The sequence below is a fragment of the Vulpes lagopus genome, chromosome 2, assembly GCF_018345385.1.
Source record: "Vulpes lagopus strain Blue_001 chromosome 2, ASM1834538v1, whole genome shotgun sequence".
NCBI classification, from domain to species: domain Eukaryota; kingdom Metazoa; phylum Chordata; class Mammalia; order Carnivora; family Canidae; genus Vulpes; species Vulpes lagopus.
Genome location: NC_054825.1, coordinates 135266515 through 135338603, shown reverse-complemented (window position 1 = coordinate 135338603; position 72089 = coordinate 135266515).

Below are 72089 nucleotides of genomic sequence, written 5' to 3'. Positions count from 1 at the left end.
TCAAGGTTATAAAACTTGTAAAGGGTGGATCTGAGACTTGAGCCTAGCTAGTGCAGCTCCAAAGTCCATGCTCCTAAGGACTCTGCAGTACTACTTCCCATTGTGGCTGGAGGAGACACCTAGGACTAATGGGGATGATAGGGTCTAAATGCAGGGCTAAGACTCTTTCTGCATGATTTCATGTTCTAAGACTGTAATCAAGTGATGAAACTAAAATTTCAAACATGCAGCCTACCATAGAGTAACTTCATGGACTACTTCCAACAAAATTCCTTCAAGAGCATCCTCAGTCAATATATGCATCTTCAGCATATGTGATGGTAAATTCATAAAATGTTTGTATCTGCAGGTTTTAATAATTATATGAGAGGTGACATTCAAAAAAGATTATTGTGTTTTTCTCTCTGCCTTCTCCTTTCTCTCTCTATTTCTAGATCTCTATTACTGTCTCTCCCTGTCTTTCTGCCTTTGTCTGACTCTCAGGATAATTACTTTTGGAGAAGTCCTTCTCAACTACACTTCTCTGCTGGTGCTGCTCACAGGAGTTGACACAAGAATCAAGATCCACAAGGAATCCTTCTCAGTGTTATAAATATAGCAAGAAACCCTTTCCTCTAGAATTGATGAGAACTGAGAGGGCAAGATTACGACCTATTGGCAGCCATTGTTCTTGTCACATGGAGAAAACACTTTGATAGAGAACAAAAGAAATTTGAGACAGAGGAAGAGAAAGTAACTTGATGAAACTTGATTACATCTTTTTAGTTCCTAGACCTACAGGGAGCCAGTTTTGCCCTGGACTTCCCAATTGTTTGAACCAGTAAATTCCCTTTATATGTAAGCAAGTTTGATTGGATTCCAGTCATGCACATCTTAAGGATGCTAGGAAATTAAACTCAACATGAGGTCTGAGTCAGATTTATAGACCATGAGTCCACAAAATTTCTAACACGTAATCCCCTGAAATCAAACAGATTCATTTACTTTTTAAGTAAGTAACAAGCAGGGACCTGTGATTTAAAAACTGGACAACAAATCCCATGGACTACCAGTTTCCAAAAAGTATGGGTAAGCAGAGCAGTGCAGGTCCCTGGAAGAAAATTCTTCCCTGTACTTCTTGCAAGGATGACAATCTTTTCTCAGTTACAGGAACCGGGTACAGTCTAATTAGCTAGGAAGACAAAAGCAAGAAGTCCTTTGTATCCCTGTCCAATACTGTGCTTTTTTTTTTTTTTAACCTTCTTCCCTTTATCCAATGTAGAAACTAACTGTAAAATTTTCACTGTTGATTTTACTATAGTGTTTTACACATGTAGGGATGGCTAAATTTTTCATCATAGTCCAGGTTCAGGGTCATGACCCTAAGCATATTTCCCAGAAATGAATTTAGGTTTGAATGGAAAAATTTTCATGAGTTGGGTTATTTCCTTGTGAAAAGGAAGAACATTTCAATTTTACTTGGAATCATTATGTTAAGTTTGGCAGGAGCGTTCTTAAAAGTGTATACAACGAAACAGGATATATAGGATTTGAGCAGCCAAGGCATGAAATGGACTTCCTTTGAGGAATCGTCCCACTTGAATTGCATTTGGTCCTCCTGGAACTTAAATCATGGTCTATGCACAGTTAATAAATATCAGTATACTCCTTTGGATCGACTTAAGGTGGGGCATATCATCTTGTAACAAAATTTCGGCAATTAACATTTCCACAAAAAGATGTGCTGCCCAAATTTTCATATATTGTGTATACTTATCACAGTGCCTCATGTAAAAAGCGTTCAATAAAACATCTGTTGAGTGACTGGCAGATCCATCATGAGTGAGTTTTAGATGCATTTTAATAAGTGTTAGCATTATAGCTATTTGTTCATTTCTTCAACATCTATAGAATCTTATTTAGCACTAGAGGTGTGGGATATAAAGAGATGAATAACATACTGTGTCTGTCTTTAAGGATAGCTGGACATCTGTGAAGACAGTAAGATATTTTGTAAGATATTTTAAAACATATTGCAATATGCACCATGGAATAGAGTATGATAATAGCATGATGTTTCAGAAACATCTGTTGTCACAAACTTAGTGGTTTAAAACAATGCGAATGTATTCCCTTACATTCTGAAGGTCAGAAATCTAAAATCAAGGTGTTGTCAGTAATGCTTTCCTTCTGGAGGCTTTTGGGGAAAATCCATTTTCTTGCCTTTTTCAGCTTCTAGAACCTTAGCTCACAGCCCCTTCCTTCCATCACTCTAATCTTGCTGCCATTGTCACATCTCTTGCTGCTAATTCTGATCCTCCTGGCTTCCTCTCAAAAAGATTTTTGTGATCACATTTGATTTACCTGGAAAATCCAAGATTATCTTTCCAGATCTTTAACATAATTACTTCTGCAAAGTCCCTTATACCAGGTAAAGGAGAATATTCACATGAACTGAGGGACTAGGAGGTAGATATGCCTGGGAACCATTATTCAGCCTGCCGGAGCACCTAACTGAATTTTAATCTAAATACAGCTAGTAATAAGCTGTGTGATCTGGAGTATGACATGCTATATTTCTGGGTCTCAATTTCTTCAGCTTAGAATATGGTCTAAGTGCCAGGAGAATATGTCTCCTGGCATATTCAGCTCTCACGCTTTATGTATTACAAACATTGCAGCATGGCTGAAAGCATACGATGTTGAAGATGCTCCCAAACCCAAAATCTGGGTTCTGGAACACTCTTTCTGTCAATTAGGGTTCCTCGTGCTTGGAAGCAATTTCTGGGTTTCTACCATGCCACAGCAATACACATTTCCTCTCATATATCTAAACAATTCTTCCCCTGAAAAGAAAGTGAATAGAAATATAACCTCTATTTTTTTATATTAGCTCATTAGGAATGAAATGATCTTAACAAGGTGTCACTGCTCCATTAGTTAATAAGACAAAAGCTCTAAGACTCATCCTCTTAGCTCCATACATGGTCTCTATGCTTTTCTAGGAACCAATCTTGATTATGAGTAGGAGAAATGATTCCTTCCTCAGATATGTTTCAGACAAGATTTTCCATCAGGGTAGGTTTTTTATCCATCTAACTGCACACATACTGTGATGTCTTCTCCTGGCACATAATATGTGAAGCTTTGAGTTAGCTACTTTAAAAGGCACCTGTGGTAGAAGGGATGGAGCTCACTCCAAATCCCGTTCTCACACTTACCAGCTGCGTGACTTTGCCCAAGACACATAACTTCTCTGGATATCAGTTTTCTCATTCATAAAATGAAGAGACTAAAATAGAGTAATTAACTGAGGAGGTTCCTAGCCTCTAAAATTCAAGGACTCCATTTCTTACCCTTTTAGGGTAGCAACTGTGCCAGCTTAATTGACTGTCTAGTCATAGAGAATCCACTTTTAGCCTCTAAATTCAACACCCTTTTCAGTTTCATTCAGAAGTCCATATCATTATTTCTTGAATAGCAAACTGCTTTCACTTAGTCAAATTCAAATGTGGAAGAACATGGCTATATCCTTTGACCTTAAGGAGCAAATACTAGATCCTAGATCTTAATCTGAAACCCCACATCCTTTTTTTTTTTTTTTTAAAGCATATAGGTAAGAAACCTTATATGGTAGTTATAATACCAATGATCAGTACCTCCGTGTCAGGAATATCAATAGATAAGCGGGGAAAAAAATCTCTCTTCTCCTTGAAGCAGTATGTTTCACTAATCTTATATAGACATAGTACCACAAGGCATGTGTTTAATTGCCACTGTATTTCTAGGACTTAGTACTAAGTATCTGGGTCAAACAGGAAATTGGTGAATGTCGGATAAAATAGATGTCAATGGATTTGCCAGGGCAAGAGCTAAGAAAAGCCAGGGACTTCTGCTGCAAAATTATCTAACTTTTATGAGAACTAGATACATACATTTAGAACTATCAAAGTGTTGAAAATTATTCTACTCTAAATCCCTCCCTTTGCATAAGAGGAAACTGAAGCAGAAGTAAATAGAAAGCTGACAAGAGGACACAGTAATAGTTAACAGAAAACTTGAATTAAAATCCAGATCTCTGGCTACCCACTTGTGTCTTTCGCTTGGATTCATTATTCCAATGTCTTGCCTTTCTCAGAAATTAAATGGCATGGTATTTACACAGGAAGCCTCAGCCTGGTGGTTTAAGTCTCCTGTGCTCTTTTCTCCTCTTATTTGCTCCCCCTTATCTGCCTTCTCTCTTTCTTATCTAAGAGTCTCACTCTCCTTATCAGAGGATTGGGGCACTGTTACTTGACATGTAATTTACATCTACTGAAAGCCTAGAGTTACACTGTATCAACCCTTCCTCCCCATCTTACAGATAAGAACTACCAATCAGGATAAGGCTTTAGTTCTTAGCTTGTACTATTAAAGTTTGCATCTGATTACTAACTTCAAATATGTTATTACATTTGCATATTTGCTGCTACAGATAAAATGCTTTGGTGAGGTATCTCTGGGCATCACTAAGTCTGGTTTGAGACCTGAATTAAAAATCTTTTGCTTCTCTCCTAGATTCAAAATACTGCCTAAGTTTAACAATTTATTATGGAATTTTGCTTTTTGTATTGGTAGAATAGCAAGAAATAAAATGCTTTCTCCTCATCAAAGTAGTCTCTTTTTTAATGGAGCTTTCTCCCTCAATTTTATGATAATGATTTTATTTGTATTAATTAGTCTAAAAGAAAACAGTAACTCCAGAAGTAAATATTATGTAATACTAGAAGGGTTACAGGGTTTCTTTTCCTTCAGTGTCCACAGTTCTTGGTCATGCCACTTCAAAGAATGAAGCGATAGACCAGATGAAGAGTGGTGGGCAGTGAAGCAAATTTTATTGAGCAATAGTAAACCAGAGTTTATTGAGGGATAGATAGTATAAAGCTCCCCAAGAGCGAGGGGCCGAGAGGGTTGCTGTTTTGGCGGTTCAGTCTAGGGGTTTTATGGGCTTGTTGGCTGGCTGTTTTAATCTGATTAACCCTCCTGCACCTGTCACCCAGTCAGGTTTTTGTCATCTACCTATCACGTGAGAAAGGGTGGAGGGCTCCTTCCAGGGTGGTGTGAAATCCTAAGGGTAGTTTCCTCGTAGAACCCCTTGCCCCTGCCTGCCTTTCTTCCGACTATCCTTCATTCAAACCTTGCAGTCCTATAGAATCGAAACATGGCAGACATGGTGAAACTACTCACTCATGTATGTAAATATAATAATCTGCAAGTTGTTATAATTTTCTACTTTGTTCTGATTGGAAAGTTATGCTTGTCATCTAGAAAGAGCTAGTTGTTCTGTTCATTTTATTGTGAGAATTTATTTAGAGACTAACTGATGAGGCCTAAAAGTTAGTTGTCTGTCTCACCTGACACTGTAGTTGTAGAGCTGGCTTCATGGACATGCAACCTATATGATCAGACAGTATCTGCATACAGAAGGGCCACAGTGCTTGGTTTAATGCTCTGCCGTCACCATCTTGAAGTTCTTCATAATTTTTGAACAGGATATCCTAGACTTTCATTTTACGGTGGGATCCACAAATTATATAACCAGTCCAGCTTGATTGTGAGATACACGAAGGAAAATCCACTAAATATTAGTATATAAAAAAGCTTGCAGTCTTTTTGGATTTTGGTTAGTGTTCTGCAAAGGTGACCATGATCCTTTTTGCAAAACAAAGATACACAGAAAAGTCCTTGAAAATATAAGTAATTCATGACTCCCTGGGAAATAAATCTCTTCAGTGAGGGGTCCCAAATTTTAAAACCTAGTGTATGGGGGAGGGAGGAGGGAAAGAGAGGGATTTATAAGCAAGAAATATGTAAAGCTGTCAAATAGGAACATTTAGAGACTATTCTTAGAGGGATTTTCTTGAAAAAAAATAGGAAATGGAACTTCTAATATAATGCATAGTTTTAACTTTCTAAAGTTATATTAGTACTATTCAATATAATTTGGTTAAACCAATCTAATGAGAAACATTCAAACAAAAAATTTTAAAATCTAGACTTTTTATAAGTCTACAGATTAAATTAAAAAATAACTAAATAAATATTTAGAATTTAACCACCTAATCTTTGCCTCCATCTTTATCTACCTACTCTACATGGCAAAAAAAATTTGTTTTAATTTTTACTCCTGATAAAAATAGTCATGAGCTGTTGTGAGCCCTAAGAATCAGAACTTGCTATAAAAGACAAGCTGTGGCCAAGTAACAGGAGTAGCATGATCCCAGAACCTTGACCTACCTTGGCCTTGGCTTTAAAATAATGCATGACACAGTTTTGGTTTTATTTTTAAGTAGACACCGTTGGGAGCGTCTTCCCAGCTCCCATAATCCTTTAACCTTCCCACACCTATCCATAGTGGCAAATTGTACCCCACCTAATAGCCCTAAGTGATTGGTCCAGAACAGGGCCTAGGACCAAAGATGGGTAAATGAGAGTCCCTTTCCCTGCAATCTGTATTGGTAGTGGGGAACATGAAGAGAAAGACAAATGGATAGAGGAAGACTTTCTTCAGATGGATCCATAAACTTAATAGCTGTCCTAGACTTTTTCTATCTACAACATTTACAGGAGGAAAGCAGCAGATGCTCTTGATAGAGTAGAAAGAAGCAGACAGGCTGGAGGGGCAGGGAAAATGCAGACTGTTTAGTTTTTAGGCTGATTTCAATGTCTTCTGGAGACAGGTGTCATCCCAATCCTTACACATATTTCCTGGATTCCAAGAAGCCATAATTTATTAGGCAAATAATTCATTTTCTAAATGAAAAAGGATGATAAAAAGGAATGTCATCTTTACAACATATATGATATCAGGAGAGTTAAAATGTCATTCTGAATTGGGAGAGATACTTGAATATCTCTGATACTTTAATTTCCTTGCGTTGGTATCTATTACTTGAAATGAAAGGACTCCTGAAGTATATCACTTCATAATTCCTTTTCTCCCTCTGAATGTCAACAGACTCTTCTCCTTGCAAGATGTAGTGGCAGAGTTAGGGCAAGGCTAAGTATAACACCTAAATTAATATAGAAGTTCCATTTAGAGAGATTCAAAAGTGTCATCGGGTTTGTTGGTTTTCTTAGCTATCACTAGTTCATATATATCTGTTGTCTTCTGTCATTCTGATCTGAGTATTCTATCTGAATAGGAGGAGATTATGTGACCAAGCCCACTAACTCTGGGCCAAGTTATCTAGATTTGCATTAGGGTCTTTTTGGTTTGTTTTTTTGTTTTGTTTTGTTGTTGTTTTTTTTATTTATTCACTAGAGACACAGAGAGAAGCAGAGACATAGGCAGCGGGAGAAGTAGGCTCCCTGCAGGGAGCTTGATGTGGGACCTGATCCCAGGATCCTGGGATCACGATCTGGGCCAAAGGCAGATGCTCAACCGTTGAGCCCCCAGGTGCCCCTTAGGTAAACTTCTTACCTGTAATGGAACTCTGAACAAATACTTAAATCTCTGTGTGCCTCAGTTTCCTCATTTGTTAAAGGAGGATAATTGTACCTAGTTGGCAAGATTTATAGAAATATGTTAGTATTTATAAAGCTTCTTTCTTTTTTTTGTAAAGATTTTATTTATTTATTTAAGAGAGAGAGAGAGAGAGAGAGAGAACATGATGGGGAATGGGTAAAGGGACAAGCAGACTCCTTGCTGAGCAGGGAGCTCTACACAGGGCTCCATCCCAGCACCCCAAGATCATGACCTGAGCTGAAGTCAGTTGCTTAACCTACTGAACTGCCAGGTGCCCCTATAAATCTTCTTTTGAAAAAAATTAGCACATAATAATGTTACATAAGCTTTTGCTAAATAAGTTAAAATAAAATTGCAAAATCCAGTAATTTTTTAAATGGACTTTGAGAGTGGTCCTGGATATTATTGCAAAAAAACATCATAGAACATATAAAAAATTTATGATAAAAGGAAAGGCATCACAGTCTAATAGGGAAGGAATAAGTTCTGAGATATGCCTTTTTTTTAAGATTTTTATTTTATTACTTATTCATGAGAGACACACAGAAAGAGAGAGAGAGAGAGAGAGAGAAAGAGGCAGAGACACAGGCAGAGGGAGGAGCAGGCTCCCTGCAGGGAGCCCAATGTGTGATTCGATCCAGGTCTCCAGGATCACACCCTGGGCTGAAGGCAGCACTAAATTGTTGGGCCACCAAGGAATCCCCAATTCTGAGATATTCTATACATTTTTTTAGGCACGTAAGTTATCTATGGACAAAATGCAACTTACACTACAATAAATTACACTAAAGAATTAAATGCAAATTAAGAAGCATGGAAAAATACAAAGGCAAATGTTTAACAGATTTCTGGATGGAAGTGTACTGACTATGCAATAAAAAATAATAATGATAAGCAAAGGAAGTAAAAATGAAAGAAAATAAAATATTCTTTTAACTTTCTGTGAATATAATTCTTTACAATTTCCAGAAATGAAAATATCATGCTATGAAAATAGCTCTCACAATTAGGAGAGCTTATAAGTTAAAATCCATAATGTTACAATAATTCTTGCAAACCAAGGTATGAATCCACATGTTAGAAAAATATGAAACGATTGATTGTATTAATCAGAAATTTTTGGTTGCATATCACAGAAATGAGACACAATCTAGATGAGCCAAATGGAAAAAATATATATATATTTATTGGCTCTTGTTATCAGAAAAACCTGTGTGGTACATCCTGATTAAAGCAGAGTTAGATCCCGGGACACTAACACATTTATGGGAATGTTTTCTTTCACCCCGTCTTTCAGTTCCACTGGCTTCTGCTTGGCTTCTCACTCAGCCATGCTTTTCAGCATGGCAGTTTGATGTCCGCCAGATGGGCATAGGCTGGCCCATGCACTGTCTTTAGAGTTCCGTAACAGACGTTGGGAGACCATTCCTCTATCATGGAGATTCTGGTTGCATCTACTTGGACGTGGTTACTGATGAGGGGACATCACTTGGAAGTGGGAATAGGCAGGGCCGACTGGATGACAACCACAGATGCAGGGAGGGCTTCTCTCCACAAAAAAGTAAGCTGCACAGGTGAAAACTACTTGTCCATTAAGGTATAATCTGCCAATAAACTACAAATGGCTAATAAACATGGAAACAAATCAGATTTGTTATAAAATAAAGAGGTAAGCTTTAAGTTAGCAATAATGAACCATGTTAAAATTTTCACCTTGAAAAGCTTATCTTACATATGCCTCAGAGGCATGAATGGAAGGTATTAAAGTTTGTACAAATGTGTGGAATACTGATTTTCAAAATGTTAATGAGTGTTTAAAATGCTTATAATCTATAACCCATGCCTAAAAATCTCTTCGGGGAATATGACTGGAGAGTAAAAACATTTATGGACAGAGGTCTTCATTGTATTTTTAGCTATAAGAGGAAAAAAATGAAAAAAATTCTGTGAAATTCATCAATAGAAAAAGATAAAAGGAACTATGTTATATGTATACAAACAGATATGATGCAGCCATTCAATATTTTACTTGAGGAATTTTTAAAGATTTTATTTATTTATTTGAGAGAGAGAGCAAGACAGAGTGTGCAAGCCTGGGGGAGGAACAGAGGGACAGAGACAAGCAGATTCTGTACAGAGCACGGAGCTCAACACGGGGCTCGACCTCAGGATCTTGAGATCATGATCTGAGCTGAAATCAAGAGTCAGAAGCTTAACCAACTGAGCTATCTAGGTATCTCATATTTGAGGAATTTTTAATATTGTAGGATTATATAATTAAAACACTTAAATCTTATTTTCTCTGGATTATACTATCATTATTTATTGTTTTATTCCTTTTTCCCATTTTGACCAAATTTACTTTTTTAAATAAAATGTTGTAATAGTAGAAAATAAGTTTTTTTCTTTTATTTTATGAACTTCATATGCTACCAGTACGAATCCTAAGTGCTCAAAACATTCTGTCTGAAAGCAAAGCACATTTATATCATGATGTATAATCACTAGAAATCATGCTAGCTTTGCTAGTTTACATTTAAGGTTGCTAGTTCTGAATCTTTTCAGAAATGTTTTATATAATTATCAAGCATAGTTGCCATTAAATACTTAGCTACATAAAGTATAAAGGAAGGACAGAGATAGCCTGATTCTGCATTCCATGCAACATGGTGCAAGGATTTAGAAAAATATTGGAGAAAAAAGGTATACTTTCAAATTCTGTTTTCTTAATCTTATAAGAATAAAATTAGTTCTCACTTAGTTGGCATTTTTCTTTACAGTGTAATTTTGTCACATGCAAATGTGCCATTAAGGACTATAACAGACATTTACTAATGAAATACATATGGCTAATAAATATCTGAAAAGAGGCATTCAAATTCAAACAAAATAAAGGCACATTAAAGTAACAATGACACAACATTGTTTAATTTTCACATGGTGAGGATGTTGTTCTAGTAGTGGGTTTTACCAGACTATAATATTTTTCTCAATGCTGGCCATGCCAATTTTTCTCCAACTGCAGGCAGGAAGTGTAAATTAATAAAAAATAACAACCTTGGGTTCATAAGGCCCTCTGAGTTCAGATGGGCCCAATACTTTTGAATAAATAGTCGTGAAAAACGTAACAGGTTTCACCTGAGAAAATAATAGAACTAGGTAATGTTGCATACATAGTATGTGCTTAAAACAGCTGCAGGCATTGCTATTCTAATGGTGGATAGGCTCCTTTTAAAAATAACAACTATAAACAACAATGAAAGATTCAAAAGAGGGTACACTAGGTCATATTAGTAAGGGAAACAGAATATTTCCAGATCACTATTAGGCATCGTATAGGACGTACGGGACTAAAGCCAACTGAAGTCCCTAAGGCCTGTTCTGGTAACTGGCTTGTGCGTGCGTACCTGCGTGCGTCTGTGTGTGTGTGTGTATTTGTGTGTGTGTTTCCTGTATCAGTGCAGAGGCAATGTTTTTTAACCAAACAATTTCATTTAGAAAAAGCAATACAGTGAAACAGCACACCGTTCTAGAACATGAAGTTGAAGGGTCCCTTAATAGGTAGATTCAGTAACTTGTCTTGGCCCCAAACCAATCACTTCAGGGTTTGGGGTGTGTAGTTTGAACATGCTGAACGTATTGTATCTGCCCTCATGCTTTGGCATCCACAGGATAATTATAATTTATGGGTGCATCTCAGGAGGCTTTTTGCTTAGTCTTTGTTCATTTGTAGCAAGAAAATGTCCTCTTGATGCTTACAGGGCTATTTATTTTTACCTGTCAAACAGGCAGCCTGGGTGGCTCAGTGGTTTAGTGCCTGCCTTAGGCCCAGGCTGTGACCCTGGAGACCTGGGATCGAGTCCCATGTCAGGCTCCCTGCAGGGAGCCTGCGTCTCCCTCTGCCTGTGTCTCTGCCTCTCTCTGTGTTTCTCATGGGTCAATAATTAAAAGATAAAAGTCATTTACCTGCCAAATGACTTTGTGTGAAATAATCGTCCATGCAATTGTTCAAATAATAAATAATCTATAAATGCATAAGGAACTTCCCTGTAGGAAGCTAGAGATAGGGCAATCACTCATCCCAATCTTTTGGTTCTCCTTCAATGAATTTTGTCAGCATCTGTTTTAAAGGCTGATTTCATCTCTCCATGAGGCTGTCTGTCTCTGATAAAGGGGTAGTTAGCAAAAGGAAATCCTCACAGTCTGCCTGTTTCTTCATTAAAAATATACTCTCTCTTTTCATATTTGGTTGCAGGCAAACAGTCAGAAACTTCCATATGATCAGAAGCAAAATGATTCTGCTCTCGTGAAGAATGCTCCCACCCCACCAAGATATGATTTCTAATTCAGCAGTCAGTACCGATTTGGGCTTCGTGGAAAATAATGCTGTTTATTCTCTAATGTAAATGGCTTAAAAAAAAACACATATATTCGCAGATGATAGTGTTAAAGATTGTAATAGAAGATATTAGTTTGGCTCAGGACTTTTTCAGGGTTGTTACCACCCTAAACGTTTTAAGAGTGCCCCAGCTAGGAGACAAAGCAGCCATCCCATGTGCTCTTCTGGATCCTGTAATGACCTCACAGGTGGCTTTAACACTCTTCTTTCTCAGAAAGAACCTACCACGTTCTCTGTGCCCCATCCTGACAGTGCTTGCAAAGCTTTTTGCAGTCTTCCAAGGTACTTAAAATCCTAACAAAGGCGTTTTGCCCAAGTGGTTCCCCGAAGGTACACTGTCAGCCAGGAACATCTAGCGTTCCCAGTGCTGTTCAGGCAGGATAGTCTGGCTTTGCAGTTCCCATCTCCTGGAACTCTTTGTGGCCAGAGGAGTTTTCTTGCCAGATTATAAAAGAGGCTCTTCTCTCCCTGGACTTCTGGCCTCTTCCCATCAGTTATGGTTTCCTGACCACACAGCTTAGGTCTTGAACTTTAAATCTTGATTTAAATATCTAATTAGGCTTTCCTTGTCTCAACACGTGGGTTCAGGTCCCCTCTACCAGACAGATTCACTCTCCAAGTTCTAATCCCCACGTGTGCTGTGAGCCAGTGATTATGAATGAAAAGGCAGGAGCAAACATATAGGAATTCTTGCAAATTTCAGAATGAATACTAGTGCCTGTCCTACTAGGGAGTATGATCGGTTGAGAAAGTTTTTTAAGAAATATTTTTATCTCAAGGTAAATTTTAGATTGAATCCCTGTACCTAGAGTAGGTAAAAGCAGGAGTGAGGTTTCCTAGCAAGGGGTGCCTAGAGTTCTGTTGAAAACCCCTGCAGTAAGAAAATAATAGAACCGTGAATAGATTTGACTGCACGCTGACCCATCTGGCCTTGGTCAGGGGTCACAAACTCAAATGTCTACAGGGAACAAGAATTTGATATAAAGAAATGAAACCCTGTACGAAATGTGTACCCAACCTCTAGGGGCAGCCTCTAATGCCATTCATCAATTGTAGCCACTGTGAAAAATTTGGGAGCATAGGGGTAGATGTAAGAGTGGCCATATGTGCTGATTTTTTTCAGCAACAAGCAGAAAGCGCAGATTTTTTTCATGTGAAATATCCTGATTTTTAAATGTTGACAAATAATTAATTAAACATAGAAAACTCATCAGAACTTAAGGAAAACTTCTCAAAGCCAAATGCTAGACCTCTAGGACAGCAATTTGCTATTCTTGTAGATTACTACAATTTAAATGCAAATTGAAAGCATCACACCTCAGAAACAGCATCTTATCCTCACATATTCATCACAACCCTGAGAATGTTCCCACTTCTTACCAGTGTCATGTAGCTACCACCACCCTCTAATCATACGATCTCACCTGACTTCATGCAGTGCCTTCTAGCTGTCCTGAGTCCTTCGCCACTCTTGCTCTCCCAGATCCATTCTCCACAGAGCAAACAGACAGATCTTTGCCAAAATATAAATAACATCTCGTCACTCCTTTCCCGAAATCTCTCCAGTGAATAACCATCACAATTAGACTAGAATCCAAATACCTTAATGTGACAAGCATTATTCCAAGAAGCAGCCCAAGTCACCTCTTTGAAATTACCTTCTGGCACATTCTGGTCTCCCTGCTAGTCCTTGAAAACACCTTGCTCCTCATGAATTTGTTATTTTCCTTCACCTGTTCCTTCTTTGTGGCTTGCATATCCTCAACTGTGGCTTACTTCCTTATTGTATTCAAGTCTCTACCTTCTTAGTGGGATCCTCTCTGATCTCCTTATCTAAAATAAGAGATCCTCCCATTTTCCACTCCCTTACCAGCTTTTTCTTCTTGCTTTGACTTATCACTACTGATACTATTTTATAGGCATCTGTTTATTTACTATCTCTCTCCCTCAACAGATTATAAACACTAAGAGGTCAGAAACTTAATCTATTAGTCACTCTTCTTTTTAAAAGCTTTTACTTAGGGGCACCTGGGGGCTCCATCTGTTAAGCATCTGCTTTCAGCTCAGGTCATAATCCCAGGGTACTGGGATTGAGTCCTGCATCATGCTCCCTGTTCAGCATGAAGTCTGCTTCTCCCTCTACCCCTCTGTCTTGCTTGTGTTCTCTCTCTCTCTCAAATAAATAAAGTCTTAAAAAAAAGTTTTTATTTAAATTCCAGTTAACATACAGTGTAATATTATTTTAGGGTGTACAACATAGTGGTTCAACACATCTATACAACACTAGGGGCTCATCACAAGTGTACTCCTTAACCCCCATTACCTATATCACCCATTTCCCCATCCCTCTCCTCTCTGATAATCATCAGTTTGTTCTCTACAGTTAAGAGTATGTTTCTTGGTTTGCCTCCCTCTCTTTTTTTTTCCCTCTTTGCTCCTTTGTTTTATTCTGTCCATAATATCTAGAAGATTGCTTGTCATATAGCAAGTGCTCAATAGTTATTTGTAGCAAAAAATGAATGAATGAGTGTGTCACCACTGTTACCATAGCCCAGTGACACTACCTTAACTCAAATCTTTACTGTTTATGGTCTGGATTGCTCACTCATCTTTCACTACATTCATCCTATACATGCTCCCTGACCACATTTCCTAAAGCACTAGCCAACCGTGTTCATTCCGCATTTGGAATAGTCATCGCCAATTCTCCCACATCCTTTAAGAAATTCTTCCTGTGTATAATATCTCTGTGCAATTTTGGTGAACATCTGTTGGAGCACTTGTCACATAGTTCCAAATGACCCTGTTTCTTGTCTGTCTCCTTCACTAGACAATAAACCTCTAAAGGTCTTATCTAATAAATATAATGGTTTACATTCCTGTAGCCCTTCAAAATTTATGGAAGTGCTCATATGTGCATTGTTCAGTTTACAAAGATGCTATTAAAATGCCTTTTCACAAGAGAAAATTGAGACTCTGAGAAACTACATGACTTCTCTAAATCACACAATTTGAATAAAACATAACTTTAAGCCAGTTCTTCAAATTTCAAGGTTATTTTGCCCACTCCAGGATAACAAAACTACCTTCCACACAAGGAAATGTCTATGTTTAGCATTCAAGGACCTTAACAATTTGAATTTAAGCCACTTCACCAAACCTACTACCACTATCTCCCTTTAAATACTCCAAAATGTAGTCATTAAATTTGAGAAACTCATTATTCATACAGATCTCTCACTTTCTCTTTGTCTTTTCCCCTTCTTCTTCCCCCCATAATTGCAGTACTTCCCCTTTTTTTCACATCTTAATCCTGACTTTTATTCCAAGCTCAGCTAGAAGACTATCACCCTCAAGATAATTTTTCTGATATAGTAACCAGTATCTACTTTGAACTAATACATATTATCTAAAAATTTCTTATGGAAATAATAAATTCCAAAATTCTATATGTTATTAAGGTAAGTGCAAACTTATCTTATGGTTCTATGTCTATAAAAGATATTGCTTATAACTGGATATCAAATTTATTTAGGCAGTGTTGAGTTAAATTCATCTTTAGTTTCTCTGCAGGCCATCTGTCTGAGTATGTTAAGATTAAGCTCAGCTGTATACACGAGAAAACTGAAAGAAGTGGTTTACACCCAAAGGTAGATGTTAAAGGATAGAAAGAGGGTGTCACAGGGGTTAGGAAACCAGATAAAGTTGCTGCTGCATGATCCATACCACAAGGATCCCATGCTTGAGATGGCCTGATAGCTCAAGATGCTTCTGAATTTCTAACCATGGCCTTCATGTTCCAAAAAGGAAGAAGAGAAAGATGGGAGGCGCACCACAGCATCCACGACAAGATGGATATATCAAACATAGAAGAATGTAACAAGGTTGACACTCAATATGTGGAAAAAGATTTATCAGACAAATACTATTGTGGTTGTGTTTACATCAGACAAAATAGATCTGAGAGCAAAAATTACTAGAAATACAGAGGATTACCACATAAAAATATAACTTTAAATACTCTAGGAAGATATGAAAATTTTTAGTTTAAAATTCCTAATAATAGAATCTCTCTCTCCTCTCTCTCTCTCTCTCTCTCTCTCTCTCTCTCTCTATATATATATATATATATATATATATATATATAAAATTACTTGATATAAAAGAATACTTGAGAGTATACCAATCCGAAATCATAATGGGAGATTTTAATATTACTTTCTCAGTAACTGATATACTGGAAATGACTAATAAAATCATTGAAAATTTGAGACTGCAATGTGATTATGTTAAAAAGCAATACAAGAGATAGGAAAACTCCATTTGCTTAGATATTACCAAAATATAGCTGAATAACCAATGGATCAAAGAATAAATCATAATGTAAATAACAGAATATTTAGAAGTCAATGAGAATAAAAATACCACATATTTATATATATGAGATGCAACTAAAACATTGTTGTTAGATAAATGCAGACCCCTACATGCTTTTACAAGAAAAGTGGAAAGACTAAAAATTAGGTGTTCAATTAGGTTAAGATGCCTCATTTTAAAAGTGTGAATGAGTAATAAGAGAATAAATCCAAATTAATTAAAAGGATGGAGAAAACAACACATAAAAGCAGAAACCAATGAATTAGAAAATAAGATACAATAGACAAGAACAATAAAGCCAAATATCAGTTGTCTTAAGCTGAATATAACAGACAAAGCCATGGTGAAATAAATTAAGAAAAATATAAGAAAAAAGTAACAGAACAAAAAGAGAACAGAAGTATAAATATTACAAGGTTTAAAAATAATCAGAGAATATTAAACTATAAATTTGAAAACTTCAATGAGATAAATAAGTTCCTATAAAAACATAACTTACCATAATGAGATGGAAAAGTAGAAACCAGATTACTTACTCCTGTAACCATTAACAAAAATCCAGCACTGGTTGTTTTCTTACTAAGGAATCTTTTCTTTCTATGAAGAACCTCTTGTGTAGGAGTTTTACTGGCAAATTCACTCAAATATTTATTATTTTATTTTTAAAGCATTTATTTTTTTAGTAATCTCTACATGCAACATAGGGCTTGAACTGACAACCCCGAGATCAAGAGTTTCACATTTTACCAACTTAGCCAGTCAGGTGCCCCCAACCAAATATTTAAAGAACTGCCACTGCGCAAACTGAATAATTCTGTTCTTATACAATGTCTTTCAAAGAAGAAGGAAAAAAATGGAACAATCTACGATTCATTTTATGAGGCTAGTATAACACTGATACCATAACTTGATAACAAGAGTGTGAGAAAGGAAAATTATACTCCTGAATTAAGTCGCTTACATTATATGAATTGGGAGCATAAGATTGATGTAGTGCATCCAGCAACATATAAATATGTTAATCCATTGTGACTAACTTGGATTTATCCCAGCTTTGGGAGGCTTGTTTAACATTAGCAAATAAATTAATGCAAATTATCATATTAATGAATGTAAAAGATATGGGAAAGACAAGTGATAAAATTTGACATTCTTTCTTGATAAAACCTCTAACCAGCTAAAAATAGAGGCTATAGCAGATGCCTGTGTTGCTCTGCTACACATGGTTTCTGGCTATTTGATTTCAGGGCAATATGTACTTTTTATCTCACCTCAAGCATTTGGCTGGGCATTTCTCTGCTGTGCTGCTTCAGGGCTTTCCCTTAGTCTTTGCACAGATCGCCCAGAAAATATAAGCAGTTGATGTATGGAGCCAATATGCAACCAAATGGCTTTGAAAGTGTCTAGAAAAAATGTATAAATGGCAAAAAATAATTAAAGAATATAAATGGTGAAAAATAATTAAAGAATAATTAAAGAATATAATATAAATAGACTGACCATTATATAACATTCTCAGAGGAAGGCTTACCTTTGGAAGAACTTAAAATTTCAAACATATCCCCTTTTTGCTCAGTAGACACATTGAGCATCTCCTCTGTGATGAGATAAGTTGAACAAGACACAATCTGTAACATCATGTTGCTCAAAGTCGTGCAAAAGAGCTACACTGGTAAACCAGTGAAAACATGTTATATGAAATACTAAAATAGAGACTGAGGTAAGGTGCTTTGGGAACACAGAGAAAAAAGTGTCTAATATTACCAGGAGGAGTCAGGGACACTACTTTACAGGAGAATCTTGAATAGTGATTGGAAAGCTATATAGAATTCACAGCAAGCAAGGGGGTGGACTCTGCATTCCACATGTTGCCCTGAAATCAAATAGCCAGAAACATGTGTATAGCAGAGCAGCACAGGCATCTGCTATAGCCTCTATTTTTAGCTGGTTAGAGGTTTTATCAAGAAAGAACGTCAAATTTTATCACTTGTCTTTCCCATATCTTTTACATGCATTAATATGATAATTTGCATTAATTAATTTGCTAATATTAAACAAACCTCCCAATGCTGGGAAGAAGAAACAAAGATCCGGAGGTTAAAAAAACATGCTCTAGGAAGAACTCAGCCAACAGGGAGCAGAATGGGAGAACACAAAGACAGGAAGTTAGGCCATCAATAACCAGTATCCTATAGGCTCTGAGGGCTTTTGATGTGTTTAAGATAAGACAGTGACATATTCAGCTGTTAAAGATGATTAAGACCATTTAGTTGTTACAAACAAACTTGAACACTTGATGAAGCAGGAAGTCTCTGTTCCCAAGGGTTCAGAAAACTGCAAAATGTGGTGAAAGGTAGGAAGCTTTTATAGGATTAAAATTAAGGAGGGGCCCCTGGATGGCTCAGTGGTTGAGCATTTGCCTTTGGCTCAGGTCCTGATCCTGGGGTCCTGGGATTGAGTCCCACAACAGGCTCCCCACGGGGAGCCTGTTTCTTCCTCTGCCTAGGTCTTTGCCTCTCTCTCTGTGTCTTTCATAAACAAACAAACAAACAAACAAACAAATAATCTTTAAAAAAATTTTTAAAAGGACAAATTCCAATACATTCTTCTCCTTGGAGAGAATGTGTACCCGACATTTGTCCTTGAACTGAGTGGATTACAGCAGAAGGGGAAATAGCCAACCAGCAATAACCACATTTTTCTTCTCTTAGTGTCTAAGAAAGCACAAATAAATACATAAAAACTTAAAACCTAGATTTGTTTGTTTGTTTTAACCTACATCAGTATTGCTCAGTAGACCTAACCTGAGTTAAACATTGATTAATAGATTCTAAATTCCTCATCAAGTAACATGCACCCTTTTCAATAATTTAATTTTTTTTAAACTCAAGATTAGATATTAGAAAATGAAAACAAACAAAACCTAAAAGCAAAACAAAACAAAAACCTCTAAAAACAAAAGGTAATACATTTCATTAGACCTTTAATAATGAAGCTACTCAAAACACATTGTCCTTTCCTATTGCTGAGATGGGAAAGTTGGGGTGAACCAATGAAGCTACATGCAGATTATGTGGTTTTAGCAGACAGGAGCATTTCAAGAACAGCAAACAAGCATGAAAGACAACTCTCTACAAGCTGTGGGACATTTACTGGGTTTTGAAAGATGACATGAACTCTATAATTATGCAGTCTACATTTCTACATTTCGATGGTGATGGACTGACTAGTCTCCCCACCCACTGCATCTGATAGCATTCTATGTCACCTATTTCTTTTCTGAATGTTTAAGCCCGGTATTTATTCTTCTTCCATCAATATTACCTTTACTGTCAGAGTGAAATTCTGCATTAGCGATTTGGAAATGTGTTTTCCCAACCACAAATATTTTGCTTGAAAAATGTTATCTTAAAAATTATGAAGTATCTTCTCCTTCTGTCTTCTCCACTTTTTAATATCTGGCACACAAAAACTAAAATGAATCCTGGGGAACAGCAACAGATATTGTCAAAGGAGAAAGAAATGAAAAGCTTACCAATTATTAAATCCTCTTAGGTTAGACCTCTTTGGCCTTAGACCAAAGGCCAGCAAACTTCTTCTGTAAATGACCAGATAGTAAAAACTAGGCTATGTGGGAGAGAAATACAGTTTTCACCTCAACTATTCAACTTTGTTATTGTAGCATAAAAACAGCTATAGACATAGGTAAATGAATGAGAATAGTTGTGTTTGGATCAAACTTTCTTTTCCAACACTGAAATTTGAATTGCATATAATTTTTTTATGTCACAAAATATTATTCTAATCTTCCTTTTTTGAGATTTTTCTCAACAGTTAAAAAATATAATGCCAAATCTTAGTTCATGGGTTGTACAAAAGCAGACTGTAGGCCAGAACTGGCCTGTGGGCCACAGTTTGTCAACCCCTAGAGTGGACACATATGATGGTATTAATCTTAGTACGTAAGTAAAAAGTACCAAAGGCCTAACATTTTAAATTCCCTTCATGATACAACTTATATTGTATCAGAAGCTTCCCTTCTAAAAGATGAAAGAAATCATTTGTCTAAGCTTTGAGGTTAAAATTTTAGGAAATTGCCATAATGATAAGGTACCTTGGTGATCTGGATATGGGTTATGAGATATCTGTCCTTATTGTCATCTATGTTGGCATCTCCTGAAAAGCTGATTCTGTTTGGTCCATGGTTATTGATCAAAATAGGAAACTGCTGAGTATTCTTTGTTTCTAATAATAAGGCTTCTTCCCTCTTTTATGTTTTATGCTCATGTTATTTTTGCTTCTGCATTATGCTCAAGCATGGAGCACTCCATGAGCTGCAGAGCTTCTTACTTAGACCTGCCATGTAACCATATTGGTCTCGGAGCTCCCTGGAGTTCTATATGAGAAATAGGGCACATATTTTCTCTTCTGGAGTTTTCACTGACCAACAATCTCCACTTAGTCCACCTGGGGAGGAGAGCACAGGACACTCCTTTCTCAGAGGCTCACCCATATCTATGCAGCCATCGCCATGAGCACAGAGTATGGTAGCTGTGGCCTGAATAGGGTTATGTTAGGGGAAGGAAGGATGGAGGGGTAAAAAGAAATAATAAGGGCATTGTGATGAATAGTTTAACACTGTCTTTCTACTGAAACAATTTTATGCATCATGGTCCGTGATGTATTAAATATGTATTGTAGGGCACTTGGGTGACTTAGTTAGTGAAGAGTCCAACTCTTGATTTCAGGTCATGATTTTGGGGTTGTGAGATCCACACTGAGTGTGGGGCCTGCTTACGATTCTCTCTCTCCCCCACCCCTCTTGCTCACTCTCAATAAATAAATAAATAAATAAATAAATAAATAAATAGTTTTGTAACACTTTGATGTGCTAAAATTATTCTAGATGCTGAAAATACAGGCTGAGCATCTTAAAAATGATTCCTTCCCTCAGGGGCATCTGGGTGGCTGAGTCAGTTAAGCATCTGACTCTTAATTTCAGCCCAGGGCCTGATCTCAGGGTTGTGAGATCAAGCCCCGCGTTGGAGTCCATATTGGGCATGGAGCCTGCTTAGGATTCTCTCTCTGCCCCTCCCCCAACTTTCTCTCTCTTTTGAAAACAAAACAAAACAAAAAAACAATTCCTTTCCTCTTGAAGCTGACAGTGCAATGGAAGACAGATAGTAAGTACTCAGTCTTAAAACAAATAATTACAAATGGTGATCAGTCACATGGGCCAGCTCGTACTTTTGACTGTTGGAAACATTTATGCTGAATGAATCAGACAAGATGGCACTAATTAATTTGAACACATATGTTAATTTGGGGGGTAAACTGTGCTGGAACTTCTCTCTCTCTCTTTCTCTCTCACATACACACACACACACACACACACACACACACACAACATACACATCAGAACTTAGAGAAACAAAGACAAGATCAACTAGTCATAAAAAGATGCAAAATGTCTCCAACCTTTTGATTCTGAAATTTAGCTTAAAGGTATTACAAACTAAAGAAAAAAAAGCATAAATTTATTTAAAGTAGTGAAGCTTTCCTGTATAAGCACATTTATAATTTTATTCTGTTTTATGTGCAAGTGTAGATATAAGACTCCTGGAAACTTTCTAAACAACTAGGGTTGAGAGTACTGCAGACATTTCACAGGGATTATTTGGTTTAGAATGCAATGACATTTTACAGCTTTCAAAATCTATGAAGTACTGAATTGAATCAGAAATTCTGCAAATCAACTGCCTTATCCGGACTGTTTTGAAGTCTTCTTGGTTTCCTGCTGGGCTAGGACTACATTTCAACACAGAAAAAGCTTAATTATATTGGATTTATTTCTAGTAGGAAGTGTATTTCAGTTCACAGTTTCAGTGTGTAGGACAGAAATATTTATTAGCTAAGTTTAAAATATTATGGGAGTAAAACAATTATTTTGAGACCCTCTGAGAAGTTGGAGGGTATGAAGTTTACTTTGCATAAACTCTAGAAATGTCTTCATTTTCTCTAAAACTAGTTTTTCTTCTCTTAGTCTATATGTGCATTTTAATGGTAACTATTGATTTTCTGGCTAAAAAGACAGATTAAAGGTAAATGGAAAGTAATGGATGGAGTTTCTCTAAAATTTTTTTAATAATGCCAAGAGTATCTATGACTGTGGTATTAGTATTCATAGTCGCTCAGTGGAAGAGAGTAAAATCAATTTGATCTCCTTCCTGAAATCTCATTTAAATTAATTATTTTCACCCTGCAGAGCATGCATTTTTAATTGAACTGCATCAAATTTCACTTGAAAGCTAAAATCTTTGACCTATTTCTAAATAATCTACCTTGACTTAATCCAACATCTGGTATCTTCCTCCCAAGATCCCCTCCTCTGTCTTCACATTTCACCAACACCAGAATTTAGCTCAGTCTGAGAAATCCCAGGCCACATCTGTGTCATCACTCTGAGAGGATTGGAAGGTCCCAGAACCTAGGTCAGCCATGAAATAAAATGTGCATCTTGGTAGAAAATTAAGGATGCACTTTGGGAATAGTAATTCATTGTCAAGAGCACTTTTTCTCTCATCCAGGTATCAACACTCATGACACCTCATGTTTCTTATACCCTCTTCCTTTAACACTGTGGTCTAATGGATGGTTTCAGTCATCATCACTTTGACTCTGGTCATTCCTTATGTACTGTGGGGACTTGCCAAGGATCAAAGAAGAGGGAGATGATGGTGTCTATTATGGGATGTTTAAAAATATATCTAATGGTATTAGATGTGCAATAAACTGTAAATAATTTTCACAATAACAAATCAAGCCAAAAGATGATGACTCACACCATGTCCACAATCTTTGCCTCTCCACATAAGTTCATGAGATTTCCCTTGTGTTTCTTTTCCATTTAAAAATGCAAGATTATATATACTCTTTAGAGGCTTGGAGGCTTGAGTTATCAGAGAAAGGATAAAACCAACAAAAGAACTGATTATACCATGAGAACACTCATCCATAGAACTGCATTGCAAAAGTCCTTAGTCATTCAAACTTTATTTCTGAAATAAAAAAGTGAGTACTATATCTATGAAAGTCTTTGCTGTAGATAGGGAAACATAAATGGAGAAAACACAAAGATAACTGAAATTTAAATTTTGGTAGTGGGAATATGATTTATTCAGCTATTTAACTCATTTATCTGTCCTCCCTCGCGGCTAACTCTCCCCACCTCCACAAATTCAAAACAGAATTTCACATTTCAAGAAAGTGAAGAAAAATAGATTATTTTTTCTTAATGTTTCTTAAATTGGCATAAACTTTAGATACATCAAACTTTTGATAAAATATTACTTTTTATATCGTATATGTACTTTACATAATACAACAAATATTTTTGCATAATATGTGAATACACTAATTACTATTTTGCTAAATAATTTCTTGGTATGGCTGGGAGCAGGCAGTGTGAGTTTTGGCAAAGTCTGTAATGCCCATTAGCTATATCTGATCTTGGGAAATAATGCACATGGGCCTCAATTTTGTCATCTGAAAATCAGAAAATATAAATGGATTATTTCCAGAGATCCTTCTAGTTCTAAAAGCCTTATTTTGAAATACATTTTTGATCTTTTAACTGTTCATGCAAATTTGCATATGGTTTTATATTGGACCATTAGTTCACTGGATGTTGGATTCTTATTCAGAAAAACAAAGCTCATTTATCACCATTTCCTCAGGGAGCCTCTGATCTATCTACTCTTTGGTTACTTGCTAAACAGTATAATTTTCACTTGCACATTTGGGTAAAGTAGTTGGGTAATCTATGAGAGGAGGTTCTAAGGTTATTTAATCGAAGACATAAGATCCAGGCAGACAGGCTGGGGTTGGTGTGCAGTAAGGAAGGCCAAAGAACATGGAGATCGCTTAGTTAACTAATGAAGAACAATAAAGGATTTAGGTAAGTTTAACTGTCTTCAGTCAGTAGAAGAATAAATTCTAATATCAGGACAGGACAGGACACAAAATGCAGAATTAAGGAACACAGAGATCCCAGTAAGGACCAAGATTCCTAATAGGCTAGTTACAATGCCATAATAATAATAATAATAGCAGTTGGCAGGCTTTTTCCGCGGAGTCAGATACAAAATATTTCAGGACATATAGTCTTAATTATAACTATTCAACTCGGCAGCTGTAGCATAAAGGCAGTCATAGACTATGTCTAAATGAATGGGCAAAGCTTTGTTTCAACAAAACTTCATTTATGGACACTGAAATTTGAATTTCATATACATTTCACAAGTTAGGAAATATTCTTCTTTTGATCTATTCAACCACTTAAAAAGGCAAAATCTAGGGCAGCCGGGGTGGCTCAGCATTTAGCGCTGCCTTCAGCCCAGGGCATGATCCTGGAGACCAGGGATGAGTCCCATGTCGGGCTTCCTGCATAAAGCCTGTTTCTCCCTCTGCCTGTGTCTCTGCCTCTCTCTTTCTCTCTCTTTGTGTCTCTCCTGAATAAACAAATAACACCTTTAAAAAAAATAAAAAAGGCAAAATCTATTCTTAATTGTTGGATTATTCTTCATACCAATCAGAATAGCTAATATCAAAAAGACAAGGAAGGGCAAGTGTTTGCAAGGATATAGATAAGATAACCCTTGTGCCCTGTTGATAGGAATGCCAAATGGTGCAACCACTGTGGAAAACAGTATGGAGGTTCCTCAAAAACTAAAAATTGAACTACCATATAATCCAGTAGTTCCACTTCTGGGTATTTACCCAAAGAAAACAAAAACACCACTTGGAAGAGATATATGAACCCTGCTTATTACAGTGTTATTTACAATAGCCAACATATGGAAGAAACCTAAGTGTCCTTTGATAGATAAGTGGATAAAGAAGATGTGGTGTATACACACACAATGGAATATTACTTGGCTTATAAAGAATGAAATCTGGCCATTTGCAACAGCATGGATGGATCTAGATGATATGTTAAGTGAAATAAGTCAGTCAGAGAAAGACAAATACCATATGATTTCACTCATATGTAGAATCTAAAAGACAAAATAAATAAACAACAGCAACAACAACAACTACCCAGACTCATTAATATAGAAAACAAACTAATTGTTGCCAGAGGGGATAGACAAAATAGGTAAAGGGGATTAAGAGGTATAAACTCCCAGTTATAAAATAAATAAGTCACAGGGATGAAAGTACAGCATAGGGAATTTTATATAGTCAATAATATTGTAATAGCTTTGTATGGTGACAGATGGTGACTACACTTATTGTGGTAAGCATTTTGTAATGCATATACATGTCAAATCACTATGTTGTATATACCTGAAACTATTATAATATGATATGTCAACTATGCTTCAATTAAAAAAAATATAGCAGGCTAGAGTTGACATGCAGGCTATTGTTTGCCAACTGCTGAAAATAATGTAATAGCCAAGTCAGGGACAACCTGGGTGGCTCAGTCAGTTAAGCATCTGCCTTTGGCTCAGGTCATGATACCTGGGCTCTGGGATCTAGCCCTGTATCAGGCTCCCTGCTCAGCGGGGAGCCTGCTTCTCCCTCTCTCACTCCCCCTGCTCTCTCTCTCTGCCTCTGTAAAAATAAATAAAATCTTTAAAAAAGAAGTCAAAACATAGGCTTTTGAAAAATGAATGAGTCTTAATATGTTAATTTTAGTAAATTACTATCAGCAAAAAGTTTTATATTCCGAATTTTGTCTTATTGCCTTCAGTCATTTGCCAGAATTCAATCCAGCCCAGCAAAGTTTTTCTAAAGCTTAATTTAAGAAATAAGGAAAGCAGGGAAAGCAGCTTTTTTTTTTTGGCGGGGGTGGGGGAGGTGAGGGTAGGAAGGGCAGAGGGAGTGAGAAAGAGAGAATCTTAAGCAGATTCCATGACCAGCATGGAGCCCCACAGTGGATCCCACGATCCCGAGATCAGGACCTGAGCCAAAATCAAGAGTTGGATGCTCAGCAGTCTCAGCCACCCTGGTGCCCCAAGGAAGGCAGCTTTAATTAGCACTTTTATTGTTTGTGGAAAATGCTTCATCTATATTTATTGGAACATATTCCATTTTCTTAAAGTAAAACTTTCTCCTGTGATGGTATTTGCATTCTTCATTAGCTTGATAATCTCATGTACTATTATGATTTCTGTACACTGTTTCAGTCATACTCATCAACAATATTCCATGTATTATTAGAATTATTTTGAGGTAATACTTACATTTTATATATAAAATAAATGATCAGTAAATAACATATCTAAGATTTTATACCTACACTGTCAAATTGAAAGCCTGGTGTTTTGTTTTTTTAATCACCTTCTCACATTGACTCAGATACCATTTCTTTTCTTGAGTAAAGCTCAGGAAAACTTTGTTCATATTCATATTGACCCAGATTCTGAATTGGTAGTGAGAGCTACTCTTGTATTCTTTTGTAATTTTTGTTTTGAAGAAATGTTTTTGCAGTATTTATGTGCATTGGCATGATTTAAAAATCATACAAAAAAGAAAAATTAACATTCAAAAGAGAGATAGATACAGTTATTTTAAGGACATAATGATGTACAGAAATCAATTATGTATGTTTCCAGGGTCAACCCATGATCATATCCCTAATTAATCCAATCATAATATTTTGAAGGATCTTAATAGACTTAATAAAAACTAATAATTCATCCGCCTATTTATTTAATCAATCAGTAAGTACTTATTAAGCATCTACATATGCCAAGCAATATGCTCTCCTTGGAAATGTAACATGGAGAAAGACAGATCCCCTCTGTCCCCAGCCTCATGGAGAAAACAGATATTTATTAAATACATTCTCAAATATCTTCAATGCATGCTGTGAAGAAAAGATAAAGGTGCCATGAGTTTGTTAAATGGTATCCATTCTAGGATGAGGAGTAAGACTTTTGAGGTGAGAATTTTTTTAAAAAGATTTTATTTATGTATTCACGAAAGGCACACACAGAGAGAGGCAGAGACACAGGTAGAGGAAGAAGCAGGCTTCCTGTAAGGAGCCCAGTGTGGGACTCCATCCCAGATCCTGGGATCACACCCTAAGCCAAAGACAGATTCTCAAACCTCTGAGCCACCCCAGCGTCCCTTGAGGTGAGATATAACAAGACAAAGTTAGTGAACAAGAAGCAGAACTCTGGGTTTCTCTAACCTGGGTTTGGAGAGAACATAGTAAGTTCAAGCACCTGAATGCTGGTGTGCTTGCAAAGACAAGATATATACTGGCCAGAATTCAGGTTATGGTGGTAGACAGAGGAAGATCATGGGGATGTATGGGGCACATTGAAGATTTTGGCCTTTATTTCTAGGAGTCACAGAAGAGTTTTAAGCAAGGGAATGAAGTGATCTGATTTTTATGTTAATCATATGGAGAGTGGGATGGAATGCAAGTAAAAAAAAAAAAAAAACTGAGGAATCCAGGGAAAAGGCCAATGACCCCTGTGAGTGTTGATAATATTTTAAACAGAGGGCTGCTGAAGAGACAAACAAGTAAACAGATTCAAGAAATATGTTTAAAGCAAATAAATTTGGGTAGTTGATGACATTCTTTGGACCTGAATGTGAATAATACCTCAAAAGGCCTTTCTTGATTATTCTGTCCTATAATTATTTTCTATTATAAGATATCCTTCTTTCATAATAAATTTGTAAGAATTGAATTATTTATTTTTTAATTGACATTTTATTCACTTCTGTATGAAGCTCTATGGTGAATGTTCTATGAAAGATGGAGCTGTGTACTTTTGTTCCCCACTATATTTCTATCAGAGCACTGTGTTTGATACAAAACAGACAATATATATTTGTGAGCTAATGCATAGATGAGCTGAGGTTTATGAACAACTACATTGAAACATTAGGGTTTTCAATGATGTTTGAAGGAATAATGGATGGAGTCACTACTTACTTGATGGTTTGGGGACATGCATTTATCACCCTTTGCTGTGAAATGCAGGTACAGTTACCATAAATGTATTTTTTACATTTTTGTAATTGAATTAAATTTTTAGATTTCAAAATGGAGATTCTCATGCAGTTTTACAAAATAATACAGAAATCTCATATACATTTTATCCAGTTTCCCCCATTAGTTATATTCGGCAAAACTACAGTAGTATAACATCATGACTAGGACATTGGAATCAATACAGTCAAGATACAGGACGTTTTCTACCCCACATGGATCTTCATGTAACCTCTTTATATTCCTGACTACTTCTCCCCTTCCCCTAATTCTTTTCTTTCTTTAAGATTTATTTATTTATTTTTAGAGAGAGACAGAGGGAACACGCTCATGGTTGAGGGAGCAGAGGGAGAGGAAGAGAAATCCAAGACTCCAACACAGGACTCAATCTCACAACCCTGAGATCACCACCTGAGCAGAAACCAAGAGTCAGTGCTTAACTGACTCCACCACCCAGCCACCCCCCAGCGGCCCTGCTTCTCTTTCTAATTCTTAACCCCTGCCAACCACTAATTTGTTCTCCATTTCACTCTTAAGAACGGATATAAGTGGAATCAGACAATCTGTAACCGTTGGAGACTGGCTTTTTTGTACTTAGCATATCCTTGAGATGCAGCCCAGTTTTGTATATCAACAGTTTATTTCATTTTATTACTAATTAACATACCATAGGAGAGATGAACATAATTTATTTAACCATTTATCCATTCAAAGGCATCTGGGTTGTTTTCAGCTTTTGACTATTATGAATAAAGCTTCTATAAGCATTCAGGTACATATTTTCATATGACTATATCTTCATTTCTCTAGGATAAATAGGCCTAAAAGTGCAATTGCTGGCTCATATGTTAGTTATATATTTATTTTTTTAAAGAAAATGCCCAGTTGTTTTCAGAGTGGCTATCCTATCTACAGTCTTACCAGGAATACACGAGTAACCTAGTTTCTATCCATCCTCATCAGAATTTGGTTTTGTTACTTTTAAAAAATATTTTTTTAACCGTCCTATATGTAATGATGTGTCCTGGTGGTTTTAACTTGCATGTTTTTAATAACTAATTAAATTGAACATTCTTTCATGTGCTTAGTTGCTATCTGTACATTTTTCTTCTGTGAAATGCCTATTCATGTCTTTTGCCCATTTGCTAAATGGATTATGAGTTTTTTTATGGTTGAATTTTAAGTTCTTTAAGTTTTTTAGATACAAGCTTTTGTGAGACACATGTTATATAAATATTTTCTCCCAGTCAGTATTTGTCTTTTTTTTCCTTTGGCACAGCAAAAATTTTAATTTTGATGAAGTTCAGCATATCAATTTTCTCTTTTATGGATCATGTTCTTGATCTTAAGTCTAAAGACGGTTTGCCTAGCTCTACCTCCTAAAGTCCTTCTATTTTACGCTAAAAGTTTTTATATTTTCCATACAGATTCATGATCCATTTTGAGTTAACTTTTGAATAAAGTGTGACATTTAGGTTATTTTATTTTACCTTATTTATTTCCTTATGAATGTCCAGTTATTTCAGCATCATCTTTTCTGTGAAAAGGCTATCTTTTCTTCGTTGAATTTTGTTTTTTGCATCTTTGTCAAAAAATCAATTAAATATATATGTGTGGGTCTCTGGCAATGGGGGTTGGAAATTGTGTCAATACTGCCATCTGGGAGTCAAATTCCATGTTCTCTCCATGACTTCCGTTGACACCTGTGTGTGAGGGTGTCCTTCTTTTTTTTTTTTTTTTTAAGATTTTATTTATTTATTCATGATAGAGAGAGAGAGAGAGAGAGAGAGAGAGAGAGGCTGAGACACAGGCAGAGGGAGAAGCAGGCTCCATGCACCGGGAGCCCGACGTGGGATTCGATCCCAGGTCTCCAGGATCGCGCCCTGGGCCAAAGGCAGGCGCCAAACCCTGCGCCACCCAGGGATCTTCTGAGGGTGTCCTTCTTGTTACTGATGAGTGGGGCTGGGAGTTCTGGTTTCCAATTAGTGTTCTACTGATATGACCCTGGCTAGAAGGGGCAAAGGTGTTTTATTACTGCTTCCCACGTGGCCTCCATAGACAAACACCATAGAGGATGGCCATGTTACAACTGGGTGGTGCTGAATGTCCTGACTCTCCTTAGGCTTCCTCTAAAACCATACCAGCAGGAGTAGGGAGAAAGTACCTCCTTACTATTGGATTGGGGAGGAAGTCAAGGCTCCCCTCATAGTTTCCACTGACACTGTAAGGGTTGGAGGGACTTTATTACCACCTGACAGGGATGAAAGTCTTGGCTCCCTACATGATCTTCTGTGATACTACCCAGCAGGGCAAGAGCTGGGGCTAGTGGTGCCGCATTACAGTGCCATGAATGCAGAAGTCTAGACTCCTTGTAAGGCTTCATTGACATGGGATAGGGTGGGATGACATTTTCGCTGGTGTTTGATTCTAGCAGAGCAGTTACTATTAAAAGTTTTCTGTCTTGGTAGGCTATTCTTTTCACGGTACTTTGAATAAAAAGAGTAAGTTTTCATTGGGGCTTCTCTTTGTTTACCCTTGTTGGATTTTCTGGATTGTCAGATTTTTCAACAAGTCTAGGTTATAGTAGGATTAAAAAAAAAAAAAAAACTTGGTAAGTCAGCACTGTGTCCCAGAACTGGTCTGCCTTCTTCTCTTTACCTTTCAGAGCCATTTTATGTTTTTATGATTTTCACTGAATCCTATTTAAGAGCCTATAGAATCGTTATATTTGAAAAAGAAAAATTCTAGAAACTAGAAAGATATAAAAAGTTCACAACATAGCCAAAACTTAACATCAGAATAAATGAGAAAAGTATTAAAAATAATTATAGAGCAATTTTATTTGTAAACACAGATATTAAATGCTAAACAAATTAGTAACAAATATAACAAACAATTTACAAGGAAAATGAACTTTATAAAAATAATGTTTTACCCTGGAATGGATGGTATAATATATAATTATCTATTAATATATCTTACTACATTAAAGACCAAATAGAAAAATATGAATGATCTTATCAAAATAATCAGAATAAGAAGTTGATAAAATGTAATGCCTATTCATGACAATTTTTATCCAAGTTGGAGTAGAAAAGGATTTCCTTAGTTTATATCAATATAAAGATTAGTCACCAAATTTCTAAGGTGTATGTTTTACTCAGTGGTAAAATAAAATGTCATAATCATTTCATTTAAAACTAGGACCATGGGGCACCTGGATGGCTCAGTGGTTGAGCATCCACCGTTAGCTCAGATTGTGATCCTGGGGTCCTGGGATCGAGTCCCACATTGGGCTCCCCACAGGGATCCTGCTTCTCCCTCTGCCTATGTCTCTGTCTCTCTCTGTGTGTCTCTCATGAATAAATAAATAAAATAAAATCTTAAAAAAATAAATAAAATAACTAAAACTAGTATCATGACACAGATAACTAATATTCCTATTTCTATGTAATGTTGCATGTAAATCTTGCCAAACTTAAGAAAAGGAAAAAGTATACACACATAAATCTTTAAAAAATAAACATAATTTTTATTATTTACATGTGATCAAATACTCAAATGCATTCCAAAAGAAACTACAGGAAAGTATTAAAGCTAAAAACAGCAAACTTCCTGGATAAAAATAAAATAAGCAAAAATCAATATTGTTTATGTAAACCAGTAACAAAAATTTAGATAGATTAATTAAGGAAACATGTATGTTTCCAAAAATGCAAGTACCCAGGAATAAAATTAACAAAAATATGGAAGACCTTTACAGAATAATGTTAAATAAAAATACATAAGACAAAAATTAATAAATGAATAAACATAATAAATAGTAAGTTATTGGGTATATCATTCTTATGGATTCAGTGCTTTAAATATTTTAATTCACCTCATTTTATTCAGTTCAGGGCAAACAAGAATTCATCATGGCTGATTTTATTTTTTAGTGACATTTCATAAACTGGTCCCCAAGTTGATATATACAAACAAAGGAACAAGAAATTTGTAATAAGTAAGTAAGTAATTTTGAAGATGAGCAATATGGGTTGGGGTCTTCCCTTTCAGATATTAAGGCCTTATACAGTATATTAGTAAGCAGACCAATGATTAACATACAAATTCTAGAACCATATGCAGTGCTGAGGAAGGAATTAGAAATTGCTGGGGGAGCAAATGCATTATTCAATAAATGGTGCTAGGAAAATTGGCTGCTCATATGGAGGAAAAATATCTATATTTCTAATTCCCACCATTCACAGATGGTTAAACTACTAACTAGGAAAATTAAAACACTTAAAATAGTAGCATAAAATATAAGAGAATAAATGTATGACCTTAGGGTAGAGAAAAATATTTTAAATAAGGCACAAAATATATAAAGGAAAAAGTATTAATATAATTATGTTAAAATGTTATCAACTGTTGTTAGGAGTCCCACTGCTGGTAAGATATCACAAGAAGCTCTGTGGAGCTGTTTCCCAGAGAAATTGGTGAAAGAAGAAACCTAACTATTGAAAGTCTTTAAAATGGCCCTATAAGCATATAGAAAATAAAGAAACTTATTTTCAGGACAATCTAAACTCAGTAAGAATTGCAAGATTCTGGTATTTCAACCAAGATCTATGGCTTCCCTTCCTCCTTTCAGCTCAGCAAGACAGAAACTCCATTCCAGATTGGTATCTGTATAACTATAGATATAGTTAGAGATGGCTTAGAGATGCATGTGAATATTAATATGAATATCAGTGTGGATAGTTATGGAGAAAAGTAGAAAAGCATGCATGGGAAGGATACACTTAACTTCAGAATACTGATTACTTTGGGGAAGGAATACAAAGATGTACCAGAAATGCTATTTAAAAAGACCTGGGGGTGCTTGGGTGGTCCAGTCAGTTAAGCAACTCTTGGTTTCGACTCAGGTTGTGATCTCAGGGTCCTCAGAGGGAGCCCTTTGTTGAGCTTGAGATTCTCTCTGCCTCTCCTTCTGCTCGTCTTACTTGTGCTCTCTCTCTCTCTCTCAAATAAATAAATACATCTTTTTTTAAAAAAAAAAAAGGCCCACAAAATATCAACAGTTTAAAAAAGCTGAGTCTCTGTGTGGATATAATGAGTAATTTTTTTTAATTACTCCATTTTTATAGGTTAATAACTATTTCATAATGGAAGAGGGAAAATATGTCTAAAGAAAGCAAAAATCGAATTATAAGTGATCAAAGAGGAAGATTTGTCATAACACATAATCACATGAAATCTTAGGTTGCATTATTATAAATATAGATGAAGGGAAATATCTCTACAGAAATTTTCATCACAAAATAATCGGTGGTATCATCTTTGGTTATGAATTATATATTTTAAAATATATCCCAAAACTCTAAAGTTTATATAAACTCAAAGGACCAGTGAGTGATATGGAAACCATGTCTAATAATAGCTGAGGAAAATATAAATATTGAATTTGTGTAAAAAGCCTATTTGGGGACGTTTTGAAGAATTTTTGAAGAATTGTCATGTAGATGATGATGTTTTAAGTTCTTTTAAGTCTCTAAAATTTTTAATTAGAAAAAATGGAAGGAAGTATGGGAACAACAGATTTATGTCTAGTATTAGAAAGGATTGGGAGTGAAAGATTAAGAATTGTACACCTAATAGACCGGTCTGCTTTACAAAGAATATTTACTTTCCATCACCATATTAGCTGCAGGAGCTGATGACCTGTTTGCAAAGAGTTCTTAGACTAGTTGGAGTCTGAAACAGCCCCAATGGCATCTAAGTTTTTTCCTAGCTGAAGTCTCTATGATATATTGACTGACACTGAATCACCCCCATTAAATAGAAGTGAAAAATAAATGTTATTTATTAACATCTTTTTGAAAGCAGAGAATCTGGACAGTCTACTTGCCTTCATGGGACACTTTCTTAATACCATTTCTGAGTGTTCCACCAGAAACAGGGGACATGTTTCACTAGTGGAGGTTCTCAGGCTCCAAACAACCCTGGACACCCATTGATAACAGCACAATCAGGTGCCAGATGGAAGGCTCAGGTCCTGGGCTGTCTGGTTCAATATGGGATGCATGGCAACCCTACTAGGACTCCAAAGTTATTGATTTAGCACAAACTTGCCAAAGATTTATAGATTATATAGATTGCAACAAAGGCCACTTCTCTGTTCCAGCTGTTGAAACCAATAGCCCTCTTTGCTCAGAAGCTCAGGTGGATGCTCAGTCACTGATGCTCTCTTTGCAGCGGGTGACTTCTGCCGTCACATTCTCCAGTGGGTGGTTAGGAAAAGATTTGCAAAATGTTTTTTGCTTCACCGCCATTTTAAAAACAATTACAGTGGGGGTGCCTGGAATCGAGTTTTCCAGGACACCATTTCACAGATCGTTGCTCCAGTCCCACTTACTGGTACAAGAACATTGTTCTTGTTTTCCATCTCTCCTCACTGTGGGAATCCAGCTTTTGTGCCAAATATGGATGGTTCTTACTCTGAGCATCAGGGATACCCAGAATGTTCCCATTTACTGTGGTTGCTGGCTTCCACTAGATGAGAAACCACACTTGAATTAAGATCATTATGCTGAATATCTTCTTCCTTTTTCACCCCTTCCCTTTTTTTAATATGAACCAAGGAGAAAGACATTCAGAAGGCAAAGAATTGTAGCATGTTTTTCAGAGTCAATAGCTCTTCACCATACTTCTGCATTTCTATGGAGCAGCAAAGTAACTTCCACAAAACTTGTGGGACTGTCTCCTGTCCAATAAGGTAGCTGCTATCTACCATGTAGTTGGCTCTTGAGCACTTGAAATGTGACTAATGCAACTGAAGAACTGAATTTCTAACTGAAGGGAGACGTGCTGTAAGTGTAAAGTACATAGTGGATCTCGAGGACTTAGTTAGGAAAAAATGTAATTTTCCTGATTAATACATTTGCCTTAATTCCATGTTGACATTTTGAAAGTATTTGGATAACAAAATGTATTATTAAAATTATCTCAAAAGTAATTTCTTTTTACTTTTTAAAATGTGGCTACTAGATTAAATTTACTAATAGATGACTCATATTTTTGTTAAATAGTGCTGGTCTATAAATTAACTCTCTCTCTCTTAGGCCCTCTAACCTAGATCCTGGTGTCAAACAAAGTTTGTTGAGGAGACATACCTGAGCTGATGATTGAAGGATTGGTATGGGTTAGTCAAATAAAGTGCTAGGAGTGAAAAGGTGGGAGTTCGTAATACAGGTATGTTCTAGAAAAAAAGGGGATAATCTTTGTGAAGGACTGGAAGTAAAAACATAGGTTGTATAAGAAACTAACAGGAAGGTGAGGATGGGTGGGTAATTGTGGTTATCTAATGGAAAATAAATATAAAAATACTTGAGAAGCAGATCTGCAGTGTTTAAGATATTTGATGTTCGTGTTGGCATATGACTTTCTCATATTTCGGCAGTGAAAGACTTGATTAAAAGCAATTTAACAATGTCTACCAAATCTAAAACATGCATTTGAGTCATGCAGTTCACTTTTAGAAATCTGTGGTTTAAAAGAACCAACCTTGAGAGAAGTCTTAGCTGTGGATAAATGTGCAAAAGTCCTGTGGCAGAAGCCAGTGGAGCAATGCCTGTGGGGATAGTGCAGGTCTGTGATAGGAAAAATGGTGTGAGAAGAGGTCAGACAGATGTGCAAGTACCTGACCAGGTGGCATTGTTGGCCGTGCTGAGGAGCTTGCACTTTATTCCCAGTGGAATAGCAATCTTTTTTTTTTTTAATTTAAGATTGTATTTATTTATTTATTCATGAGAGACAAAGAAAGAGAGGCAGAGACATAGGCAGAGGGAGAAGCAGGTTCCCTGCGAGGTGCCCGATGTGGGACTTGATCCCAGGACCCTGGAATCACAACCTGAGCCAAAGGCATATGCTCAACCATTGAGCCACCCAGGTGTCCTGGAATAGCAATCCTAATTCATCATTTTAAGCAGAGCAGAGACCATTCAGGTTTTTTTTTTTTTTTTTTAAAGATTGCTCTGGATACATGTAGAGAATAAATTAGGGGTGGGATAGGAGGAGACAAGTGTAGATAATTCTTGAAGCAATTTTGTGAAAAGCTGATTTATAAAGAGCAGAGCTTGTTCTGTTGCATCAGAGTTCCACTCAAAGTAGCCCACAGGAAAAATGGGGTTTTTGAAAGGTAAAGAAGATTCTCACAGAATGTCTAAAGAGGGATTGGAAGTATCAGGAGTCAAGGTAGCCTCTCTTTACATTGCACTCTTGGTCTACGGAACCACATTGACTCTTGTCCCTTATTCTATTTTGTATCTGCTTCATCATCCTCTCTCTCTCTCTCTCTCTCTCTCTCTCTCTTTCTCTTTCAGTCTTTCCATTCTTAAATTGGTAATAACAATATTTACCTTGCAGGGAAGTTGAGAGAATTCTGACAGTGGCATGTAGTATAGGTTATAGTGGGGAAGATATGGTGGTAGGAAAACGTACAATTAGAGTATTTCAATAGAGCTGGTTAGCATTTCTCTGACCTAGAATAGTGGGAATACACAAGGACAGAAGTGGAAAAATCCTACAGATTACAATGGTGAATTTTCTACAATTTGGTAATGGATTGATAATAGGAGTTAGGGGAATGGAAAGATGGGAATGCTCAAAGAGACAGGAGGTAGATGTCCTAAGTATGTAGGAGAATGAAGAAGCCAATTACAACAGAAACAAAATCCAGAAGAGAAGTTTATTTGAGATGCTAGAAGTAGACAAGTGATGAACAATTTTTGGACGTGTTGACAAGGGTGTTGGAGAGACAATTGGATGGCAGTAAGTCACTCCTCAGAAACTTAGAGTTTGTGGTGGTTCTAAACTTAAGAGCATCATTATGTTATTTTTGGGCAAGTGAGCAGCTGGGTGTTTGTATAGTAGCATGATGCTTTATTTGAATTTGGCAATTTGGGGAAGTAATGTGGTTGATAGAAATAACAGAAGGTGGTTCCGCTCAATCATCCACCTTTTGATGTCATTAATCTCTTAAGTCAAAAAGCAAGGTTCAGATCAGGAAGTCATCTATAAAATATGAGAGTTGAAATCATGAGCATACTTTTAGATTATTAAAGATGAAAGTAGCAAGTGACAAGTCTCCTTAACAGGAGCTTGGGAAGCTCAAGGCTTCCATCTATGAATATTTTCTTCAATAAAATTTTTCCCTTGCCTAGCTGCTTGCCAAACAAAACAATTACCTGGAGTATTCAGTTTAGCCAAGTAAGTCTGTCTGCCTTCCTTCCTTCTCTCCCTCCCTCCCTCCCTTACTCCTTCCTTCCTTCCTTCCTTCCTTCCCTCCAAGTTTTAAAGGAATAGTTTTGGTCTTCTTTACCCTGATTAGTTTCCAATAGCAGCAAGAATTAATAACATAATCCACTCTGATCTAGTTCCTGTTAAATCCATCATGGAAAGATCATGTAGAATAGGAAACAGGTACAACTGTTGGATTTCCTTGAACTTCATTAACTGTTCATTCCTAAAGGAAAACAAAAGCTTATTTCTCCACAAGGAGAATATGCTGAATTGGATTCTATTTTGTGCCCATAATATTTTTCTTTTATTCACACTCCTTTGTCTATACTGCATGTAACTAAATAAGATAATAAATTTTCAATGCCAAATTCCACATTGTGGTTTACCAAAGCATGTCTTCTTCCTTTCCTCTTTCTCCTCAACCCACTCCTTCTCTACCTCATCTCTTAGCTTAACCAAATTTCAAGGTATTCCTTTGTGCTGACCCCAAAGTGTTCAGGATCGATACAGTTATATACAGTTTAGCTAATTTGGAAAATGAAACTCTTTTCCAACTTTTGCATAACAAGGCCACTGAAAATGTGGAGACCAAACAAAAAGATAATATCACCAATTTTCTCTTACTGCTGATCATGTTTAACAGGCCACCACCCTCTATTGGTAGTCTACGATCTTTAAATTTTTCTTGTCATATAGTTTTTCCCTATTTTCCTGCATGACTAACTTTTAAGTCTTCATACTATGCTTACTATGCTAGCCTTCACACTATTATAAGCATCTTTATAATTCCAATGCATCTTCTAAAATTTTTGCTTTAGAAATCGGTTTTGTGTGCTAGTTATATTTTATGTTAATATAATGTTCTGATGATAGAAAATAAGGACTCTTTCTTAATAGCTTGATGGCCCTCACCATCAACCATATTTCAAAGTAATTTCTTTAGTCTTTAACTTTACTTCTATTCCAGTAGGCATTCCTAAACATGATACAATGCTGTACAGTTGTTATGAAAATATTTATCACTTCCTTATTTTTGTGTATTCTTCATATTGTGGTAGCTCAGTTTAAGTTATTTATCTTTTTAAAAATATCTACATTGGTAGCTTACAATCTTGAAGTGTTTTCATATTATTTCTTTCTATTTTCCTACAATGAATAAAAATCACAAATTAAGATTCACTTAAGAAATGACTCATCCAGTGATTGCAATAGGCACATGTTGCTTTTATTCTGAAACTACCAATACTGGAAATTTGTCGATTTTTGACTAGAACATTCTGACTTCCCAAGCCACATCACAGAGATGTCAGGGGATGCAGAACGATGCCATCTGTCAGTCCCTGGAGACATCTTCAAATAGGGTCACTGCAGGCCTAAGAGTTCTTGGCTGTAATGATGGGAAATTCATGAAAACATATTTCTTCATTTAGCTCCCATGTTTTCAAGCTCAGGAAGCTTCAAAGGAAATGTAAGAAAGCATGAAACCATGCAAACTGAAATGATGAAAAATTCTGGTGAAATTTCTGCACACTGAAATCAGCAAGTTATCACATGGATGAAAAAGTTTTCTAATACGAGCACTACCATCATTTTGTTTCTCTCTCTCCACCATTTCTGTTGCCTTCAATTGACAGCCTTACATTGCTCCGGAGAAGCTCAAGGGCCTGGAGACTTTTAGGAATTATGGTGATGTTTCTGAGAGAGTCACACACAAAAATATTACCAGAAGGATAAGTAAAGCACCACTTTATTAATATCAGGGCCAGAACTCAAAGACTCTTATGTAAGACTATTTGGCAAAAGTTAGTTAATAGCAGAGACTTTGAACTTAAGGCCCAATTATGGCTTCATTTTCATCCTTTCAGACCACCATACTTTCCACTCCTCAAATCTAAATCCTAAGGAAAGAGTCAGGTTTCAGAGCAAGGTCTGGTGCAGACTATGATTCAGTTTTAGTAGAGGAGAGCTGGGACAAGGAAGGAACTGATGTACTAGACCCACAGGATCTGTGTACTATAGGACATGGAAATCAGAAATCACATAAGACAGGATGGAACTTAGATTTAGGTTCTTTGAGACACTTCACCATACCCACCAGATTTGTGGCCCAAATACTCTCTGGCACGTAAAATGAGCAACTTCTTTCCAGGGTGGGTGACAAAACTAGGAAAAGAGGAGAGCATATTAACTAGCTAAAAAGGGGTAAAAAATGTTCATTCTTCAACTTATACCACTTTATATCTATACTTTAAGGAGTGGTAAGGAATGGTGTTGAAGCTATTAATCTCCAGAACTCCATCTAGCTAGCTAGCTAGCTAGCAAGATGCCAAATGCACTCGGACAAGTAAAATATCTCAATATGAAGTATTTTAAGTTTCAATTTTCTTTTGAAGGAAGATTTCTAAGGGATCATTACAACCAAAAAGCATTAATTACTTATAAACTGGTTGCAAAAATGCTTCTAATTCCCCACTTCTTCCACACCCACACTCTCTGAAATATTACTTATAAACAAGTCTCATCAAGGGGTGAAATCTACTGCCCCACTACTTACCTCCAGATTGGCCACGTGACATACTTGAGCCAATAGGATACCAGTTCCAAGCCTAGGTCTCTATAGGCCTTTCACATTTCCACTCACTCTCTTGAAATTTTGCCACCCCTGTGTGAACAAACTCAGACTAGCCTGCTGGAATATGAAGGATCAACCAGAGAAGAGCTGAGTCATTCCAGGTGAAGCCGTATTAGACCAGTCAGCCCACCACCAACTCACAGTAGACCAGCCATCCATGAGCAAGGCCTGCTAAGATGATCTGTGCCAGTCCCAGATCCAAAGGATAATTGAGAGGATCCATGGACTTGAGAACAAATAATAAATATTCACCATTTTATGTCATTGATTGTGTGGGTATTAGTTTGGCGGCATCATAATGGCAACTGACGACTTATACATCTTCAGGATTCAGGTTGGATGTTAGCTACTCCAGGAGACTGATCCTAAACCCACAGCCTGGGTTAAATCCTCCTCCCCTCGGTTTCCAAAAACACTCTGGGCATGACCCTATCTAAACTCTTAAAAGTATATAGCAAGTAGAATCAGGATCTTCACTTTACCTCTTCCTTGTCTTCAGCCCATTCAACTCCACTTCCACAATTCTTTTTGGAATTAGCTCATTCAAGAATCTGTAATTATTAATTAACAAGTCACTGATTCAAGGGACAGTAACAGGTTCTTATCTCACTTGACCAGTTTGCACACTTAGGAACAACTGAATACTCTTCTTGAAACATCTTTTTATGGGACACATATGCAATTATAACTTGGCTTTAATTTCTGTAAATTTTTAGTAATCTCCCTTTTTCCCATTAAAATGTAAAGTCAATGAGAGTGGAGACCTTCTCTCCTTTTTCTGGCCCAGAGTAGGCATCAATAAATACCTGAAGGCATGAATGCACATATCACTTACCATCACTACTATAATGATCACATTCATGCGTTGATCTTAGCCCTAGAGTGTAAGCCTCCAGATTTCAAGGGAAATGAGCTATTTTGTACCTAGAGTGTCTAGCTAAGGGCCTGGCTTTTTACAGATAATAACAGCTAAAATTTATCGAGTGCTATTTTAAGTACATGTAAAGTATATTTTTACATATACTATTTTATTTAATCCTCAAAATAACCTTTGGTATATAAAATCTTCCTGCATCTTACAGGTAAGAAAAATGAGGCACTAGAAACTTCATAAATATGCATTAAATTGAACCATGTGCTCTAGAGGCAGACATTCAGAAAAACGAATAGCTACTCATATGTGGCTGGAGTTTTCTCAGGGAGGTGACAAATCCCATCTCTGTCCAACTCTAGGCATATACTGGGCTAATTATGTAGTCTCTTCATGGGACTAGTTCAGGTGAATAGAAGACCTTTTTGTACTCTCGATTCCTCTAGTGGTCTCACCAGAGTGCCTGTCTGTCCTGTGCCTCCTCATCAGATTTGTCAAAGTAAAACTCCTTTGCACAGCCAGCCCACTGTTCTGATGGAGTTCTTCTGCTCTGTTCACTTCAAGGTCTATCCATCTTTGTACCCCAAGCAATGCCTGGCACACACAAATATTCATAGATTAATGAACAAATCACCCCTCGATTTCCTAGAAAAAGACCTTCTTCACTATCAAAAAAAGAAAGAAGTAATTCTTCCTCTCTAGGATTCACGTCTTTTGCTCTTTGCTCCATGTAAACAACCACCCAAACAATACAATGAATGTGAAATTCGTATTGCTTTTTCATAGTTACAAGGTTGGTGTGCCCGTTAGACTTTAAACTCCTCAGAACAGGGGGTTAAATACAGTTGACAAACTTCAAACCATAGACTGGACTTCAAAATGAGCAAAGAGAAGTTTACTGATTACTTATGTCACCTAGATGATGATGATGAAGAAATGATAGTTTAGTAAATTATCCTGCTCAGGAATTACCACAAGATAGAAGAGAGACATTATCAAATGTGATACCAGAAATTATGGAGTTGGCAACAGACCAAGATTTTTTGGAACTAATCCTTACTTTTACAGAATATGCCAGTTTTAGAAAGTCTCTTGATCGATATGAGTTTTCCTCCCCCCTCCATTCTCTGTCTACTGATTTAATATCAGAGTCCATTTAAAATTCCCTCCATCATGTTCAGATCAGGAAGGAAATTGCATACCTCAGGAACCAATTAAAGCTAACTTAGCTCCTTCTGACCATCCCTCAGCAGCTGTTCCCAGAGAAAGCTGGAGAGAGCTCAAAGAAAAGCTGCCTTGGAACACACTCACCTGGAACTCATGGACTCCGTCCGAGTGTGCGCTGCCAGGGGCCCTGGCGATTCTCTCTGAATTGTGATTTCATTTCACTTGAGTGGGGCATTCTGTAGCGGGTGCTAAGGGGAATTTAGAGCATAGATTAGACATGCTTTTTACCCTCAGGAATCTCACAATTTAATGGAGGAAATAAGATAAACACACAGTCAATTAAGAGAAAGTAGATACATATGTACACATAAAAATATTGATTTAAGTTTGGGAAAGAGGAGGAGAAGAGGCAAAGGATTTAGATGTTAATCAGGAAAGTCTTGCAGACTTTGCAGCCTTCACATGCCTGCGTCTAAGTGGAAGGAAAGCGCTCTGTGTGCCAAAAGAAAGGGGACAGCTGTTCCAAGGAGAGATTTTTTTTTCCTTCCCCCCAAAAAGTGGCCAGGAGAAGTAACTGCTCACAGACTGTGAATCACGTCCACATGACTGACCACCTGGGTCATTGAATGACGCCATGAAGATATTTCCACTTGGCCTTCTAGTAACCTGGGATTAGCCAATTTTGAATACACTATATTTTCTGTCCCTAGCTCTTTACCCATCAGGTGAGGTAATGCCAAATAGTTTATCTCTTTCATTAAAGACATAATACTGGTATGTTTGACAAAAATGCTTATATTGCCCATCGTGGAGGAGGAATATGTAATTTCATATAGGGGGAATCAAACTGGATATTTGGTCTCCTACAGCCTATATTTCTCTGGAATTTATGGCCAGCACTGTGCTTATTTTTTGGCTTAGGATGGTATGCATAGAAAATAGCAGCCTCGGCTTGTAGAAATGCTGCAGAGCCCCTAGGGAATCTCAGAGATGATCACCCGGGGGCCTACACAGTCCTCTGCCACATTCCTACACTTCTCACATCCTGTTGGAATAACATTATCCCACTGAACAAACAAAATAAAGCAAAATAATTGGTGTTTTTGGACATCTGATGAATGGCTTTTTTCCCCCTTTTTTTCAGTTTTTCCAGTTTCCAACTTTTATGGAGTTAACATTCTCTCCCTCCCTCTCTCTCGCTGTCTCTCCAGCCCCCCTCTCTTTCACTTTTTTCAATCTGATCAAAGATTGTTTTTTCCTCCTCGCTTGGTGGGGGGAATCTGGGGGAGAAGAGACAGATGGTATCGTTTGCAAAAGGAAAGCTGAGAAGTCACACATATATCTTTCAGCTTTGTGGCAAAGCTGATGCCAAGATTCTTGCTTGAAGTGTGTAGTGCAATGGAGGCACTGAGGAGGACCAGAAAGGGTGAGGCCAGCAGAGGAGGGCAGTAGAAGAAATTGCCATGGGCTGATCCAACGGCAGAACATGGGAGCGATTACATTTTGGCAGCTCTTTTATTTTTCCCTTATGGAGTTTTAGACCTGTCCTGTACACTGAGATAGCTTTCATCTGGTGAAAACTTGTGCCGTGTTTAAACTTCCTTCAGATCTGTGGTGTTGGAGAGGGAAAAAAAAAAAAACCAGCACAGCCCAGAACACACTGAAATGATGTCGGGGGTGGGAGAGGGGGCAGTAATTGTGCCCAGATAATGTTGTCATACTTTGTAAAGCCTTTAATTCTGGAATTTATTTATTAATGATGCATGGGTTATTACCCACCATCTGTCTTGCGTTAGCAGTGGGCTGTTTCAGATTATGGTAATGTGTTTCTGATTGGAGTTGTGTTGAAAGCCAGAACAAGGCAGCTCATGTGCAGTCCTCTTTGAGGCCTGCTGTTTTCAATTCCTCTTCACAGAAAGGGCTTTTATTTGATTTGTTATGGGGATTTTTTCTTCTGTTGCCAAAACAGCTGCAAGCCTGGAAGGGAATAAGACACAGGGCCACATCAAACTTGTTAGCTTGTAAAAAAAAAAAAAAAAAAAAAAAAACAAAACCGGAATGTTCCAGGAACCAAAAGGAAAAAAAAGGGGGGGGGGGATGTGAGAAAGTAGATGGACAGGATGGGAAGTGAAAAGAGAAAGTTATAGTGGCCTTTTTGATTGGCTTTCCTGTCAAGAGTATACCAACATATTTTGCTATTTTAGTCATTATAGGTCAGATTGTTATGTATTTAATTTATTATGCTTATTCGCACCAAACAGAATGGCTTTCTTCTGAATAGCTTCAACAGTCTTTATGCTGGGGCAAGGAATAAATAAAAGTCCCCAATGAGCTACCCACCCTCCTCCAGTCATCAAAGTGAACACCCAATAAATAAGCCTGATTTTTAAAAAAAATGTATTGGAATAGATTCAAATTTGTTCATGAATGGAAAAAAAAAAAGAGGAAATAGGTAACAGGCAAGCATCCCTTGCCTGATGTGAACAATCTTCCTGATATGAATTCTTTGTCCCTGTTTCTCCCTCACAGGGCTCTGGGTTCCGCAAACTGTTTCTAGACCACACTGCTGTCCAGCAGCAATGTTGAAAGAAATGCTCTGTCTTTCCTGTCCAATATGGTAGCCACAAGCTACATATGGCTATTGAGCACTTGACATGTGGTTAGAGTGACTGAGGAACTTAATTTTTAATTTTATTTAATTTTAATTAATTTGCATTTAAATAGCTACATGTGGCTAATGGATACCATATTTGAGAATACAGTTCCAGGATTAACTAAATAAGTGTAGAGGCTGTCTTTTTCCTGCTAATACCAACTAAAAGGCACTGGATGCCAGCTATGGTCATGGCCAACTTCTAACCTAAAGAATTGGTTTGAAAGATTCTTCCCTAATGTATTATTCAAGGTTAGTAGCATTAAGGCTTCTTCCCAAAAGGTGGCTGGCAAGTTTTTCCTTAAATGAAGTGCATGAATGCTTCCACCTATTGAAATACAGGTTTACAGGAAAGCTTAATGTTTGTATGATAAACAAATAACCTTGAAGAACTATAACTATAACAAAGCTCTCAAATAATAACAAATCTACTAACGCTAAGGATATTCAAAAATTGTTTTAGCTTTGTTGGCAACAATTGTCTCCATTCATATTAAACACAGACTTATTATTTCAGGAACACATGATATGTTTACAAACAAACCCCAAACCATGTGAAATTGACTTTGTACACACAAAGACCACACTGTCTAGATATTTTAGAAATTATGGGATATTTGTTAAAACTTATGTTTGGGGATTTTTTGTTGTCAACCTACTTTTCCACAGCTTTTTTCCATTGTTGGAGAAAAGGCTGTAGAGATGGAGAAAAGGCTGTAGAGAGAGATGAGATAAAGAGACATAGCAGGAACAAAATACGTGTTTACCATTCCCTGATGTCTTCGCCACCTGGACACACATTTAGACTCCATTTCTCAGCCACTTTGCAGTTGTATGGCACCATGGGCACAGTTCATGCAATTGAGATTTAGTGGAATGGTGGTGGAAATATTGTAGGCCATATCCAGACCCAACACTCATGTACTTTCTGCATAATTCTTCTTTTGTCAGATACAGAAAATAAGCAATGACCTGGGGCTCTAGAAGATGCTGGCTACATGAAATGAATCTAGATCCCTGAATGACAGAGTAGAGAAGAACCACATGTCCCAGCTAAGACTTTGGTTAGATTTAGGCTGTGATTGAAGGAAAGGAACAAATCTTTGTAGTCCTTATGGTGACAGAGATTTGGAAGATATGTTTTGTAAATTAAGACTGATATGAACTGACATCTTGGAGAAGGAACAGTCAGGACAAACAATCCATTCTATAGTGTGATCTTGTTAATTGTTCTGTCTCTTAACCTTGCTGTCAAATCCTTTTTTTTTTTTTTTTTTGGAATAGTTTACATATTCATATGTTGTTCATATTCAGGGAGAAAAACATACATTTTCTAAGCAAATAAGATGCTAAGTATGGAATACAAGATCAATTTATTTAATATCTCTTTTTTAAAATGAAGGGCTGCCATGCCGATTATAATATTAACTAAAACATTCTTTCCATGCAGTAAAGTCCAAGGGGCTAGGCCAAATATATGCCTAAGTAGAATAGGCTCTCTGAAGCATCATCTGCATTGCCATAAAAAAAGGATCATGGTTTTATTTCTGAGGCTTTGAGATGTTTTTGGGTTCCTCCTACCATCCTTCCTTTTGGATACTTTCACTCTTGGCAGTTCTGCCCCTTACAACTTCCTGCCTGCCTGGATGCTCTTTCTCAGCTTATCCCATTCAGATGGATGACTCAGCCGGATGGCCTGCTTGGCTTCCTATTTTGGATTTTCCATAATATCCTGTTTAACTTCTACATACTGAGCATGTGGGCCCGTCCTATCTTGTCTTTCACTGACTTGAACTCTCCCTGGTATATCACATTCTCAGTTCAAACTATAACTTCTGCTCATCTGGAGTGAAGGTAGGGCTTCAAACTAAATCATAATCAGAAAGTTACTGAGAAGGTGTTAGGAATGTTTATACCCTCCCCACAATGTGATGATATTTGGAGATGGGAACTTTGGGCATTAGATGAATCTCATGATGAGTCTTATATGAAGACTCACCAGAGAGTTTTCTCTTTCTCTTCACCCATGCACAAAGAAGTCAGGTGAACACTCGGTAAGATGGCAGCCACTATGAGCCAAAAGCAGAGACCTCAGAGTGAAACCAACCTTGCTGGCCCCAACTTCTGGACTTCCCAGCCTCCAGTCTGTGAGAAATAAATGTCTGTTATTGAAGCCCCCCAGTTGATGGTATTTTGCTGTGGCAGCCTGAGCGGCCTCATTCAGCAGATGATTAAAGTGCGGAAAGATTGTTATTTTATCATCCTGATGATGGTTTATAAGGTAAATTGGACCACATGCCACAAAGGATGTGGAGGTTCTATTGGCTGTTACAGACCATTATATAACCATTATATAACACTGCGGAAACATTAAATGTCAAGTTAGGATTTGCCTGTTTTCTAGAAATGGTGTTGACTATGCTCCTTCTTATTAATGTTATTTAACTTTTTACAAGTTTTGATGCACCTCATTAAATTTCACCTTATATAATAAAATCTTATCTCATTCAGTTATATCACTAAGATAAAGTATTGATTAGGACTAAAAACATGTCAAGTTGTTTTGTTTCTAAAGGTATCATGTGAAGACCTATTATCACATCCATATATTAAGAAAGCCTGTGATATATATTAATATATATTTTATTTTAGAGGATTCCTTGTAAGTCATAAAATGGATCTCAAGCTTATCTAAGCTGCAAAAGCCACCTTCTATAGTCAAAACATTAGGTGATGTACCTGTATAAACTAGCTGGGTAAGTCAAGGATACCCAAGAACAATTCTCCAAACCCAGTTAGAAACACTGCATTATATTAACCAATGAGATTCTGGAAAAACTTAGAGAGGGACCATTTGTTATACTGATATGCAATGGTACCAAAATGTGTTATGATCACGAAAGAGCAGTTTGTTGGAATAAAAACTAAATTTAAAGATCAAACATTTAAAGTCTGGAAAGACTAACTAGTTAAAATTTTTAAACCTTATATCTGTGTATCGAATGATAATGCCCACTGAACAGATGGAGGCAGGAAACTTTAGGTCTGTGCCCACATCTATGGAAAAGCAATATAAAGCAGGAGGCCAGCACTCAAGCTATCTTTTAAAGGATATTGGCATATCAGTAGCTTGAATCATATATTATGTTTCCAATTTAGTGACATTTTTACATTTACAGAATAAATTACTGAAAAGCACCTTGTATTACTTTGATAATCAAATTATTATGGAATACATATTTAGACAACATTTTATCATTTTAAAGTTCCTTTTTTTAATATTATCAAAATGCTAAAAAGCCTGCAAAATCCCACAATTAACTAAATATAGAAAGGAGACAGAAATAAACTTCATGAATTTTAAGTTTAAAAAAATGTCAAAATATAAACCCCAAAGTAAATGTTCCCATAAGGATAGTTTTATCGGCACTGGAATCATTTGCTTTATTTATTCAAATGATGAATATAGAATTGAAGGCAGGAACAAACTGAGGCCAATTAATGTTTCTTAGCCTCAATATGTACAGAAAAAGTATGAAGTACTAGCATTTCCAAGTAGTGTTTAGTTATGCTGGTCTTTGGACTGTTTGTCCTTTTCTCACCCTTGCCTTTCCATTTCAGAGAGATGCTGATTCCTGTAGGCTGTTTATGATGGGTTCCACTAATGCTGGATTCTTCCACCTGGATCCAGCCAGTGGGTGACCCAGGGAGGACTGGAAAGCATGAGCACAGAAGGAGCCACTCATTTTTCCCTCAGGTCCTTTGCCTCTAGCAGCCTCTGGATGTAGCTGAGTCCTCCATATTCTCTCTCTCTCTCTCATGTGACAAAACCTGCCATGATTCTGTATTCTCCTGGAAATTTTGAACCTCAGGCATCCCCTAGTTAACTCAGCTCTTGGCTTTATGCCTCCATCAGGGAGCAGGATCAGCTTCCTCTTTGTTTAATCACTAGGCTTTCTCAATGTCCCCTATACAGCTTTCCAGCTCTTCCATGGCTTACAGAGATGACATTCTCTTTGTTTTAAATTCTTATAGAGACTGGTTGGAACTTAACTGGTGCATTACCTGTATTTCCTGTAAGATGTAGAAGTTTACTACTGCTTGTTAGCTCCCCTACAGAGACAAATAAAAAGACATACAGTGGATGTGAAAGGAAGCACAATAAAACAAGTATTTCTGTAAGGCTAAAGAACTGTCTCTCATTTCAGTAAATTGACTCCCTAGATTATATGCAGGTGATATTTATTATTTCTTAGTATACTACAATTTACTAGAAAATAGGTAGGTCTGCCTTTACCTTACTCCAAGGCAGTTCAAAACTCTAAGAACTTAAAGGGACTTTATTATAATATTCTGTACCCCTAACCACTTTGTGATGGCTAGACAGTTTAGGCTCTTGCCTGGCATAAGTTATGAGGGTAAGTGATCTCTATAAAATATCATTTTCCTTTTTTAACTACAAAAGGCTGAAAATGAGGCTCAGGGAGTCACTTTGTTCCTAAAATACAACCCAAACAAGTTAAGCCAAAGGCGGGAAAACACAATAAATTAGTGGACTATTATCAGGCCTTTGATGTAGTACAGCAGATGAGGAAGATTTTGTAATACTTTAGCATTTTTAACTTTACATAAAATCTTAGGTGGTGACATTATGGAATCATCAAAATAAAAATTAACCAAACATGAATGGACGTCTAAGTATAATCTTCTATTGTGAATGCTCTGATAAAGCCTAAGCGTGTATGTTTCATCCATTAACCTCTAATATTGTTAGCTTCAGCATCCTCTTTGGTAATTACATCAAGAAAAGTCTCAAGCATGTTTATCCTGCTTTTTACTGTTAGTTAGCCACTTGTTTGTTTAGTGCCTACAATACTATTATCATATATATTTTTTCTAAGCAGTATAAATTATTTTTGTTAAGTAGAACTCTAATAATTTCCATGAATAAAACCATTTCCTGCCTGAAAGTCTTCCATAATGGCTGCTAATAAGATGAAACAAAAAACATCATCAACAGTAGAGCAACAGGAACTCTTGTTTGTTACTGGCAGGAATGCAAAATAGTAGTTACTTTGGAAGACAGTTTGGCAGTTTCTTACAAACCTAAACACACTCTTACCATTTGATCCAGTAATTTAGTTCCTTGGTATTTTTCCAAATGAGTTGAAAATTTGTGTATACCCCCAAACTTGCACATGGATATTTATAGCTGCTTTGTTCATAACACCAAGACTGGTAAGCAACCAAAATTTCTTTTAGTAGGTGAATGGATAAATAAATTGTGGTGCTTACAGACAATGGAATGTTATCCAGGACTAAAAAAAAGAAATGAACCATCAAGTCATCAAAAGACATAGAAGAAACTTAAATGCATATTACTAAGTGAAAAAAAAGCCAATCTAAAAAGGCTACATATTGTATTGTTCCAAATATATGACATTTTGGAAAAGGAGAAATGAACTATGGAGACAGTAAGAAGACCAGTGGTTGACAGGGGTTTGGGGGAAGGAAGGGATGAATAGATGCAGCACAGAGTATTTTTAGGGCAGTGAAAATACTTCATATGATACCATAATAATAGGCACATGTTCTATCATACATTGGTACAAACCTATAGAATATACAACACCAAGAGTCAATGCTAATATAAGCAAAGGAGCTGGGGTAATGCTGTGTCAATGTCTGCTCACAATTAAAACAAAGATGCCACCTGGGACAAGACTAATTTGACTACCTTATATATTCATCTAAAACCCACCAGTTTCTCTTACACCACAGTCACTATTGTCCACACTGGGTCATTCAGTCAAGAATGAAAACATCTATACTTCTGGTTTGTCCAAACTTATTTAGTAGCCTCTTCCAGCAACCTATACAATATTCATGGTTGTGATGATTTGTAAGTAGCCTGACCCAAAAGATTTATACCTGTAATGATTTATAATAACTGAGGCCTGGATTTGTATCAGACAAGCAGAGGTGCTAGCCTGTGATCAAACACAGCCTATAATCCCAAATCCACAGCTCAAAGGACTTTTAATCCTGTTCTTTACCATATAAGCTTTCTGTGTGTTCAGGGTTAAGACTGAATGAAGCCTTGACTAAAATCAAAATGGCATCTCACACATAGCAGGTATTAAATCTTTTCTGGATTGATGACTTGCATCTCCATTTTCCATTTTCCTTCTCTTAAAATTATCCTGTACTGCTTTCATGTTTTTCTCATGTATGACTTTTGCTGCTGTGTGTTACACAGAATAATTATCTGTTAGTGTTTCTTAACAAACTAATATCCTCTTTCAGTAAATATAAATACCAAGTGCTCTTCTTGAATTCTTGAAAGTTCAAAATAAATTAAAATTTTGTAACCACAAAATCAATAAACCCAATAGAATTGTGAAGGATAACATTTTTTCATGTTAATTTGAAAGATACAAATTCATTTATTGTTATTTAAGAAACAAATCAACTTTCGCCTTTGTTCTCATGATAGCTACATAAACACTGAGTTTACTTGTATGTTATAAGAATTCCTTACTTAGGCTACATATAACATAGAGCATGCTAGCCTTGTTAACCAAACATGCTTTCTCTATTTTAAAGCCAGAAATACAGTAAAACTGAACATGTTATATAACAACATATCACATATTTTACAGATCACAGAATATGTTAATATGGTGAGTACTCTTTCTTTCAGTTTTCCTTGATACTTCTCCCAACCACACCATGGGGGAGAGGGCGCCCCCAACACATACATGCACACACACACACACACACACACACACACACAAATTCTGCTATGTCCCATCAGGGTCGTGTCCAATCTCTTCAGCAAATTGTGAACTTGGCTTAGAGGTGTACTGACTAATTGACAATCATGTGCTGAAATCTGTCCAAAAGTACCATCTTAATTATGAAGATTTCATATACTTCATTTCCAATAATTGCTCCAATTTCCTACACATGGAGATAAAGATTTAGTAGTGAGAATCATCGGAAATTTCTTTTCTGATTTAATTAGAAAGAAAAATGTGTAACCTCTGGCTTGTATTTGTTTTCTTCCTTTTTCCAGAATTTTTAATTAGTTCTTTTAAAAAACTGAGGCTTTAAAAGAGACATTTTGGCTTCAAATGACTTTAAAATTAATACAAAGATTTTGAAGGATGGCACTTTTTAAATTATTTGTGCAGTTGTAAACAAAGAATTTAAGTCTGTACAATCAGAATTGAGTCTATCATAGAGTTTATTTTTTATATGTCATGTTGACCAAATATAAGTTTTAAAATTATGAATTTTGGATGAATTCTTCACTTGGAAGAGATTCGAGAACTGGTCTAGTATAAACTTAAATGGGAAAAGAAGTGCTACAAAAATACAGATAAATCAGTCACTTTTTAAATTTTTTTTTTTATTTTTACGAAGTCTCAAGATGGAGAAATTGGGAAAAAAATCTGGTTAACATACTGCTGGCTTGATGGTGGTACTATCTTGAGGGAGAAAAAGATAATGAGAAGAAAGCAGATGAAAGGAGTTCACAGAAATGTTGGTTCATCTCATGAGCTGGTCTCCAAGAAGGAGTGAAGATCCAGATCCTTTTGAGAAGGGTGTTAAATCTCTAGGACAAGGTGGTCAGTTAACTGAGAATGAAGAAATCACCTATAATCGTAGTAAGTCAGGAAACCAGCTCAAGGAAAGTAGCAACTAACAGCATAAGAGCAGACTCCAGAGAAATCCAGAAGCTACAGTTCTCTTCCCCGCAGCCAGGCACGTGGGTGACTGCTCTTTTATGCAAGGGAGAGTGTTGTTGTCTTAGAATCCATCCCTACTTTTTTCATTTTATTCTTTCTTCTAATTGAAAAGAATTTGCTAAGTGTAAAATACATTCAAAGAATACTTTTTTGTTGTTGTTCATTCAACACATTTTAATTGAGCATCTTAGTAGGTGCTCAGCCCTGTTCTAGTAGATGGTTCATTGGTGAACCACTCAGGAAAACAATCTTGCTAACACAGAATATTGCAGTTTGAGAGATAGTAAATGAACATATAATTCTTCATGTATGTATAAATATATATGTATATATTTAATATATTTATATTATATATGTATATCATATTATTATATATTATATTATGCATATATATTTTATATATGTACATTATATGTATATATATGTGTTTATACATATATATTTATAAAACATAGAGATATAATTCACATATTTGTGCATTTGTGTGGCTGTAAGTGCCAAGGAGGATAATACAGCATGGTAAAGCAGACCTGAGTATTGGAGGGGGAGATTTGCCATTTACACAGAGAAATCAGGAAGGATCTCTTTGATAGGGCAGATAAAGAAAGAGGGGAGGAGTTATGTGCACATCCAGGGAAGAGAATGCCAGGCGGAGTGAACAGAAAATCCGAAGGCATCAATGCAAACATGCAGCTGTTGAGGCCAGGTGACCAGAGAAAGTTGACTGAAGGACAAAGAAAGAATATGGTGTCAGTGAGGTAGTGGGGGGAGTCTGTGTAAAGTCTTGGACACCGTGGTGTTTGTCCTGAAGCCATTAGAGAAATTTGCACATGCTCAGGAGTGAGATTTTGAGGGATTGCTCCAGCTGCTGTTTTGGGGAGCCACGGAAGGGGGTTGGGGACAGGGAAAGCAATTAGGAGGCCCGTTAAAAGACGTTCTGCTTGGCAGCCTAGGTGGTTTAGCGGTTTAGCGCTGCCTTCAGCCCAGGGCGTGATCCTGGAGACAGGGGATCGAGTCCTGCATTGGGCTCACTGCATGGAGCCTGCTTCTCTCTCTGTCTCTAATAAGTAAATTTTTTTTTTTTAAAAAGGCATTCTGCTCACCCTCCAGGGTTTGTATATTCATCTTTACAAAAATTGAAAACGCACTTGAAAACGCACCCGCAAGAAAGAAAGAAAACGCACCCTCTGATGTTACCAAATGGCCGATGGAGATAGGAAAATCACACAATCACATGGGCTCATCCAAAGTGGTGTGATGGGGTTTTAGAGAGAAAAAATATTCAAGGAACATGGGTGAACCGCTGGAGCTGAAAAGTTCAAAGGTCGTTCAAGTTTGTATTTCACATCTCTAGCCTTTCAAGTAGATCAAAGATGCTTGTCTTTGTGTGACTGATTCGTGGGGCTGCCAGATGACCACATATGGTGGGGCGGCCTCTATTTTATGAGCCTGCCCTACCTGCTGTTCTCCTCGGGGGTTCTGACTTCCTATTTACCCTGCCTGTCTTATCCTGGCTGCTTAGTGCAGCATGGGGGGAGAAGGGAAACTTTGAATTGGGGTTTTCAGGGGATGCTGCAAATTTTTGGTGACCAAATTATAAGAAAAACAGTGTCCTTTAACTCCATTCACCAGAGATTACAGGAAATTTCACACACACAAAAATGTTTCCCAGAAAATCACTTGGGGGTCTCCAGAAACCCTGGATTTGAAATGTCTTGATCTGATGCCCAGCCAAGCACCCCTATTACTCTTGGCCCATGGAAATCTCAATCTTACTTTCTAGCATGGCAGATTAGGCACACTTTCTATGTGTGAAATTTGGAAGGATCAGGGAAAAATAAGGAAAGGACTACAGGGTAGAGAGGAAGAGTTGAAAAAATTTAGGGAACAGAGACCTGCTATGATATCATTCATATATAAAGTTTGAGTTGCAGAGCACTGTTTACTTACGAAATGAGTTCATAGACAACTTTACCTCCCCAGACAAACTTTGTATCAGTAGAAATAAAGAAATACTAGAAAAAGTGTCTTTGATTTTCTTCCACCACTTTATTTCTTAACTAAAATTATACATTTATTTAGTCTTTGAAGGTTTTTTTTTATTAAGTGAAGTGTGTTTTCTGTGTCTACTGTAACATTACATGTCAACTCTACTCAAAAAAATCATGTAATCATGGGGTTGAAGATTTAAGAAATTAATGAATGATTGATTCTCTTAAGTCATATTTTATAAAATTTTTGACTTATTATTGATGTGATATTTATTCTCAAAATACTATTATTCTAATGCTTTCTATGGTATTGCAAGAGTTTTTTTTTTTTTTTTTTTTTTTTTTTGAGAGAGAGAGAGAGTGAGCCCATGTGGGTGGGACAGGGGGCAGAGTTAGATGGAGAGAGAGAACCTTAAGCAGACTCCACACCCAGCACAGAGCCCAAATCAGGGCTCAATCTCACAAACCTGAGATCGTGACCTGAGCCAAAATCAAGAGTCAGATGCTAAACTGACTGAGCCACCTAGGCGTCCCTGGTATCACCAGTCTTAAGCATTAAGTCTAGGCTTTTCACCTTAAGGCAGATCAGCCTACTAAATACCCACTGTCTATAATGTGTTGCTGCAAACAGTTCAAAAATGTAACTCTGAGCACTTTTTGCTTCTCCTTCTTGTACTGTGATTTAATTTCTTAAGCATTCCTGAAATTTTACTCTTCGTTTCATTTCATGATACTTCTACAAAGGAAAGTCCACTCCCTAAGTCACTCATGATCATGGAGATCATTGGACTCATTTCATGCTACTATCAGCCTTCCACCATTCCCAGTTATGGCTTCCTTACTTAAACCTAAGGAAATCCCAGTGACTCTCCACACCACCTCACAATAGCAGCTGTGAGGAAGAAGCACATGCAGGCATCTGCATTATCAACTCAGTCCAGTGAAAACAGGGTGTGCTAAAGAGCAGCAATGAACACACACATGTACATGTCTCAAGAATACCGCAACAGTTTCTTGGCTTCTCACCATTAGAAGTGTTCGTGATAAATAGACACTAAGAAGTAAAAGGCAAGGACATAAAGAATAAGCTTCAGGATATCAAGCAAAAGAAATTAAAAACATAGAGATCAAAGCAATTAGAAAAGGATAGAGATAGGAGAGTCAAATTTCTTAATGAAATAGGAAAGCATGCTGAGTGGCATCCTGGATGGCTCAGTCAGTTAAGCATCTGCCTTCATCTTAGATCATGATCTCGGGGTCCTGGGATCGAGCCCTAAGTCAGAGTCAGACTCCTGCTCAGTGGGGAGCCTGCTTCTCCTTCTGCCCCTATCCCTGCATGTACTCTGTCTCTCTCTTTTTCTTATACTCTCTCTCTCAAATAAACAAAATCTTTAAAAAATGAAAGTATGCTAAGATATACCAGAGAGATGTGAACACTGAGTCTCAGAAAATGTCTGGTACAGAATGGTCAACACTAAATCTAAATGAAGTTATCAGATGTCAGGGACAGTAATAATTCTTCTGGACATTAAATAAAATTTTTAAAAGCGGCTGAAGTGAAGGGGAGAGGGGGACAATTTTAAAATTTGGGGTGGTTTTAGTCTTCTCCATGGCAGTATTTAGTGATGGAATATTGTTCTTAAAAAATCTGTAAAGTTTTTCAAGAAAAGTAGTGTGACCCAGTAGTCTTCAACTGCAGTAAATTCTTCTTCAAGTATAAAGGCAAGAGACATATCAAGATTCAAGAAATATAGTATTTATGAACGTTTCATTAAAATTTTTTATTCCCTGGGGTGATTGGGTGGCTCAGTTGGTTAAGCGTCCAAATCATAATTTCAGTTTGGGTCTTGATCTCAGGGTTGTGTGTTCAAGTCCCCAGCTGGGCTCCATGCTGGGCATGGAGCCTATTTAAAAAAAAAACAATCAGGGACGCCTGGGTGGCTCAGCAGTTTAGCGCCTGCTTCGCTCAGGGGTGATCCTGGAGTACCAGGATCGAGTCCCACATCGGGCTCCCTGCATGGAGCCTGCTTCTCCCCCTGCCTGTGTCTCTGCCTGTCTCCTCTCTCTGTGTCTCTCATGAATGAATAAATAAAAGCTTTTAAAAAAAAATCACAAAATCTAAAAATCAAGAGATACATCAAAATAAAGAGTTGAGAAATAATTAAGTCCTAGTAGGAAAGAGCTAAGGGCAAATACCAGCTATACTTACAAAGAAAATACAATACTACACATCAGGATCCCTGGGGGGTGCAGCGGTTTAGCGTCTGCCTTTGGCCCAGGGTGCGATCCTGGAGACCCCGGATCGAATCCCACATCGGGCATCCCGGTGCATGGAGCCTGCTTCTCCCTCTGCCTGTGTCTCTGCCTCTCTCTCTCTCTCTCTCTCTGTAACTATCATTAAAAAAAAAAAAATACTATACATCTTAAAATGTTGGGAAACGCCAACTTCCCTAGCAACAATTGGGAAGTGCTAAGTGTGATGAGAGGAGATTGGGAGAACGTTAATTGCTCTATCTCATCTTCATTAAAAATGAAGATTTTGGGGGTGCCTGGCTGGTTCAGTGAACAGAGCATGAAACTCTTGATATGTCTTGATATGGGGGTCATAAATTTGAGCCCCACATTGCGTATAAATGTTACTTAGGAAAAAGAAAAAAGAAATGACGATTTTTGGTATAAAGATATGCATCAAAATCGATTCCCTGAAAACAGGAATAAAACTTCTTTTCTAGGCCTCATGCTACATGACACCAAACCCAAAATGACCATTTAGTAGATCATAAACTTCACTGAATTCTAAAAAGTTAATGTCTAGTTTTAATGTCAGGTTTTATTGAACTGTGATAAAAAGACTCACAGTAACAAAAACTATGTACGAAAGAAGAAACTCAACAATCTTACTATTTCACAATGTTGTTAAATCACTACTGACTCATAGAGGAAACCTAAAACTTCACATTGCAGAATATCTAGAGATGAGAAGCAATGAAAACATGCCAGAGTTATGAGTTACAATTAATGTAGTGCATAGAGAAAATTTTATATAACTATGGGTACACAAGAAAGAATCAAAATAAATTAAACCAAATTAAGAAGTTAATTTGGACAATCAAATGCAACTTAGGAATGGACATAAAATAATTTAATAAAAATGAAGGAAAATCAATGCATTTGAAGATGGACAAAAGTAGAACTAATAAATAAAGTCGGGGGATCCCTGGGTGGCGCAGCGGTCTGGCGCCTGCCTTTGGCCCAGGGCGCGATCCTGGAGACCCGGGATCGAATCCCACGTCGGGCATCCCGGTGCATGGAGCCTGCTTCTCCCTCTGCCTATGTCTCTGCCTCTCTCTCTGTGTGACTATCATAAAATAAATAAATAAATAAATAAATAAATAAATAAATAAATTCAGGATCTTGAACATGTTGACTACCTTGATGGATGTTACAGTTTCTTTCATATGAAAAATGGTGACAAACAAGTTGTCTCCCAAAATTCCATTCAAAACTACATTTCTTTGAAGCCATATCATCTAGTTTGGTTCCTTATTTCCAATAATAGGACATTTAATTTCATGTGCTTATGCTGCAAGGTCCCACCCCAGTGCCCATTTCTAAATATCCAAATTAATTGCTACTCCTCACACCAATCCTTAACCAACTCTAGTCTGCTTTTCTTCCCTCCTGAAAAGTCAAGTCTATTTAAATATAGCTTACACATAGGAAACTATATCATTTTAGTAAATACATGCAGTTGTATAAATAACACTATGGAACCATCACCATCATCGAGCTATAGAGCATTTCCATCATTACAGAAAATTCTCTCATGACCTCAAAGGGCATGAGACCCCAAATTCTTAGTCCATGGCAACCATTTTTATCTGATTTCTGTCCCTGCAATTTTGTCCTTTCCAGAATGTCAAAATAGAACTGTACATTATGCAGCCTTTTTTGGTCTGGTTTCTTTTACCTAGCATAAAGCTTTTGGGATTCATTTGTGTTGCATATTTCAGTAATTTATTCCTCTTTATTACTGAGGAGCAATTAATGGGCATCCGGGTGTTTCTGGTTTGGGGATATTATAAACAAAGCTGCTGTAAACATTTGTGTATTTGTGTATACATTTTGTGGACATATGTTTTTATTTCTTTCGGGTAAACATCTAGAAGTGGGACTGCTGAGTTGTATAGGAAATGTATGTTTAAATTCATATGAAATTGCCAAATGTTTTCCAAAGCATCTACCATTTTGCATCCTCCCCAGAAATGCATGAGTTTTAACAGCTCCACATTCACACCAGCATGTGGGCTTGCCTTTATTTTTTCCCACTCAAATAGGTGTATAGCAGTGTTTCACTAAAGTTTTCAATTTGCATTTTCCCAATGACTTAAGATGTTAAACATGTTTTTTACTTACTTGTTTGCCATCAATATCTCTTCCATGGTGAAATATCTGTTCAAATCTTTTACCTGTTTTATTATATTGAGTTTCTTATTACTGAGTTGTAAGAATCCTTTATATATTCCAATAGAAATTATCAGATATGTGTTAGCAAATATTTTATCATAATCTGTGGACTGTTTTCCCCTGCTCAGGGCAGAACTTATAAAGTTCGTGAATTAAAATTTCTCAATTTTTTCATTCATGTTTATTATATGTGTATTCCACTTAAGAAATCTTTGCCTTGCAGTTTATTTCAGTTCCATAATCTAAGGAATACATTAAAGTACACTTTTTGCATTTGGATGTCTCATTTTTATAGCAGAACTTAATGAAAAAGCTAATTTTTTTTTACCTTTTCTATATTTAATTATTTTGACAACTTTATAAAAATTAATTCACTATATATGTGTGTGTAGTTTTCCTTCTGGACTATTTATATCACTGATATAAATATTTATCTTCTACAAATGCCACAATTGCCTTGATGACTATGAGTAATGAGTCATCACTGACTAAGTCACCCAAAATTGTTCTTTTGCTAGACCTTTGTTTCATATGAATTTGGAAAAAGGTTATCAATTTCTACGGAAAAACCTGATAGGTTGGTTGGGATTGCATTGAATCTGTCGATCAATTAAGGAAGAATTGGCATCTTAACAATATTGGGTCTTCTAGTCATCATGGTATATCATCCAGTTTTTTAGATCTTCTTTAATTTTTTCATCAATGTTTTATAGTTTTGCACACACATATAAATTAGTATATCTGTTCATATGTATTTCATGTTTTGGTGCTATTGTATATGTAATGTCAATTTAAAGTCATTTTAAATGTCAATCAAATATCAATTTCCAATTGTTCATTTCTGCTATATAGAAATACACTTGAATTATGAATGTTGAACTTGGACCCTAGGCAACATTGCTAAACATTCCTCTTAATTCTAACAGTTGTTTGTAGATTTGGAGAGATTTTCTCTGTAGACAGTTGTATCATCTGTGAAAAACAATAGTTTTATTTATTTCTTCCCAGTATGATGATGGCATCTGTTTCTTTTTCCCACCTAACTGTACAGGTTAAGACTTCCTGTGTAATGTGGAATAGAGGTGTTGAGAATAGATATCCTTAACTACTTCTCAGTTTTACAGTGAAAACCAAAAATATTTCACCATTAAGTATGATGCTAGTGGTTATTTTTTTAATTTTTAAAATTTTTTTAGAAGCCCTTTACCAGTTAAGGAAATTCCCTTCTATTTCTAGTTTGCAGGAATGAATGATTGATTCTGTTATATACTTTTATGATATGTGCTAGGATTCTCCAGAGAAACAGAACTAATTGGAAGGTTTTATGTACCCACTTATTGGGTGGAGTCCTAGCTATCATCAACATATCTTTTACCTATAAAGGTGACTTAGTTTAAGGAATCGGCTCACATGATTGCAGAGGCTGACAAGTCCAAAATCTGCACTATAGACCAGCAGTTTGGAGACCTAGACAAGAGTTGATATTACAGCTCACCTCTAAAGGCAGTGTACTGGAGGAATTCCTTCTTCTTTGTGTGTACATGTGTTTAAGGAATGTCAGTCTTTTTTCTTTTTACTCCTTCAACCGACTGGATGAGACCCACTTACATTATGGAATGCAATCTGCTTTACTCAGAGACTGTTGATGTAAATGTTAATCTCATCTAAAAACCTTCACAAACATGGGATAGTGTTGACCAAGTATCTGAGTACCATGACCCAGCTAAGTTGACACATAAGATTAATCATCACTCTGCATGTCCTGAGATGATCACATGTGATCTTTTTTTTTCTTCTATTTTAGTCCCTGTATGATGAATTTGAGTGATTTTCAAAAGTTGAACCATTGTGTCCTTCTTGCTATAAACTATATTTGGTCATGATGTATTTGGTAATTTTTTTTTACATTGCTGGATTTGATTTGTTAATATTTTCAAAGACTTTGTATCTGTATTCCCATTAGTTTCCTACTGCTACAACAAATTACTACAAAGCTAGTGGCTTAACACAATGGAAAATTACTACCTGCCATCTGGAGTTCAGAAGTTCAGAAATGGTCTTAGCAGGCTAATATCAAAATGTTGGCAGGACTGCATGTTTTCTGGAGTCTGTTTCTTTGCCGGTTCCAGCTTCTGTTCTTGCATGTTTTCCATCTTCGTAACTGGATCCTTTCACATATTGATATTACTTATTATTAAGTTACTTTTTGATCATTCTAACACATGGGACATCAAGTCGCATTCTGTTGATTACCTTAACACTTGAAAATACGTTGTTTTTCCTTGCTATTTTTTGCATCTTACAGTTTTTAAAAATTGAAATATGTAAATTATATATAGAAGAAAAAATGCTACTGATATAAACAATTTTTATTATTTTTTATTTTTTTATTATTTTTTAGGTATTTACAATCATTATTTGTTCCATCTTTTTTCAGCATTTATAATTTTAACTTTTTGCATGTCATCCAATGTACATAATATATTTTTTATTTTTATAAATTTATTTCTTATTGGTGTTCAATTTGCCAACATATAGAATAACACCCAGTGCTCATCCCGTCAAGTGCCCACCTCGGTGCCCGTCACCCAGTCACGCCCACCCCCCACACACCTCCCCTTCCACCACCCCTAGTTCGTTTCCCAGAGTTAGGAGTTTTTCATGTTCTGCCCAAATGAATGAGACCATATAATCGTAAACAATTTTTAAATCTGGAAATGGCTATGTCTTTTTTTCTGCCAGGTTGTTAATGTGAAGGTCTTGAGTCGATCTAGTTAGTAGTTGAGCTAGGTGAGCAAGGTAAGCAAAATGTAGATTTTTTTGTTGCTGCCATGACTCCCAGTATACCACAAGTTTAAACTCCTTCAGTGGTTGCCTCACGTTATATACTTAATGTGGGTCTGTTATTGCCACAGAGTTTTGCTATGTTCCTTCTCCACCCTCATTTAGAAGCTTTTGCACAATTGTACAACAGAAGAGTCTCTTTCTATGCTCTTATGCTAAGATCAGCATGCTTTTTCTATAAAATAGTAAATCATTTAGCCTTTCATGCTACATAGGATCTCTGTCTCATATTCTTCTTTTGTTTTTATTTTACAGCCCTTTAAAACAATGGACACCGTTCTTAGCTCATAGGCTTTACAAAAACAGTCCCCTGGGTAGAATACACTAACTCACACTTGGCCTTTATAAATTCATTAATATTTTAGCTGATCTCGTCTTAACCACCTCTTCCCTTTCTGTTCTTCCAAAGGTATAACTAGTTGACAGTTCCCATCTCTCTCAAAATAGCATGTCCCCCTTTGAAATTCAGTTTCCTTCACTGTGTTATGACCTCAGGTTTCAGGTTCAGGAAAAGTGACAATTCCTAAGATCACCTGGCTCTGTCTTATCATTAAGTCAGGAGTGATTTACTCCTGTGGCTTTTTCCTCTTAAGCAGAAGCGTTCATGTGGCTTCCTTCTCATGGGAGGAATGACTCAATAAATATTTAGTGATGGATGCATAATTTAAGAACTCACAGAATTTAAGTTGTATTCCTTTAGAATACTCTATTTCATATTTTAAAAATTATTTGTTGTATATGGATCTTATACACACAGAGTATGGACTTTTGAGTATCCATCATCCCACACTTCCAGAGATAATAATAATTAACTAAAATCGAGTAGTAACAAAAGTCGATTGTGTTGTTTTATGACTAAGCAGTTTTTGGGAGAAATATGCCCCAGATAATTTAAGGGAGTTACAAATGTTTTATTCTTTTTTTATACAAGCTGGGTTGAGGGGCACCTGGGTGGCTCAGCAGTTGAGCATCTACCTTCAGCTCAGGGCATGATCCCCCGCTGCCAGATCATGTCCCACCCACATCAGGCTCCTTGAGGGGATCCTGCTTCTCCCTTGGCCTATGTCTTTGCCTCTCTCTCTGTGTTTCTCATGAATTAAAACATATATATATATATATATATATATATATATATACATATATATATATATACACACAAGCTGAATCAAATAGGAATGTTGTTGAATAATCCAGTATCTTAGTTCATAATAATTATATATTATTATTACTCATTCCCTCTGCAAACATTTGCTTATTTTCTATTATATATTCTGCTAAATATTCTGAGGCAGGGGTTGAAAAACTGCAGTCAGGGGGACAGATCTGATCCACAATTTGTTTTTGTACAACTCAGAAGCTAAGAATGATTTTTACATTTTTGAATACTTATAAAGAAATGAAGTTATGAGACAGAGACCATGTTGGCTCCCAAACCCTAAAATGTTTACGCTCAGGGCCTTTATAGAAAGCATTTGCTGTCCTTTGTGTCTAAAGGATACAAAATTGGATAATATTTTGTCCTTGTCCTCAGAAGCCCCTTTCACTCTGGTAAAACAAATGAGCCATACACATAAATAAGTAAAGTGAGAATTAGAAAGTAATGTGAAAAATACCAAATATCATTCTATAAAGAAATAGAGGAGGGAACAGTTACTTTCAAACAGTGGTGAGGAGGGAACCTCTTTGGTGGAGAAGCATCTTAATAGAACAGTAAAATATGGGCAGAATTAATATATCCAGGGAACTAAATACACCAAATAAGCTATGGAAGCCCAGGGTTAAGAAACAAGAAAATTGCCTTTTAACTTATTAACTGGAAAAAATCATGTGATCCATTTATTTTTCTATTCCCAGTCATTAACTGCCCCAATAAGATTCATTTTCAAATGAGATTTATTTTAATGTTTTTAGACTTTGACTTGATTAAAAAAAAGAAACCCCAAATCTCTGAAACCTGTATTTCTTCTCAGGGCACCTATCACGGTAGCTTTAAGGGGTACCTGGTGGCTCAGTTAAGCCTCGGACTCTTGGTTTCAGCTCAGGTCATGATTTCATGGGTCCTTGGATGAAGCCCTGTCTCGCTTGGCACTCATCGGGGAGTCTGCTGGAAGATTCTCTCCTCTGGCCCTTCCCCCCACTCACTCACACTCTCTCCAAAATAAATAAATAAATATATTTTTTAAGATAGCTTTAACCTGGGATCCCTGGGTGGCACAGCGGTTTGGCGCCTGCCTTTGGCCCAGGGCGCGATCCTGCAGACCCTGGATCGAGTCCCACATTGGGCTCCCGGTGCACGGAGCCTGCTTCTCCCTCTGCCTGTGTCTCTGCCTCTCTCTCTCTCTCTCTCTCTCTCTCTCTCTCTCTCTATGTGACTATCATAAAAAAAAAATAGTTTACCCTTTAGGAATTCTCCATAAATTGTACTGCTGATGTTGAAACTGAACAATACTTCTTAAATTGGAAGCTGCAGGTACCCTCCTCTTACACTCATGGGTAGACAACCCACAGTGTCTCTGCCTCTCTCTCTGTGTGTGTGTGTGTGTGTGACTATCATTAAAAAAAATAGCTTAACCTTTAGGAATTCTCCATAAATTGTACTGCTGATGTTGAAACTGAACGATACTTCTTAAATTGGGAGCTGCAGGTACCCTCCTGTTACACTCATGGGTAGACAACCCACAGACCAGGTATGGCATCTATACCTAAAACATTTAATTATATTACAAAATTCGAGCAAAGGCTCTTTTGGTTTTGTTGTTGTGTTGTTAATAATGTCTTTGAGAGTTTTGTGGAGTACATACACCAGAATCAGCAGAAGACTGTATGCCATGTCAGCTAATCTTTTGCTTTTTTATGAAAGCCCAAAGAACACAATGTTTCAGTGGGCAAGGACTAAATAGGTAATCTAGTATTTTTATGATAATTAGAAACTCAGCATGCCATTGACATCGCAAACTCGAATGATGCTGTGGTAAAACCAGACTTTGCTACTGTCACCCACTGGCCCTCGAGGCTAATTCTTATCTATCCAAATAAAATGCAACATGGAAATTGGAAGAGTTTTCATTGGCAGCCGATTTAGGCTTTCCTTTTATTTGATAGACTAGTATGATAGCCTACAAACCCCTCTTTTGCTTTCTTGCTTTTGATTATACACACTCACACCATCATTAGGTCTTCTTGCCACAACCACATTTAGTCAAATGCTTTATGTAATGAGGATGGATTTCAGGAGTTTAAAGCTCCTCCTGTGTATTTGCCTTTTTTATTCACCTCTATTTCTTAGTTGTTAAAGACCTCATTCTCTATTTTCAGGATGCTTATAAATTACCAGACCTGCTAAAAAAACAGGGGTGCTGAGGATGAATCTACAAGGACAGATTGATCTATTTGACGGTTTCAGAGTGGGTAAGCTGCACTGTGCTGGAAGACTCATTAATGATATGCTAACTGCTATGGATGAGAAGTGCACACCCCAGAGTTGAAAATAGTGACTTTTTCTAAGAGCCACAGATGGTCTACAGGAATTGGCCAACCACATCCTTGACTTCCTGGAACTGAATATTGGTGAGTTTCCTAATGCTGACTCTAAATCTTTCCACATGGTTCTCCATGGGCTCCCCTTTTCACACTTTTGACATTTTGTTCTTCCCTTCAGCCCAATCAGCCCCACATCATGTGACCTTCTGAGGTAGAGAGTCTTCTTGGATCTTTCACTTGTCCTCATTTCACTGACATGGATTGAACCTTTGCTGCCTTAAGGTCTCCCCTCTTGATCTCGAACCTTGTTCTGGGTGTCAAAAAAGTGAACACTAAGAGGTATTCTAAATGACACTATTAAAAACAGACAAATAGGGCTCATGGGTGCCTCCGTCCATTGGGCATCTACCTTCGGCTCAGGTCGTGATCCTGGCGTCCCGAGATTGAGCTCTACATTTATATCTGGCCTCTTACTTAGCGGGGAGCCTGCTTCTCCCTCTCCCTCTGCCCCTTCCCCTCTAGTGCTCTCTCTCACTCTTGCTCGCTCTCTCAAATAAATAAATAAAGTCTTAAAAAAAAACAAGCCCCCAAACCCTTGCTTCTCCTGGAAGTAGTATGGAATGCCTCTCACTGGGAAAGTCACAAACAAGCAAGTGGGAAGTAAATATTAGGAAGTTAAATATTTCAGCCTGATCCAAATAGGTTTACACAAACACAAATTTAGCTATAATTTCCACAACAGCGAGTGTCACAAAATAACGAAAAATGTTCATCTCTATTATTAGAGTGTCTTTCTTGGTTTATCTTCTAACGGTAGTGATTTTTATATTTTGAGATGAGTATATAGATTATTGGCTTAAAGAGAAATTTCTAATCAAAAGCCTTGAAACCAGGGATCCCTGGGTGGCGCAGAGGTTTGGCGCCTGCCTTTGGCCCGGGGCGCGATCCTGGAGACCCGGGATCGAATCCCACGTCGGGCTCCCGGTGCATGGAGCCTGCTTCTCCCTCTGCCTGTGTCTCTGCTTCTCTCTCTCTCACTGTGTGCCTATCATAAATAAATAAAATTAAAAAAAAAAGCCTTGAAACCTGTGAATTTATACAATATTTTTAAAAATAAAAAAGTGTGAAGGTATTAAGAATTGTCTCAGAAGAGATGCTTTTCCAGAGATTCACAATAAGTATGACATTTAAGAAAATCATAACCCTACCCTTTAAGTGGTAAGCATCAGCAAAACAAAAAAAATTTTGACGTTTATTTAAAATACGAGTTTTTACAGTGGAAGAATAATAAACCTAAAGCCTGGGAAACTTTTTGCTAAAAATCTTTCAGACAAAATGGTCTGTTATTTTCACTTTTGTGGCATCATTTAAACTCTATTTAGCGCAAATTTGAAGAATAATCAAGAGAAATTTTTCCAAATTTAAAAAAAAAACACAAGACTTTGCTGGAAGCAATTCAATAAAAATACAAATAGGCAAATAAAATATCTTTCAAAGTTAACTTCAAGGTCATTTTCAAAAATACTTTAAAAGTTGAAGCTCATGTAACTGGAGAATATTTGATAGAGCCCATGCTGTAGGCTTGACTAAATCTATTTTGGATCAAAAAGAGGCAGCCAAGCTGAAAAAAAAGGTGCCCATATCAAACTTGAGGAGTGGTAACCTGTACCAAGGACATTACTCATTGTGAATGACCCAGCAACCCACTGCATCATTTACCAGGAATACTCACCTCAAACAATAGGCCTCCTGATTTCCTCTGTGTGCTCAATGGGGTGGTAAAAATGGAAACTTTTACTTAAGAAAAAAAAAAGGTGTAGTGATTTGAATATCTTTTTTCTAAAAAAAAAAAAAAAAAACAATAGGAAGTGACTTTGAAAACTTACTACATGCATGAACTCTAGGTTAATCTGGAAAACCACAAACCCAGATGTGCAGTGAGAGGACCACAGTTTTAACTCAGTCTTCAGTGATTATTTTTCTCACTGAGAGGGGAAATGAAGATATCCAGTAAAGGGTCAACCTTGGATGTGATGAATTAATTCTTTTCTGTCCTCAGTGTTAAAGGATGTTTAACAGAACTGCTTTATCTAGAAGAAACTTTTTTTATTTTTATTTATTTATTTATTTTTAATTTTTATTTATTTATGATAATCACAGAGAGAGAGAGAGAGAGGCAGAGACACAGGCAGAGGGAGAAGCAGGCTCCATGCACCGGGAGCCCGACCTGGGATTCGATCCAGGGTCTCCCGGATTGCGCCCTGGGCCAAAGGCAGGCGCCAAACTGCTGTGCCACCCAGGGATCCCTAGAAGAAACTTTTTTTAAAGCTAAGTAATATCAATCAATAATTGCAAGAAGAAACTCCCAAGGTTATCACTGTGTATAACAAGATGACAAGACCACGATCACTGCAACTAATATTACAGCATATTGAGAGCTGAAATAAGAGAATTGCTATGGGGATGATGAAAGTTTTGAGCGTTTGACTTCAATTAAAAGTAATGTTTACAACGTCTTTGTTAAAGACAAGAATAGCATCATCATTCATCATTCTTCACTGTAAAGAGTTATTTGACGAGGAAATGCCAGAGACTGTAAAAGTGAATGCCCAGTGGAGCACAGAGCTTTCAGCCCTGTCATATGTCTTAAATGTACACACAACCCATAAGATCTCCAACAATGGTACTGTGTACATACACTATCTTGTACTGTCTTGAATGTCTTGAACATTATGGGCATGTTTATTTAATTGTTCTTACAATATAACTTACACATCAGTAAAAAAAATGGGGTTGTGATCTTGGTCTATATATATATATATATATATATATATATATATATACATACATACATACATACATACATACATACATACATTTTTTTACTGCGATATTAAGGGTATTTCTGGGTCACGGAGCCTTCCTCAGTCTGTTTTGTATTTAAAAATCAAAAACTTGAGATCCCTGGGTGGCTCGGCAGTTTAGCGCCTGCCTTCGGCCCAGGGCGTGATCCTGGAGTCCCGGGATCGAGTCCCATGTCGGGCTCCCTGCATGGAGCCTGCTACTCCCTCTGCCTGTGTCTCTGCCTCTCTCTCTCTCTCTCTCTTTCTCTCTCATGAATAAATAAATAAAATCTTAAAAAAAAATCACAAACTCACTGTAATAGTATCTTATGCATCAACCAAGAAACATAGAAAACAATTTCTCTAAGTGTAAGCATTGGCACTTAAACATGTAAATAATTTATACTAAAGCAGCACAAATATATTACTGAGTAGAATGCAAAATTTAAAAGAATCATTAAGATAAAATATGAGAACTATTATCTTCAGTGAGTCATCCAAAACACCCAGGATGTAGTTCGCTCTTCTTTTAGATCTACTTCACTGAAAATCTTTTCTCAAGAAAGGATTTGGCATTATTTCACTGTCTGTGAAATGTGTGTTTTCCAGGTATTTCCACTAAGCCAGCCACAGGAGTGACCAGTGGTCTCTCAGTCAGACTCCCCTGTGAACAGTGGTTTCGAAATAAGATGTTGATGTTTAGAAAAAAATCAATATTAGTTTTCAATGAATGTTGGAAGTCAAAAGTTAATGAATAAAAGAACAACACTGAGGGTGTAACCCCGCTTTGCTTACAGCATAAATATTGGATACTCTTTTGGGGAGAGAATCAGTTCAGTGACTACTAAGTGAATGAGTCTGGCCAAGTTACTTAACCTGTCTGTAAAATGATTCCCTCATATATCCTATGAGAATAATGTACTTACCCCCTGGGGTTGCTTTTTTTTTTTGAGACTGTGAATGCCGAAAGAGGGGTTAGCTCATCTCAGAGGTCATTCCAAACTGGGGTGAGTTTGAGGAATTTGAGGCTCACTGGGCAAGCTGAGAACAGTAAACCAGAAATGAGCTCCAAGGAGGCTGGGGAGCCCCTGGATGGAAGAGGGAACGAAACATGCAGCAGCCGCAAATGAACATGACATTAGTACTTGTCAGGAAAAGGGGCCTGCAGAGGTGACACAGTCTGTGGAATTCAGAATCAGCGGAAGCAGGGGCTAGCACCAATGGCTGAGTTTTACATTTTTAAAGACCCTACTTCCAAATAAAGTCACATTCTGACGTACTGGGGGTTAGGGCTTCAACACATGAATTGCGGGGGGCGGGGCACCCAATTCAGCTGGCAACAAACAGATGGCTTAACCAGTGATGGCAATGGTTAGTCACCAAAGACATCTCATGATATAATATGTTATCCCTGCCAAGGTCCATATCCAATGTTTTCAAAAAGTTCTCAAACCACATCCTTCAAAACCTAATCACTTGTTTACTAGATTTTAAATTAAAACAGTTATACCTATATATCAGAGTTTCTTAACATGGTGAGAACAAAAGTATTTTTTTTCTTATAGTGAGTAGGTATATATTTGCAACCACATAAAGAAACTTGACATTTCAGTTCTCAGAGCAAACACATCATTTTGGTCCAGCTTCAAAACCACTGAAAATTTCTTATGGGTTCCCATGTCTCCTTTGAAGAGTGTAGGTTGAAAGCCCCTGTTTTAGTTATTAACCTTCTTAAAAGAAAATCTCTGGTGAGATTATTTTCTATTGTCTTTCAACTTTGTGGTTCTCTGATAGCACTTTAAAGCTGGCCTTTAGAAAATAGGTGGCTCACTCGAGGCTCACAAATGGTGTGGTGGACACATGTGGACACTCAGGGGCCTCATCTTCTTTTTTAGAAAAAACGCTCTATTCTTTGGTGGAGAATTCTTTTTCACCGAGTGCACACAGGTCAGTGGAATTATGAATGAAGGTGCTCCGGTTGCTCTCCTGACGAGGTGGGCACTTTAGCAAAGCCAAGCTAGCTGAACATTCTCTCTCTGCAACTTGCATTTTAGCCAAAATAAGAAATTCTGATAACATTAGAATTCATTTGCTCAGTCGTTGCAGCTACCAAGAACCCAGGTGCTTGTTCTCAAGCTTGGTTTTTCATACTTTCATTCAGTTCTGGGGGCACTCCCATGACCTAATGGCCAAGTTCCTTCTGTTATGTAAGATATCCAGCGTTAGTTTCTGTTACCTGCAAGAGAGAAAAAAAAAATCATGATAATACCAACCACATTAATAAGATTTCCAGACAAGTAACATCTCTATATGGCTCTCCTACTGCTTCTTTCAGGAAACCTCACCCCCTTATGCCATCTGAGAATGGAAAAATCTTTGCAAAGCTAAGGAACTCCTCAGGGTGAGGCATTAGGAGGCATGGAGGAGACTGAATTGTATATGGCTACTTTATCCTACAGCTGAGAATCAACTAAGCATTTATTTTTTTTAAAGATTTAATTTTTTAATTTATTCATGAAAGACAGAGAGAGGGACAGACAGACAGACACAGGCAGATGGAGAAGCAGGCTCCATGCAGGGAGCCTGACGTGGGACTCGATCCCAGGTCACCAGGACCACACCCTGGGCTGAAGGCAGCGCTAAACCACTGAGCCACCCAGGCTGCCCTCAACTAAGCATTTAGAACTGCGGCCCTCAAGTATGACTGGCTACACAGCCAACTCATTTAGGAGGAGAACCTAATTTATTCATCTTTTTATGTGCCTGTGTCTCTAATCTATTTTGAGTCATTTGGTACTTCCTAAGCACAGCCTTGGGGAACTGTGAGAAAAAAGCAAAGTCTCAGCTCCTACTTCCAGACCTACTCTGTCAGAAACTCAGGGGCTGGGACCAGCAGTTGGTGTTTTACCAGCCCCCTTGGTGATTCTGATGCTCACTGAGGTTTAACTACCTCTGGGCTAGGTAGAGGGCTCAAACTTGAATGGGATTCCGTACCTCAGTAATAGACTTGACATTTCTGTCCTAGAGAATCTAAGAAATCCTTAAAGGCATCACTCTAAAGGTCCTGTCGCAGCTGGGCCACAGAGCTCCTCCTCCCTCTACCCCAAGCCTTTCTTTGACAGTTGCTTCAAGAAGAAAGAAGAATGGTCATTAGAGAAAAGCAAGAGGTCTGAAAATAGAGCAGCACGGTCATTTAGGCGAAGCCTGCAACCCCATTTCCGACTATTCGATTGTTTTATTTGCCCCAGAGGCACTACTTCTCACACATTTGGCTCCTCTCTTTAAAAAGGAACCCCAACTAATCATTTTCTTGTGCTTCAATGCACTACTCTCCCAAGTATTCTTTTAAATTGAGTGAAAATTAAACCTAATGCACACGGTTCCATAATAACATTTCTTTTAATGAGACCCATGTTCTAATGCAAAGGAGTGCCCTACTAAATTAAAAGTAGAGAAATATATAAAACACATAATCTAGCACATGAAACCAAAAACCTAATTTATTCATTCATTTCACTAGACAATGTGATGAAGCATAACAGGAACATGATAAAATGAAGCTGCGTTCCTGCCTCCTTCTCCAGTTTTCCTTTCCGACTTGGAAAAGGTCAGCGTGAGAAAAACTTGTCCTTAACATCTACTTCCCAGTAAAGCAAAACCAGTGAAAGCAAATATTTTCCATGTCCTACTAATCTGAAAATCTAATTGTAAATTTAAACACACACACACAGACACACACAACCTCTTCATTAGATATAATCTTTTTAACTTCAAATATCTTCAACTTTAAAAAAAAATATTTTTAGCAAGGCTGGGATGAATTC